The following is a 72089-nucleotide window of genomic DNA, read 5'->3' on the forward strand; positions in this document are numbered from 1 at the left end:
AAAACCTAATAACTTAAAAAAAAAAATAAATCTACATGCCATATTCATTTTTTTCCATTTCTGAAAGTCATGTTTCTTTAATGAATATCTAAATGAATGTCTAAATTAGCCAATTTTTTTCTGTTTAGAAAATGTCAAAAAATATTCTGATACTTCAGAAAGTTTTTTTTTACATCTCATGTTTGTTTTTCATAAAGTCCCCTAAATTTTTCTTTATCTTATCCAAAAATTCTGAATAATTGAGGAAAGTGAAGTTTTTTCTTCAAAGAGATTTTAAGTAAACCACCCATCTTAAAGTTGTGCCTAGCTCTATTCAATGGTCCATTTAAAATACACGTGTGTGTTCAGTCCAGTCTTTAGAATTATAATCAGCTTAACATCACTGTTAAGCAAAAAATCACTGTCAAAACTGATTCCATTGTTGGCAGCCTTGCCAAGGAGCTCAAAGACTGAATTAGGCAACTGGAATGGGATCATTTCTTATCTGTGAAGCTTTGCTCATCAGAACAAGACTAGGGAGGATGAAGGATGGTAAAGAAGAGCTTTTTCTTTTGTCACATGAACCTAGCCTGTTATTTTCCACTTCATTTCATTAAAACATAGAGGTGTATTGCATGGCAGCCAGATTATTTCAAGTGTCATAATGAAACTAGAAAAAGATGATCCATGATTTTAAAGACTAATATGAAAACTCAGCTCTGGTAAGTATGGAAATCATTACTCTGATTTTCAATTTGCCCAGTCAGAATTATTTTTCTAAAGATAACAAAAAGCTCCATATAATGTAATCAAGTATTTTAAAAATCAGTAAGGAAATAATAGTAATCTAATAAAACAGTATCAATAAGCATTAAGGAATCATATTTTAAATCACTGTAATTTATTGTCACTTTTGATAATTCTACCAACAGGCACCTTTAATATGGATTCTAAAATTAAGCTTCTGTTTTTGCCTGGAGATTCTCTCTTCTGTCTTTAAACTTATTACAGAAAATTTGCCTGTTATTATAAGGATTAGCTTATTAAAACTCTTCATCTCTCTGCTTACACATACATTTCTGCTGCTTGAACTGATACACTCCAGTGAGTCAATGCTAAATTCAAATCTATCTTTCTGTATAGCTGCCAAAGTGACTGTTTTTGCTAGAAACAAATCTCTCATTTGCAATTATATTCTGATTTAGCAGACAGTATTCTTACAACTTTTTTTAAAATTCTGATTAATAGTGTCCGCCTGAGAAATTATTTTCAATGGCTTCTAGGCAAACCTCACCTATTCCAAAAATGCAGTTGAAAGTACATCAAAATTATTAAACAATTACGCAGCTTCTTCATTATCTTTTCTCAGCATTCAGCAGAAACATAAATTATTTAAGAGGATATCAGGAGTGCCAGTTGTTTTCTATACCAACACTAGTCTATCACAAGAGTTTCATAATTGAAAAACATTGCGAAATATGAGGTTGTAAAATACACTTTATACCCTTTGTCCTTACCCTGTCCTTACCTTTTGTTTTTAGATATGCACTTCAGATACATTTTGTACCCTTTCCTTTGCAACTACTTGGTTCCTAAAAGAAAATGCAAACTGAGATTTTCTAAACAATAGACTTCTAGGATCTGGGGGTTTAAAGAAGATTAAGACTGTAGGAGTTGATAACTGTACCTTAGGCTCTCCCCAGTTAATAGGAAAAGCAACTATTTACTGCCAAGATCTGCCTATAAACCTTTAGACAGGAGACTTCACAGAATATAGAATCATAGAATTAAAGGATCATAGAATCAGGTGGGTTTGAAAAGATCTCTGAGATGATCAAGTCCAACCCTTGATCCAACACCACCATGGTTACTAGACCATGGCACTAAGTGCCACATCCAGTCTCATCTTAAAAACCTCCAGGGATGGTGACTTCACCACCCCCCTGAGCAGTCCATTCCAATGTCTGATTACTCTCTCTGTAAAAAATTTCTTCCTAATATCCAACCTACACCTCCCCTGGCAGAGCTTAAGACCATGCCCTCTTTTCCTACTGCTGGTTGCCTGGGAGAAAAGACCAACCCCCACCTGGCTACAACCTCCTTTCAGGTAGTTGTAGAGAGTGATGAGGTCTTCCCCAAGCCTCCTCTTCTCCACGTTAAACAACCCCAGCTCCCTCAGCCTCTCCCCATAGGACTTCTGTTCGAGTCCCTTCACCAGCCTCTTTGCTCCTCTCTGGACCTGCCTTGTTGAACCTCATCCTGTTGAAATCAGCTTGTTCAGGTCCCTCTGAAGAGCCCTCCTGCCTTCCAGTAGATCAACACTCCCCTCCAACTTGGTGTCATCTGCAAATTTGCTGATGGTACACTCAATCCCTCATCCAGATCATCAATAAAGATATTAAATAGAACTGGGCCCAACACTGATCCCTGGGGGACACCACTAGTGACCGACCGCCAGCTGGATGCAGCACCGTTCACCACCACTCTCTGGATCCAGCCCTCCAGCCAGTTCCTAACCCAGCAGAGAGTGCCCCTTTCCAAGCCATGGGCTGCCAGCTTTCTCAGGAAGCTTTTTCTGGCCTTGCACAGGACCATCCCCAAGAGTATCATTCAAACGCTTCTTGAACTCTGTCAGGCTTGGTTCTGTGACCACTTCCCTCAAGAGCCTGTTCCAGCACCCAACCACCCTCTGGGCGAAGAACCTCTGTCTAATATCCAACCTAAATCTCCCCTGATCACAACTTCAGGCCATTCCCTCGGGTCCTATCACTGGTCACCACAGAGAAGAGATCAGTGCCTGCCCCTCCTCTTCCTCTCACAAGGAAGTTTTAACTGCAATGAGGTCTCTCAGTTTTCTCCAGACCAAGTGACCTCAGCCATTCCTCATACGGCTTTCCCTCAAGACCCCCCTTCATTGCCCTCCTTTGGACACTACCTCATTACTTAATATCTCTCTTATATTGCAGTGCCCAAAACTGCACACAATATTCAAGGTGAGGCCACCCCAGTGCAGAGCAGAGCGGGACAGTCCCTCTCTCAACCGGCTGGCAATGCTTTGCCTGATGCCCCCCCGGACATGGTTGGCCTTCCTGGCTGCCAGGGCACTGCTGACTCAGTCAACTTGCTGTCGACCAGGACCCCCAGGTCCTGTCCGTGACACTGTTTTCCAGCATCTCATTCCCCAGTCTGTATATACATCCAGGGTTGCCCCATCCTAAGGGCAGAATCTGGCACCTCCTCTTGTTGAACTTCATGTGGTTATTGGAAGACTTGAGAGGTAACTGATTTAGATGGTTGTGATGATTATTAATTAAATAACACACTACCAAGAAACTACTAATTCTCTAAACTACTATTTATCTGAAAAACACACCTATATTACTAGAAGTATTGTCACCATTGCACTGCTGTGGAAAATCCTTGCAAGTCACACACAGAAACTATTCTTTTCATTTCTTCATTTAGTGTTAGGTTGCAAGTCTATTCCTGCCTAATTCTCCCTGTCATGTCATGGCATACACTTGATGGGGAGCCCAGTGGGTTGTCTAAGGAGTTCTCCCTAGCATTCCATGGGACTGGAATGTGCAGATCTTCTTCACTACCACCGGGGTCATCTGCTCTCCCACTGTTAGAAGATATAACCCTCCTCTATTCTCTACTCAGTACAACTTATTCTTTTTCTAAATCTTTTGTCACCACCCTAAATACCATCCTGCTGCTGTGTTGTCCTCATTAGTCCCCGTTCTGCTACATGCATATCTAAATACAGTTTCCAACACCTTAACTGGGGCAAACAGCCAATTCTGGTGTTACTAATGCATTTACCCAGGTACAAGAGACCTTGCATCCCAAAATACTTCCCAGTTATTCTGTTCATGGTGGTTAGACTTAATTAACCTGTTCCGCTCTCCAGATATTGTAATTCTACTTTAGCCTTTCCTTCCATATATAACTCTAATGAAGCATGTGTAGTTTCTTACCTTATGCACTTATAGTTTATAGACTTGAGCAAGTGAAAAATATGTTTTTCTGCTCACATAATACCTCTGCCATTTTACAGTTTGCATGGTCCTTCTTGTTCCAATTGGATGCCTTAGCTGATTATAGGATTTACTGTTTTAGTGGGATCTCTAGCTTGCAGTAATTTTATTACATGTTTTAACACGTTGTGTCTCATTAGTCATTTGTCCATTTTCCTTCATCACAAAGAGGAAGTTTGAGAGTGAGAAAATTAGGTCAGTGTTGGTTTCCAGTAGATAATATGAAGATGTTGTTACCTATGTTCAGCATCTTGTTTCAGTCTCTGCCTTTTGCCAGTTGTTAGCCAAAAATCAATGATCCTGCTCAAAGTCTGTGTGGGACAGAAAAAAATCTCACGTTTGCACCACAGAGTTGCCTTTGCATTTCCATGGCAGCCTGGGGGCAAGGATGCTCCAAAGCCATGGTTTCCTTGTTGAGAATTATTAAAAACATCTCTGGAGTTTCTTAAAGAAGTAAAGAAAACAAAAAAATCCCATGAGATTTGCCTCTCACTTGTTAAGGGTCAAGATAGATTCTTTGAAATTGGAAAGGTTGATCCATAGTTTTTAGCAGCATTATAGTTACCTTAAATTCTGGCTTTTCCTGAGGTAAAGAACTTCGACCACTGTTGTTTTACACACTGGGAATGTCTCTTTTTCATTTGCTTCCTTTATAGGCAGTACATCTCCATGCCTGAAGAAGAACAATTATTTCCTCTTAAAGTGTTTTTCTGGTGGTGGTCCCAATGAGTTTTGTCCTAACTATAAGCCCTTTTTCAATATATATTTTTTTTCTTATTTATTCAGTAACATTCAACTTCTATTTGCACAGATAAATACATATATACTTTGAATATGAGGCATTGATTAGCCCTATAAAAATCACATTTTTCATCCAGACTTCTCAGTCATAAAAAATGCTTCAAACTGTATTGAAATAGATATATAGAAATCTTTCAAATTTCTTTCCTTTGAAGTTTGTCTTATTTTAATGAGATTTTTCTTATCAAAACCAAAAGATTTTGGAGTGAATTTAATAATGTAGAGTTGTATATAAGAAACAAAATGTTAAATGTGTTTTATTCATTGCAGAGGCTGTATTTATTACTTTCTAATATATTTCCTCAGAAACAAGAAGCTGATGAGGAGAGCAGTGCAAAGTGGACACACAGAGCAGAGCACTAGGGCACGGATTTTTGTCTTAGATGGTGGCAGAAGTGTATGTTTTCATTTCAACATGAAGAGATAAAATATACTCTCCACTGTCTCCTTTTTGAGAGGTCCCATGAAGCATCTGTGGCTCAGGGTACTTACAAGGATATGGCTGTACTCTGGGTGTATTTCATACCACAAAAAGAAGGCAAGGCTCCTTGTAGTTGGGGAAGTGGCCACACGGGAATAGCCAAGCTTAGCTTTCAGATGCAGTAAAATATCATGGCTCATACCAAATTTGTGTTATTACTTAACATACTAATACTGACTCTTCAGTTCAGTTAGTCTGACCATGTATTATATAACTACAAATCATGTATAGATTGTAACCTGTACTTGTGGCTCAGCATAAAAACTCCGTGACAACACAATGCAAAAATCCTAAAAGAATAAGCCAGTTACTAAATGAACTATCATTGAAAAACATTATATTTAAGGCCATCAGTTCTACATTCATTTCAGTCACTTCTGCTTCTCTCAGTTCATCTCTCCAGAAACTGTCAGACATGTTTTAAAACAAGTGAACACGTATTCTTTTAGTCATTCTGCTAAGACAAAGTTTGGTTCAAGTTTTTGATGTTTTGTGATGCTACAGCATTTTTCCAATGCGAAAGTGCAAAAAGAGACATACTTTTCTATGCATGTTTAGTGACTATCAGTTAGACTTAAAAACTATCTGACTAAAATAGTGTGAACGAATAATGCCCGATTAATCCTTTATGTCAGCTACTCTGTAGCTGCAATGACTCTTAGCTAGTATTATTGTATCAACACCTTTCACATAATTTCATAATAAAAAAAGAGAGAATTAACAGCAGTATTCTAAACAGCGGTATTCTAAACATCTGGTTATTTTGAAGTGTTGGTAGTTTTTTAGTCCCTCCCTCCTCTAGACAAGCTCATGCTAGTTTAGTTAGGATGATCTACTTCTTTGTATGAAAGAAAGAATAGAAATATAAACTTATCTGTAAGAAAACACATGGCACACGGTTCTTTTTGAAAAAGTCGACATCATGCTGAACTGAGTAGCTGTTATTGGAATTCTGAATTGTTTTAGCTGAATCTGGATGTGATGCCATGATTCTGCCTCCTTACTGTAGAAGTCTGTGGTATTCATCTTCTTAATTATGCATTTCTCGTTGTGTGTTTTGAAGGTGAGTGTGAAGATCTTCCTACCACAGGAGCCCTACTTTGCTTATGTGACAAAGCAGAATTCTTTTTAGAAACAGAGTAGTGATGGAGACACTTTTAATGTGCAAAGCAAAAGATCTGAGTCTGGGCTGAGTTGCTCCCCAGCGAGTACTTAACAGGGTAGCTGAAAGGTTTAATGACCACAGGTAATGCAGGTGTAGTTTAAGGTGTCTTACAACTTTCAAAGTAGTCTCTGAGAATAAAATACTAATATTAAGAGGTCACAGAATTTTATATCTATGTTGCTCAATTAACAACAGTAAATGGTAAGTCAGTACTCCAAGAAGTGGAATCTGGCTCAGTCATTTGACTTAGATTACTTGTGGTTTTCATCAAAAGATGAAAAAAAAGACACTTGCCCAAGAGTGTCAAGTTCATTACAGATATGAACAGTGAAAACTCTAGTGAGGTCATTTGGTTTAGTTAAAACATAAAGTCACATAGCCTGAAGTGCTTAGAAAATTTCTAATCTGCGTCTAAATAACTTTAAAACCCTATTTAGAATAAATAAAATACAAACAATATGTTCTCTCTTGCTTTCCTTTTGAATTAGGCTAGAAAGCCTTACTGGGTCCATATGGCATATGCACAGTTAGGGATCTCTCAGCTGACTGAGAATGAACAACCGTTACTGTTATGGTCTATTATGGTGTAAAACTATTCAAAGTCCTTAAAGGACTACATGTTACTCTTCCTAAACAAGGATATTAAAATTATGCCAAATTCAATGCCTGCAAATTGTTCTGTGTTTCTCACTTTTTTTCTCTCTTCGAAGGCACATAATTGAAGAGAGAAAAAGTGTTTCTTCCTCTTATTCAGTAACTGGCAAATGCCAATACAGAGAGTGAATTAAACACCTAAAGATGTGAACACCTAAGGTGTAAGACAGCTGTGTGCAAAAGATATAGTCTCAGGCCCAGGTGCCAAGAGCACAAGAGGTGCCATTATTTTCTGCTCAGACTCCACACTGGACTTCGTTTTATCTTTCATGAGAACCATACTCTATACTTCAGGTAGTTATGTAAACATCATTTTTTTTAATTACTATTTTAGATATATTTTTAGCTAATTTTGCAAATAAACATAAAAGGAGTGAAAAAGATCTCAGCACTTGAAGGTTATGATCAGTGACTATTTTGGAAAGAAAAGTGTTCATGGTCAAACAAATAGAGAGTTAGTGAAAAATAATTAGTGTGCTTTGCCCTTTGGGGCATTGTTTTTAAACCTTACCCAGTTTACCTGGCTCTTGGCGTTCTGCTGATGACATTAAATGGATATTTTGCAGCTAGTTACCTGGGCTGTCTCATAGGTATATATGTCCCAGAAGAAGCTAACCACATAACAGCAGACTAGTAAAACCATCAAGCCATTTATCAAGTGTCTCCAAATACCTGCTAGCTTTTGTAGTAAAATTCCAGTTGCAATCACCATAGGCCCCAGAGAGCTGCAGAGCCTTGTTTGGATGGCAAAAAGGGTGACTAGCTCTTTTCTGTCCCTGTTGTAATTGAAGCACACTTGCAATAGGACTTTAAAAATTATTTTAAAAATTGTGTGTGTGTGTGTTATATTATATAATCTATATATATTTATTACAAATTTATAACCTTTGGATCCAAACCTCACTTAGCGTATGCTTAAACCAGTGATGCTGGATTGATATACAGAGATGCTGTGCATCTGGCCTATAATTAATAGTCATGTGAGTTGTATATCTGTTTTATAGGCAGAAAGTTTAAGTGGAAAATTTTGAAGGTAGCCTCTGATGTTGAATGAATCACCCACAGATACATGGTGCTATTCTAGAGGGGCTGTAGCTCCTTCCTTACCCTTCCCAATTCAGCTCACTGTGTCCTGTGATGCTGAGATGCTTGGTGAAATATTGCTTCTGCTGCTTTAAACCCAGAAATGGTGGCAGGGTGCTCACCTATAGGCAGCCCAGCCAAGGTTTTCCAGTTGAGCATTTGTCATTATATGCCACAATATCTATACTAGCATGTGTTGTGTCATCCTTGAAAGAGTGTTGATCATCCTAGCCCCTTTTCTTTTTCTCTTTTCCATTGTCACTTTCTCCAAGTGTCATTTCTTGGACACAACATATTTTCTCCAAGAAAATGACACCATGCTTATTTTAATTCAGAATGGCAAGACATCTCTGGTCAAGTAGCAAATTCAAGGTGGGATTTCACAAGACAGTTAAGCCGTGCTCTGACAGTGAAAGCAGCCACTTCAAATCACTGAATCAGTAGAAAACTAATTTAAGAAAACAGAGGATTGGTTTTCTTTCAGGTCAGTAAATTTCAGATGTTTGTCAGAGAATTGCGAAGGAGAGAGAAGCCATTTAGCCCTTTAAGGAACAATGATTCATTTAGCTGGTCAGCTGGAAATCTCCTCCTTGAGTTTTAAAGATTAAAGTTAAATCTATCCAAATCTCTTGAAAGGCATTGAAGAGGAGACTGGCAATAAAAGTCAACATACCCCACTGACACTGTGCTCACTAATGAGATCTGTCTAACAATTGACTCTAACAGTAGGAATTTGGGGCGCCTTGGTAAGGTGTGACAGCAGGCCAGGTTTATAAGCAGTTTAGAAAGAGCAACATTTCTGATTTCTTAAGTCGGTTAAGCACACTGAGTTTAGTCTTTTTTGTTTGGAGTAGTTTTTGGGGTTTTTTTTTCAAATTTGCAGCTGTCTTTTATGAATAAGTATAACTGTGTTGTCTAGTTTGGAGTTACATGAATGTGTACTTTCATTTGAATTTGACCTTGAATTGCCTTGAATGAAGTGCAACTTCCTGGTAAGTAAACAGCAGAAGAGCATTCTGTATGTAACAGTGCTGGAGCACCTTGGGTCCCTCCAGAGGATCTGTAAAGTGAGAGCACTATTCCAGCTGCATGGGCCAGTTAAAGATCTGGTACCACAGTTGTCTGAAAGAAGTTTTTGCAATAGAAGGTGGTGACCACAAAAATAATTCAACTTGTAGCAAGACAGTAAGATGCATGTTTGGACTTCAGATCTCCTCCAGAAGTAACTCACAGCTCTTGGTGAAATAGGCAGCTCTGAAGGAGGTTGAATTTGGTAATCCTGATGATTTATATTGCCAGTTATATGAGCTCTGACAAGTGAGTAATGGGAGCAGACACACTGATAGTGCTCAAAACTAGGCCTTGACTCAGGAAAATATTGACTACTGTTTGTTCAACATCAAAGGAGGAGCCAAGGTAAGAAATAGCTGGTGCAATGGCTGGGGCTAGAATACATGAGTTTCAGTTCCTTATTTCATGTTAATTCCCTTCACTTGTCTGGTGCAGTCAATCATGAATATTCATGTGTGCACAGTCCTTGTTTGCAAGAGAACAAAGTCCATGGTTCTCAAACTGCTGTTGCAGAATCAGATGGCTAATGGCATTAAAACAGTCATGATCAAAGGGACTATGACAGTTGTAAATTAGTGGACATCTGTGACCTTTCAGGATAGATGAAAAGCATCTCTGTGCCCTTTACAGTTGAATTCTGTGGTTACTTCAAGGAGATCCTGACAACTGCTTTTTGCTCTGACTTCATGCAATGCTTACCATAACAATACTGATGCTGCCTGTTTCTGGATCAGTTACTACAAATAGCACAGTAATAAAATCCCTTAAATACATTGGTGTAAATTATCTCCTGACCTTCAGCTGTGCCCTGTCAGCATCAGACTACAGATCTCCACAGTACAGCTTTTTCACTGTTTACATCAATAACCAAGATGTGTCAAAGAGGTAGAAGGAGGTGCAGATGTAACAGAAGAGTAATGAAAGACAAAGACAGGGTTATTGCATGTTGCCTTCAAAGTAATCTTAATGGTTCTTGATGTTAATAGGACAGTGAAAGGGGGAAAAGTAAACCAGTCTGTAAACAAAACAAAACCAACCAAGCCAACCAAACAAAAGCTAACAAACAAGCAAGAAAATCACCCAATGATCAGAACAGAAAAAAGGGATAGAATTTTGAAGACTGAGACTTTGAATGATGTATTAATCCCATTAATGCCATTTGAATGTTCGAACACTTTAATTTCTGTAGCTGCTTAAAACTTTTAAACTTTCCTATGACCCTTTCCTACATTAATTAAGCTAATTAAAAATAGAATTACAGGCAAAACTATGCAAGCTAGACTATGGTTACTGTATTCTGCTAAGAAATGATTGATTTTTCTGAGGAGAGTACTAGCTACAAAGGAATATTTTCCAGAACTGTGTATGAACCAAACTAGGGTAGAAAAAGGAATCTATATTTTTCTATTATTGCATTCATGTAGGGAAACTTTGAGGCTTCTTCCACTAGATGAAACATAGAAAAGAGAAATAATTCCAGATTGATGAAGAATCACTCTGTTTTTCATTAGTCTGCGACTTGAGACAATGGCTGACATCAATGTTTATTTCCTTTTAAGTCATGTTGTTTTGCAAAATTTTGGTGGGCCATAACTAATAACATCATACTCTTTAACTAACCTCAGCAGTTATTTCTCTGCCTGTTACTCTGTACTGTGCTGTCTTCCTCTTAGCATTTGTGTAAGCACTTTAGTGCCCATTATAATCTTAGTCACGTGCTACCAGTATTTCAATAACCACCTCCCACAAAAATGTTTCTTTGTACTGTATACCAAGTGCTGCACCCTTGTGATGCACAGAAAAGGAGGGGGAATTGGAGGGGAGATAAAATTTAGAATTCTAAGTTCCTGCTGATTTGTGGTATAGGCCATTTTGTATAGGTATGTACAGGGAAATAGTATGGGGTTTGGAGGGGTAATTTATCAGAATTTGCAAGACTACAGTCCTAAAAGTGTAACACTTGGTGACATAAAATGATCAGAATACAGGTGACTGTGGCTATACAGCTAAGATATTTTAATAGGTACAGTGAAAACTTTTGTTGCTGCACATAATGAAGAGCCAGAGCACACTTAGCTTATAAACATCTTTTAATGAGTTTCTTCTGCCTTAGTCAGAAAAAGAGAGACCTAGCAGCACTATTCTAAGTTAATGGGTACCCCTGAGGACAAAAATAATTGGACTTGAGGGAAAAAAATAATGCAAAGCCAGTACCTTATTTGGAGACTTGTGGGTGTGTTCACATTCTCATTTAGATTATACAGCCTGGGATGTTATTTGCCTATACTCAGTGATATGTGTTTTGAAAGAACCAGTCTCCTAGAGAGAGCTCATCTGAAATAATACAGTTACAAGAAAGCTGTTCATTTTGGGAATAGTGAAATATGAAATAATATTTTAATCAAGAGTGGTCAAAAATCTCACTGCTACCCATTCTGGAAATGTACTTGACATTATATGGAAAAGACTCTTGGATTATTTTGTCTTTTCTCAAGACGAACTTGCTGATTTGTTATTACACTCATGTGTTACTTGCTATTACAAACAATTACTGGCTATTACACACAGACAGAGGGACTCCTCTATTAGTATCTTTGTCTACTAGAGATGTTTCCCAGATTTTATTTTTACTGACCACACTTAACATTGCAAAGGCTGAAATAAAAGAATTAAAGCAGTCAGGGTTTCTACAAAAATATCTTGTCTTAGGGGTCTTCTGTTATATAAATAAAAACATCTCTTACATAGGTAATCTTACAGCTCATCACACTTTATGGCCTGCAGTTGCCATACAGCCTAGCTCCTCTCTCCTAAAGGTTCATCCCACATCTGCATATGGTGGGGTATCAACGACCTCTCCTGTGAGTGCACCACCAGTCAGGTGTAGTGTACTTTCTCCAATGCAGTGAGATGCATAGATCCCATGTGCAGAGGATGCCCATAGTTTGGTTAGGTGATGAATGTGTCTGGTTGTATGACAGAAAACTGCTACATTTTGCGTAGCCTGCAAGTCCTTCTGGAAAAACCTGTGAACCTTGCCACAGCCAAAACACCAGTATTGCTTAATATACAGCTTCAGGATGATCCAGATAACTATAAAGTTAACAGTGCTCAAGGATAAGGCCTGAACAAACGTTTAGAAAAATCCTGGACATAGCCTTTGAGTGACCTTGAAAAAAGGCTTTTCTAGCTTCACTTTGCTTCTTGTGCTTTTTCTCACTATCCGTTATTGGAGATTGTTGTACAATAAATCTTCAGAACCAGTCATTGATGTTGTACAAATAGATAAAAATAATAATCATCCGAGTAAAAATAACCTCTCTTTTTCCTCTCTCTCCTCTTTTACCTTCCTCTCCTCTCCAGACATACTTTAAATTAGAGAAAAATAAACTGAAGACGGCTTGAAATGTGTTTATTGGCTGTTAATATCTTGTAGCGGTTTTAATTTCTGTGTCTTCCACATCCTGTGTTTTGTTGTATTTTCCTTCTCTGGTGAACTGACCTGACACAAATTTCCATAGGAATGTAATAGTCCATCAACATTGTTCTTGCTGGCTGGAGGCCTCCAGATGAAGGGACCTGTTTGGATGTATGAAAGAGGAGCTTCTGACCTAAAGCCTTTAATGATGCTTACAGGCATATACAGCCAATTCAGATTTCTGTTTCTATGACATAATCCCCTGACATTAATGACTGAGGTCTGTAATTTATTCTACAAAATGTCCCAACTCCTTCTTTCTGGGACTTCAGAGCTTTGGGATTTTTTCATCTATTTTTTTAGATTTGATAATCCTATTAAACCCTCCTGCAAATGGGACCCCAGGGAGAGCTTTTCAGTTACACACAATTAGTTTTATAGCAGCATTATTAAATCATCCATTAGCTGTTTGGTTTTTTTTAAATGCCATTATTAATAGCAATAAAGGCTTTTACAATAAGAATAAAGAGTGGTATTATATGAAATGGTTTCAGACTCTAATAATAACTTTTCCTGCTTGTAAGTAGAATTAAGAAATGAGCTTTCTCATCTAAGATTTTGTTTAAAATCTACCACTCCTTTTCCCCCCTCATCCTTTCTCCTCTTCGTATTTTTTTCCCTCAGATGCATAAAATAGGACAATGCTGGATCCTGAGAGAGAAGAAAGGTCATGGGGCAGGGCCACTCCTGAGGGCTCTGGCTAGGCTGATGTATCCTTGCCTAAGGTTGAGGATCTTGCTCCCCCATCAGCAACCCTGTTGCCAGAGGCAGCAGGTCAGAGGATCATGGCTTAGTCCAATCAGCTGTTCTTGGAACTTGAGGCCACAAAGGAGTGGGGAAATGGTTGTTGCTGAATAAATTGAGGAAGTATTGCCTGGGCTGTGGCAGAGGGCAGGCCAATGTTAAAGGAGCTTGCCAGGGCGTGTGAGGACCTTGTGAGTCTCATGTTTGTAAGAGTGCTTGGAGGGCTGGGTGAGAGCAGGCACCTGCCCACTTCATACTCAGAGTCTCCAGAGGAGATGGTGAGAAACAAAGCGAGTGCAGGATTGTATTTCTCCTTGCTGCATTTTCAGTATCCTATTCTGTGTTATACGAACCCAGTGGCTATAGACAAACACCACATCCACAAGGCATGTTTTTTCCATAAATTTGACTAGTTTTCTTTTGTACCTATGTATGTTTTTGTCTTTGAAAATATCCTGTAACAACACATTCCCAATTCCTCACTCTGTGAAAAGGTACTTTTGTTTATTTTTAAACTCATTGCCTGATAACTTCGTTGTTATGAAACAGACTGAGAAGTCAGTTGCTTATTCACTTCCTCCCTGTCACTCCTGATTTCTATTGTTCTCGGGGTATTGTATTTGACAAGGCTGTATTTTAGATCTTGTTCTGAATTTAACACAAATGTAATGTTTAAAGCTCTGATGTTATGGAGTGAAGCTGGATGCACTTCATCTTTGTCTGCTCTCCTGGGACTATTGTGCTGCCATCCCTATTCCTGGCAGGCCACTTCATTTACATTTTAAAACCTGGGAGTTAGAATTGATATGTAAATTAACCTTCTAGTTCATATCATAACGCCTGCTACCCAGTTTTAAATTTAAATCCTAACCATAGATTAAGGATTTAAAATATAGACTGTATTTCTGTCCAATTTATACAGAAAGGATCAGTTACAGTAAGTAACAATTTGATCTGAGAAAACTGAATTAAACATTCAATTAAAAGCCAATCAGCACTATTATTTCTTTCTCCTGAAGGTTCAGAAGTTTGTGTTAGACTTGACTGGCCTTTTCAAACGAGGATTTGTCTTTTTGAACTTACCTTCACAATTCTCCAACAAAAAAGAGAAAATTTGAGAGCATATTTTTGTGAGGAGGCCTGGCTTCCTCAGCAAGGTCCACAGACCATCCTCTTCTCATGAATGAATTCATTCCGGTTTTGGAACCAATATAAGCAAATTACTTTTGCTTATGAACATGCTAAAAGGAGTGTGCATTCACCTTTTTAACACACAGGATTTTTAAATGGAGAGAAATGTGTGCAAAGACATGGCTTATTTCCTGGTATTTACAGAACCACAATTTTCCCCCCCATGGTCATCTTCCTCTTCTCTTCTTAGCCTTACAAAACCAAATTAAAATTCATGAAGGATTCCAGTGGACAATATAATTTTTTTAATTTTGTTTAAAAATATATACTGTAAGCTAAAAAAATAGATAATTATATATATACACATTGGCAAGAAATAGAGAATGTAACTTTTTTCACTAAGAATAATCACTGGTTATTTGAATATCCCATAGTGTCAGTAGATACTTATTGGCAGCAGAACTATCAAGAACAGTGATTATCACCCACACTAGACTAACATTTGTTTTACATATTTACAATTGTTCTAGGACCTTGACAAAGAATTTAATGGTTGGTCTCACACTAATGTTCAGAGTACCATTCGCAACATTCTATTCCTGGGGATGGTGGGAAATACAACCACTCTATTTCATTGCCTTTTCACAGGCATTTTTTGTATCTATGACACAAACAAAAAACAAAACAGCGTAGCTTTATATTCCTATTTGGTACAGCTGTCCATAGCTGAACAAGCGACTAGATGATGAAAAAGCAGGATCACTGGGTTTAGCTGGGAACACAGCATTGCCATCTGCAGTTCTAAACAATTGCCTTTATTATTCGGTACGTCATTGTCAGCTGGATCACTTACTGAGTCCAGAGATACTTTAGGAGCAGGTCTTTAGAGTCAGCTCCACACAACAAAATTAAGTTGCTTCTTTGGAGCTGCTTAATGTTTGTTTTCCACAGAGCTTAGGTTTACAGGAAGGATTTGTGAAAATCAGTCTTTTCCACAAAAACATTACTTAATAAACACTAGCATGTTTCTCCCCATTTTTCTGTTCTCGGTAGGAAGAAGGACGGCTGATGCCTCCTCCCCTTTTCTTTCCTGGACAATTCCACTAAGAATGCCCCATAACATGCAGCTCGGTCTCAGCATCCAGACTACTGCCTGGAGGCTGGCTTGGGGAGTTGCCCTTTACTTACACTTTAAAAGAAACTTTCTTTTCCTTTTCTAAACCTCTGCTTTCCAAAAGAAGCAAGTGAAACCTAAGGAACTCAACCCTTCCCCAAAGCCAACTGAAGGACTGGAACTTCTGAAGGGAGAAATAATTTGCCTTTTCTCTCCAATCTTGACTATTATTAATTCAAAAATATATCATTGCACATTGTCATTAAATGGCATGGAGCTCAGATGCCTCTTAACTGAAATAGGAATGGATTCCAACTTCATTGAAAACCAGTATTTCTAGTATGAGTGACAGCTAGGTCTTCCTTGCTACTGCCCATTGTGGAAGGTGTCTGTCCCAGTCAGGAGCAGACTCAGCCAAGGGAACCATTTTTCCAGCTTTTACAGGTAGGTGGAATCGTAAAGCAACAGATGCACTCACAACTTTCAATTTGCTTGTTTACTTAAGAAACACCTATTCAGAGGATAAAAGGGTGGTGAAAGGTGGGGTTTTTTTCTGCTTATACATTCAAAAGGAAATGGAACTAGCTGAGGCAGCTCTTTTCTACACAAAGAAATTAGGAAACTTGGAAACAGAGGGTCATTTAAGGCAAAGACCAGCGGCTGGTATTTTTCCTTGTCTCCTCCTGAGTAGTTGTTAATCTCATCTCACTTTGAAGAAACCCAAGAAAGTATGTGTGCAGGCCCATGGGAAAGCTGTTCTCTCTTGACAGGGTGGGAGGAAAGGAGAAAAGGTCAAGAACAGAGTGTGTTTACCTAAGCCATGTGCTTCTAGCTGTGTGTTTCTGCTGAGTGCAGCTGCTTCCACTCTCAGCTGGCATTTTGTGGTTTTGAATACTAGACCACTAAATAAAATATGGGGTTTTAATACTTTTTTTTTTTAAATATATCCAGTGTGGGCTGCTAAAGTAAACAGAATATTGCACGAGTGCACATTTCATTCATATGAGCAGAAGCTCAAAGCAAAAACAGGAGCACAATTAGCAACCCAAAAAGCAAAGACCCTGGAATACGGCACAACTACAGACAGATATAAATTTCCTTTTAAAGAAATATACTGTGAGGACCAGTTGCATAATTCTGCAAGCTAAGGAGAACACTGACTCACTGAGTCAATATTTGCTAAATTTACTGGGCCAAATTCAACTCTTGTTCAAGACAGAAACAACTTTGTTTCAGAGCAATGAAAAGGACTGGCCATGAGTGTCACAGGCAGCAGCCTCTGGTCCCTAAACACTTCTCTTTCTGAGTCCCTCATCCCTGACTACCTTCTCAGGATGGATTGTCCTTCAGCCTCAAAGACTTTGGGCAGCTTGTCCTTCATATTTGGGGTTTGGTAGACTCACACAATTAGGAATTCATGCTTCTGGTAGCTTCTCTCTGTCTTTTGACTTGTATTAATAACAGGAAAATACAGGACTGAACTAAGAAATTACTGTGTCTTGTTGAAAAAGAGAGTAAACGCGCATTTGCTAAAGATAAGAAATTAAGATGTGGAAAAAAAAGATGGAAGCCAAGATCCATCTTCATAAATAGATCTAAGCTGAGCTGCTTAGCTGTTGCAGACAGGTTAACAAAAAAAAAAAAAAAAGCTTAAAAAAGTGACTTAGCAGGGCTTTAACCAAGGGAACATGGTCTGCTGGGAAGTATGAAAATCAGCTGGTGACAAAGCTGAAAGAAGCTGAAAGATTTGATCTCTGATGTCCTCCTGTATTTCAGCTCTGAGGGAGCAAAATGCGTATTTCCCCGAGGTTTTAACTAGGGAGATGGTGTGTGACTTGTTGCACCACTACAAAATCCTGTTCAGGCTTCACAGGTTGCTATGAGCAGGGTCTAAGGTGAAAGCAGAAGCAGTCTGGGAAATATAAAAAAAATTCCCTGAGAGTTTGCAGCAGTTTTTAATATTTATTATTTTAATATTTTAATGTATCATTTTACCTTTAAAGAAGTCAATTTTAAAAGGAACCAGTATGAACCTTTTCCTTACCTAGTAGAACAAAAGAGTAAGACAGCAGATACTTTCTCACCTTTTGGGGGCTTCACTACCTGCAAGAAGGAAGGACAAGCTGGTCTCTGCACTGAAGTGCAGATCACAAGAGAATGTTATTTCATATTTTCTCTACAGTTTTTTTTAAAACTGCATGGGGTAAGATATAATATTGGTGCTGGCACCTGAAACAACAGGGAACTTTGATAATTGGACTCTTTTTTTTCCACCTTTCCTTGATCAGCAAAAACAATTACTCTTCTGTGGGCTGAATTCCTCATTCTCTTGCAAATCAAGGGCAAGTCCACTGAAGCCAGATAACTGGTACACATGTTAACTCAGTCATGCCCTGATATTAAAGGGCCTTCTGGTGAGTGAACTTTCCCAGCAAAAGAGCAAGTGCTCTTTCCTCAGCCTCCTTCCTAAGCTATGGATGCTTTGGGAAAGCTTAATGCAAGTAGAGAAGAAAGCAGGTTAGAGGAAAGGAGAGGGAAAGAAAAACAGTTAAATGTACTGGGTTTTTTAGAACCACAAAATCTCCCTTCTTAGTAGGGATGAACTAAGAAACAGTGGAAGAACAGATTCTGAACTGAAATGCTTCAACTTTGTGGTACTTCTGAAAGATTTTGGCTTTGTCTTGTGAACCGCAAGTGATGGCAGAATGCCAATTTTCTTTTCAACTGGTTGTCATGAGTTTTTGCTGATGTTTCTGAATGAATGTTGATCAAATGTGCTCAAAAAGTCTTTAGCCTTTTAGATCTACCAGTTAACTAAAAATATATTTAACATCTTATGTTAAAAAAAAGTGTTAAAAATTTTTTTAACCTGTAACTATTATTCAACCTGTAATTTCTGTACTTACAATAAGCTACTCAGTAATTGAAAGATTTTTACTGATTGCATCTAAGTAGAATTCTTTTTAGAACATATGACTAATGATAATTAATTGTTCCATAAATAAATTAATCTAAAAAGCACTCCACTGTTAATTTTTTTGAGAAAAGAGTAGTCATCACCCATATTCTTTCTCCAGTAAGGTAGAAGAAAATGATCAACAGAAGTGGGTATGGATTTTTTACAGCCTTTGAACCTACAAAGTCTCTCTTCCCTACATACTCATTTAATAACAACAGAGAAGGAACAAGCAAATAATCAGAGGGATGGACAATGTACAGAAACAAGGCTTCCCAAATTTTCTGGAATCTCCACTCAGCAAAATCTAGAAAAATGCTTAAGTATAAAAAAACAAACAAAAAGAGAGATGACCCTGTTTAGTTACATTAACAAATAGATCAAAACCAAACACTTTTGACATTATATCTTCTGTCTCTCTTCCAGTCTTCAAAACAGACACCAGAAGCTATTTTGGAAGGACTGTGCAGCACACACCTATTTTTCCAGGAGCTGTTGAGTTCCTGTTTTGTGAGACAATTAGATTCATTTTCTCCCAGTTGAGGATGAAAGAAATCTTAGTTTTTTTCTAGGCTAGCCTGCACCCATTGACTTAGACTTGACGGGTTTGAGCACCAAATAAAATAACGTATTAAATATTCAGATTTTAACACTTCACTGAAAACAATGTAAACCTAAGCCCCAGGTCTCATCTATAGGTCTGTTTTTAAAACTGATCTCCAGCTAGAAATAGCTCCTTCTAGAAAATACCCTATAGAATTCAAGTAATTTTTGTTGACCTCATTAGTTTAATCCCCTATTCTTTTCTTATTTACTCAGGAGGAATTAGCGAGGTCTGGCAATCTGTAGTTGAGAACCACATGTCCAACATCAACTCAGTTAAAACAAACTTCACTCCATCATGCTCTGCAAGCATCACTAAAACACAAATATCAGCAGTACAGTTTTCCAAGAGATTTTACAAAAACTTATCTAGGTTGTCTACTCTTCTTCCTCCATTTTGGAGAAAGCACTTGCCCTTAACACCTCCATGCAGTTCACAAGAATGAGTGTTCCTGTTAACTCTCGCCACTGTTTTGTTACTGGGTTTTTCATTTTGTCCAAGGCTGATTGCAGATCTTGTAAGACATCCCTGTAACCGTCTCCATAATGGGCAGCCCATGTGTAGAGAAAGTCATATGCAGGTTTCCACATCATCTGAAAATAAAGGGGAAAAAATTAAAAGGTCTTCTCGCAGAAATTGAATTATTGAAGGAAAAAAAAAAAAGCTGAATGGTAGAAAAGCCACAGAAAAGAAAAGAGAAAAGAAGTGTTTGATCCCAAGCCATTCTGAAATGTTTTATCACAAAAGGCCTGTTGATATGAAACTTCCAGTAACCTTATGTAGTTCATTTCTCTGAAACTCTCAAATTCTTAGAGGGATAAATAATGGAAACATAAATTCTTCATTCAGATGATTATAACCAAGTCAAAATATATCGTTGTCTGCAAGTATAATTGAATGAACAGGAATGGAAGAAAAACACTTTTCCCTTTGATCATTTTTTTGCAGTGCATACAACTAGAAAGAGTTTCCATATTTGGTTGTGCTTTTGAGGGTTACTGCCTCGTTAAGTAATATTCTACTCTCCCTCTACATAGCCTGGAAATTTTAAACATGCTTCTTACCTTTCAGAAATGTTTTCTAATAACAGCAGAAGGAAGATGGGCCAAAGCCCAACTAGAACTTAATCTGGCTACTGTCATAAAAGACAATTAAAAAATGTTTCTATAAAGACAGCAGCAGCCAAAGGAGAGAACACAGTGACAAAGGATGAGGGAAAGGTTGAGGTAGTTAATGCCTTCTTTGCCTCAATCTTTAATAGCAAGACCATTTTTACTCTGGGTACCCAGCCCCCTGAGCTGGAAAACAGATATGGAAAGTAGAATGAAGCCCCCTAATTAATTTAGATTGGATATTAGGAAAAAAATTCTTCACTGAAAGGGTTGTCAGACATTGAAATAAGCTGCCCAGGGAAGCGGCTGAGTTGCCATCCCTGGAGATATTTAAAAGACATGTAGATGTTGCTCTTAGGGACAAGGTTTAGTGGTAATTTGGCAGTGCTGGGTTAACAGTTGATTTAGACAACCTGACTAGCTGATCTTAGAGGTCTTTTCCAACCTAAATGATTCTATGATTCTAACATGATTTATCCATAAAATCTGTTTTAAAAAAAAAGAAAGAAAAAAAAAGCCCAAACACTCCAAAAGCAGGAAAGTCAAAAGCGTTTATAACTTTTTTAAAATCAGGACATACAATTTAAAAATTTTCCTGCAAGAAACAAAGGAAATGAAAAGATAAGTTACCAGTGCTCCTTTTTTCAAATTACAATTTATTTGGTTTATACCAAAAAATTGGAGCAGATCCTTAACAGGTGCAATTTGTCATTGGTCTGGTGACATTACTTAAGTTCTGGCAGCATCATTCAGATACCAAGCTGGACTTATATCTTGCAAAGTGCTGAGTAAATTTGCTCAGTTAACAAACAAAATAATTGTTTTTGCAGCTGCTGCTTTTCCAAATGTTACGGTGGCAATCAGCTATTTAGTTTCCCTCTCCTCATTGACAAATAAGGTTTTGCAAAAAGCAATTGAGTTAACTATTTCAGGGATAATACACAGAACCACGAAAAAAAGCATCCCTTTCCTAAAAGGGATTTACTCTTTTAACATTAGTACACTTATGCATCATAGTAAAAGCATATAGATTGATGCATGCACATTTTTTTGTATATATACAAAAGTTATCAGGAGGTTGGGATGTTTTTAGCATCTTTTTTATTAGAAAAACAGCTTTTATGGTTCTGAAGCATAATTCTGAAGAAAATTTGTTATGTCCTCAATATAATCCTATTAATTTACAAACAGTGCAAAGCATAAAGCTCTACATCCTTGATTTAAGCTTTATGTACTTGATCCCTGAGGAACTGAGTATCAGGAGAATTTCTTTGCTCATAATTCTGAGCTTTTCTTCACATTTGGGCTCAGAACTTTCAACTTACCCGAGACTGATTCTGTTATAGTTTCTGTAAACATCTCTGTCAACTTTTGCTGCCTTTCTGCCCCCGACACAAATGGAAAAACCCATTAAACTCACATCCCCTATAGCTCATTTCACAGTCTGATTAGTCTAGCTTCTGTCTTGAGTTTAAGCCACAAAAAAAATACCTATGTTTTCTGCGAAGTTTCTCATTTTAAGTCTACAGGAGGGAAAGTATCATCATTTACCCAAATGAATGGTACCTATGTTTTGCTTTAAGCAAGTCTCTCTTAAGTCATAACCATAAACTTACAAAAGGAGGCAAAAAAAGTAGTTTGATTGTAGGTGGGAAGAAGGAGATTGATTAATTCTTTCCTTGTTTTTTTAGAGAGGCTAACTTCAAAAATAATGTTTTAATATACTACTGTAAATAACAGATGTTACAACATATTTTAATGAAATAAAGCAGTTCACCACTCTTTTCACCACTCAGTATTTATGCTGAGACCAGAAAGTTTCTATATTCCTATTTTTAGCTTGATAACCAAGGTAGCCAACACAAGAAGCTGGGATTTCCTGAATTTACGCTGCTGGCTACATATTCTGCCTTTTCTGTGTCTTTTGCTTCCTTTCCTTATATTCCTGTTAGACTACGATACTTAAAGAATTGGGGTACAGTATTCTCTCTTCCCTAGAATGTGAAAAGACAGTTAATATGAAAAGTTTCTCTTTGACTTATGCTGAAGGTCAGTCTGACATTGCAATAAGACAATTGACTGAAATATGCTTAAATACAAACCTTGGTTTCCTCTAATCTTTCAAAACTGATTTTTTTTATATAGGACAAAAGCAAAGAAAGAAAAAAAAAGGAATGCAGGGATCAAAAGCTTTATAAACTGGTCATCGTTGATGCATAATTAACTCAGCACATTGAACTAATACTCCTTGATGGTGGAACAGTCCTTAATGGTTAATTAATTACTTAATGATTTCAGATAATCCTCAATAATTAATCAAAACTTATTACCCTCTTATCTTTTCTTGGTTTTCTGTTTTCAGACCAACAACTACTATCAATAAGAAAGTTCAGAGGTCATATGAAAGCATTGAAATTTAGTAGAATGTACTTAATTTAGTAGAATTTTAGTAGAAATTTAAGGTTAGATTCACAGGGCAGTGAGGGTGCTGAGTGTTTGCATGAGACACCAGTTCTAGAAACAAGGTGTTCTTTGAACTCACACCCATATGGATAAGCACTATTACAAAGGTCACATAAAACTAGTGATTCTCCATGGGCCCAATCTAATCCCTGAGAAATGGCACAAAAGTAAAGCAAAATTCTGATCTTTGATTGCTCATTGAATGGTCTCTTAAAAATAGAACATATAGCATTATTGGCTTTCTTTATAATGAATTTGACTGTACTGTCTTCTGGCAGCAGATACTGTCACGGAAAGGCAGAGAATTTTGTGGGTGGTTTGTAATAAAAATTTGTTTGTAATAAAAACTCTTTAAAACAAAAGAATAGGGTGCATGAGGTAGAAGATAGGCTTCATGGAAAAGAGAAATCCATTTAAAGTAAAGCGTTTATTTATATATATTTTTATATATTTTCTTGATATATAAAAAGAAATAAGTATGGTGCTGGAAAAAGAGTTGTAAGATTGTTTTAGTTATGCTATCTGTTATCAAAGTAGAAACATTTCCAAATAACATGGAGACCAACAGAGTCACACATTTTTCTGGTCCATAATTCCTTCTGAAAAAGCTGGGGCTTTGTCAGCCAAACACAGAAATCTTAGTAGAACAAAAGTCTCTGAAGTTAGACAAGGCACTGCCTAACAGTAAAAAAACCCTGATAATGGAAATGACAATCATTCATATTCTGTTCAATTTTAGTATTTTAGATTAAGACAATGCAAAACCTAAGAAAATAACAGGATTTTTTTTCACATTAAAAAAACAGAGAGTAGATATGGGGTTGGTAAGAAGGAGAATTTTAAGAGAAAAAATTTGATGAAGGAGCATCCAGACATAAGTACACAGAACAAGTAAAAAAAATACACAAAATAGCTCTAAGAGAAAAGCAAGATCAGACAAGGAGGCGGTGCTTGCAAACAACAAAAATGGAGATAATTTTGTAGAAAAGTGAAGAATCACAAGAGTAAACATGTGGAATTTTGATCCCATATTGATCTGAGAAGTAGGGCAGAGTATTCAAGGGGAATAAGAGTTGGTGATTCATGACTAGAGCAGAAATATCTAGATAGTTATCATGAGGCAGATAAAACCGAGATGACAGATTCACTGGTCTCAGATTGTATAAAGGAGAATATTTTTGGTGGGAAACAGGAAGAATCAACTACAGTGAAAGAAAAAGGAAGAAAACATTATCCCGAGTAGTTGTGAACCTATGAATGGGAAATAGCAATTCCTTTTGTACTTAGAGGTGAGAGAGAAGGAATTCAGTCCGGATCATGTGCATGACCGAGCATGATGGTACAGGCAGAGAGAGAGTCAAACCTGAATATAAGCACTCAGGTCAGAAAGGTGAGCTTGAGCATCGTTCGGCAGTGCTTATAAAAGAGGATTTTCAGAGTAAAACCCAGTCTGGGACCTAGAAGTCATTGGTACATAACTCTGTGGGAAAGAGTGGATCATGCTTTGGAGTTAGAGTGGAGCAATGGAGAAAGTAACTTGGTTGCCCAGGAAAAGTATACCAGGAGCACAGGTTGACCTTAGACTCAGTAGCCTGCACAAGGATCCACCTTAAGTCTTGTGACATATCTAGTATTTCATGCCGTGAGTACCTCTGGGCACCTTTAGAACTCATACTTCTGTATAAGAAGAGTGCTTTACAAAGGAAAATAAATAGCATGACTTACCTGGCAAATTATGAACTCAAAGTATAGATTTGCCGAGTTCATGCTACAGAACAGAAGTGGAATTGGTGTCAGAGTTTCTGATCTCATGCTACTTAAGGTAAATGATATCAACTATTACACTGGCATAGAAAAGTATTAATGATGGAAGTCAGCTTCCTTTTGGTGGAAAGAGTAAAAGTTGTACTAAGGATGATTTGAAGTGGTTCCTGCAAGGACTGGGTGCTCTTCTTCTCTGTGTCTGAGCTGATAGCAGAGGAGCGAGGAAGGTTAACAAGTGGACAGGACAATAAGAAGGGATTGAACGTGTCCCTGAAGCTCAAGACAAGAGACTGGGACCTCTACAGGAAAGTGCAAAAGGAAAGAAGCACTCAAAGCAAGGAAGAAGAAAGGTCTCTGGCTGTATTTGTGTGGAGGAGCAAGTGTGCATGCACTGTTACACCAGACCCTTACCTCCAGAGCTACTGCTCCATTTTTCCCTTGGTGGGGCACTTCATAAGCCTCTAATTGCTGCTTTGTGAGTCGGGCTAGCTTCTCTGCAAGCTCCCGCCAGTTTTTGCCAAGTTTGACAGCTGAAGTCAAAATGATGGTGTCCTGGGTAAGACGTGCCACTAATCCCTGGCAATCTATTTTCAAAAGTGCCTGCAACAATAGTTTTCATTAGTGATCTTTCAACAGTAATTACAAACAGAACATTTTAATTTGTTTTTATAGCACTATTCTGCAGTTTTACACAGAGGAAAGTGTTTATTTTTTTTTTTTAATTTTGTGTTCTTACGAATATGTAAATTTTTTCCCCACAAAATGGAAAACTGCCCACAAGTTTAAGAAAAAAAGTTAAGCTAGCATTCAGCTGCTTCAGCATTCCAGTGTCAAACGGATCCTGCCAAGCTTATGGATCCTAAAGGAAAAATAAACTTCTCTGACAGAATTTAGCTGACATCAAATTTAGCTTCTCTGACATCAAATTTAGCTTCTTAGAAGTATGACAAGAAACTTGAAAATTAAGTTAAAGCACTACTATACTAAGGTGTTGTCCTTTGTCTACAGCATTTCTGGAAAATCACTGATTGCATTGGCCAGCACCTTTTCAATTACTCCTCCCACAGAACTAATAATTTGCTGATCATCAAGCAGAAATGCAAGCACAAAACTCTTCCCTCCCCTGTGCCAAATGAGCATTTAATGACCAAATTTTATGATGAATTAAAATGGTTGCAGGAGTGAAATCCTGAAGTGCAAATATGTTGCATTCTCCTTTCTTTCTTTCCTTGCATAAGCCCTAACGAGAAAAATAAGTCTTGTTTTTTTCTTCTCCTCAAATTAACAGCTAAATATTCCACTGAAAATGTTGAGTTTTTCAGTGAAAGATCAAGAAAAAAATCCAGACATTTTCCTTGTTTTTGAGATATTGATTTTTACTGAAGTATCAAGCATTTCTGCAGAAATCAGTGTATGATTTAATTGTAAAACATTTTACAGTAAAAATCCTCATAGGAAACAGCATAACTTTGGTAGGCACAGTAATGAGTAGCTGACTACAGTGTACTGTACCAAATTCCCCTGTATTTTGGCAAAGTGAAGACAAAGTTGTTCAAATTGCTACATTCTGATTAGCAAAAACACTATATAACATAAAAATAGGAGATTACTTAAAGAAGTAACTAGTAAATTCTACCCAAAAATTACACAAATTATTTCTAGTTTTAAGTCTAGCTTTGCAAGGACAGGGACTTTCATTGGAACGTCATAGCTCAAAATTATATATATCTCACAAAACAGGACATTAAGTATCCTGGTCTAGTGAAATGTATCCCTGTCCATGACAAGGGTGATGGAATGAGATGATGTTTAAGGTCCATTCCAGTGCAAACCATTATATGATTCTATCTTAATCTAATTGTTCCCCACTTTTTGCGTGTTCTGTAATGAATTCTGTTTCACTGTATTCAATTAAAAGTTTGGATAATTTTCACCTTTAGATTCCCCTCTCCTTTTTGTACAGAGACATGGCAGACTTTGCTGTATTTCATGCTGGTTAAGTTCTATTCCACACAGTTTAATACGCTTTTAAGATTTTTAAGTGGCCACTGCTACCAAAATTTTCTGAATCCTGCTGAAATTGCTGTCAACACGGGGGATAGACTAGTTATGAGAAGTAAACTCTGTTAAGGTTTACAGTTCAGGATAATCAATATGCTTTAGATGCGTAGCTACAATATGAATTTTTAAACATACATTTTTATAATACTTTATTTTCATATCAGAAATTTAATTATCTTCTGTCCCTTAACAGGCTGGTTGACTTTTCAGTCAGAACCAAAGACAGTATTAAGTAGTCATTAATTCCAAATTATTTTGAACTCAGATCAGTAAGTAAATTAGGATGGTTAACAGTGCAACTTATTACCTGGAAGAATTTAGAATAAACCCACTTTTAATTCACATATAAGAGCATTTAGTCACATAGAAGTTGTCCAGTGGCTTACAAATGAGGCCTATAAAAATACATACTGAAATATTTGCAATATTTTTCATAGGCTGCTACAACACTGACTATGAAGTTGTCCTGTGTGGACAGAAAATCCTGCCTTCGACATGTGGATCAGGATTTCAATTTTAAACATATGAAGTTAAGTTAGACACACAGCATAGAAAAATATATATATAATGAGTTTCCACACTATAAGGTTACTTATTACTTCCCGACAGGAATGCGAATTGCTCAGGGGAGCAATTTACCATGACAAAAGACAAAACTTTTCAGTCATGGCTGTTTAAAAAACAAAAAAGAAAACTCAGTCAACCTACTAAATGAGCAAGGTTCCTGGAATATTAGCAGAAGACTTTTTAGAATTAATTGACCAAAGTATTATTCTTCACGAGAATCTGGGTGCATTTTCTGTCTTTAGGTGTCTACAACTTTTAGTAATATATTCAGGTTTGTAAAAATTCCTGCAAGAATGCAGAATCATGTTTTCTTGTTCATACATTGCTACTGAGCAGTTTCTTGACAATGCATTCCCAATAAGCAAGTTAGCTCATGCAATACTTACAATAATGAGTTCATAAAGAAATAGTCTTTTTTTTTTGTTAGCGTGGCAGTCTTGCTTCATCCTCTTCACAACATGCGCAACTCTCTCTGATTCTTTATTGATATGTGCCTCATTAAAGTCATCCAAAGACATATGTGAATATCCTAGCACCTCAGCTAAAGCTCTCCAGTCATAAACACTCTCCGAAACTGTTGACAGAACTACTGAGTAGATATAAGTCAGTTTTTTGAATGGCAATGCAATTTGTTCAATTAGATTCCTGGTTGTTAGCTCGCTATCAGCAGTGTCCATAGCTTGTTCTTTGGAAATAACTTTTATGTTTTTGCAATGTACAAGGCCAATCTTTCTTCTGAGAACTCCTACATACCACTCTTTTATTTTAGTTTGTCCAATGGCTTTAACTTTATCTTCACCAAGAAGTGCTATTGTATCCCCTTTAAAATATTCCAGCAAATAGTCAATCTTATTTTGACGTAACACAGTTTTCAAAGCCACTCCATAAGTATTAACGCTCAAAGCTTTATCTTGAAACTTTGGATATTTTACTGTTGGTATCAAAAGCCAAGGTATGGACTTGATTTCCTTGCGGTTTTGTAGGTGCTTTGGTCTATTGATAATTCCTCTTAATTTTGGAGCTGGATCAGGAGTCGTAACATGGAACTGTGTTACTTGGCTACTTTTTAAGACTTTAATCTGAACAAGGAAAACAAAGAAATGCATCTCCCTACATCCAAGCAGGGAGAATGGGAATTGTTGGTGGACCATTTCACCAGTTTTCAACTCCTCCTCTTTAATATTTTTACTTTGGTTTTCCATCTTTACTTCAAAATCTGGATCACAGGATACTAAAGAAATGTTTAGATCTTGTGGTTTTTCAAGCAGAAATGTATGTTTTCCCCACAGCTGAAACACCACAGGAGGCATATTTTTCCCCCCTTTTCTTATATCACAAATTGTGAGTTTTCCTGGAATGTAGTTATGACCAAAGACTGTAAAAACTGCTGTAAAAGATGGATGAATATATTTGGGACCATAAATTCCAACTGAGACTCTTCTATGAACATAGTCCCAGACATTAGTTGCTGGAGGCTGGATTTTGTTTGCTTGTATGGCAATCACTGCATACATCACATGACTTAGGTCCGTTAGCTTCACTTGTATGGTATCCTGATAAATGTAGCAATTCTCTAGCTTCTTAAAAGGCCCTTCTTTATTCAAACTAAAAAAACACACAATATCACTCATAACTTGGCTGAGTGGATCATTCTTCACTTTAGCTGCAACTTTCACCTCTAGGAAAATGGCTTTGCTTGTGTTGAGGTTGCTCAGCGTAAGTTCTATCAGAGGACTTACGGTGCTAGACAGCTCATTGTTACATGACAATGGAGGGTTAAGGATAGCCTTTAAACCAACTTCTTGGAATTCCCCTGGTAATACATGACCCACAGGGACATGAATGTTGATATCTGAGTCAGGTAGTTGTACTGAACCCCCTTCATGATTCAGTTTACAAACCACATGAATATCTGTAGCTTGTGTTTGTGCCCATCCAGGACTGTGGCTCATGGCTTCTAAATCTAGGCAAGACCGGGTGAGTTGTCGGTGACTCAACCAGGCCATCTTGTAGGCTTCGCGGTCATTTTGAAGCCATGTCATGTCTGAAGTTGTAGTTTTTTGAGGTGCTGTCTTGTGAGGATTAAATCTTCGGTTATCAACAATATCCAGGAAGTCAGAGACACTCTTGGATCGTCCAGATCTTCTTGCTGAAGTCTTTCTTAGGAGACAATCAATATCTAGCTCATCACCTGAGGAATCCAAAGAGTCCCTATTGCTAGAAACTTTAGAGAACAAATAAGGATTTTCTTTTAAGATAGAAAGGTATTTATCATTTTTATTTCTATTTGAAGCAGCTATGTCATGTATGAAAGGATTGGAGCCTGACAGTTCATTCCAGAAAGGATTAGTCTTGGAAACAGTTTGGGCATGTTTGAATACACCAGACCAGTCAATATCCAAATCCAGTTTACTTTCACTGGCATCTGTTTAAAAGAAAAAACAGAAGCATATCCTAAAGCACAGAGACTTGAGACATTCCATTCATGTCCAACTGATAGTCTGTTAAACTAAGAGGTGACTAATTTTATCCTCCTGAAATACGTATAGATAATTTCTGTACCTTTTCTTCAGTTTTTTAAATAGTATCAATATTCATTTAATTAAGAATATTTCTTAATAGAAGAGTGCTAATAAATTAGTGCTGAATAATAGATTAGTTTTGAAGGATGTAAAGCATCTTCTTTGATGTGCAGATCATTATCAACTCCTACAATTATTAATTAGCATTGAATATGATAAGGTTCCATAAGGTTCAAATCATTATATTCGAGTAATATTTGGCCTCTTACAAAATTACATGGATTTCTTTCCTTTGTATGGAACTCTTTGCAAAGATTAAAGAAATACTATTTCATTTTTTCAAACACTGTAGAGATAAATGCATTACTCAAGATTCCTTTTCATGCTAGTGCACATGCATTTAGTTGATAACAGAACATGTACAATTTCTCTCCTTGTATGTGGAATTTGTTATACTAGCTTTCCACTAGAAAAAAGTCATTGATATAATTTATGAGGTCTTGTGCAATTTGAAATTTGGAGAGAAATGTTTGTGCAGCTACTGATTTTTCTGAAATTGCATTTTGATAGACAAATAGGGGTTTTTAAGGGGATATTTAAATACGTTTTCTAATAAAAATACTCATTATTAACAGTAATATCTATTTGTTCTGAAGAACAGACATCCTTATAATTTGTACAAACAATTGTTCATAGAAGCTGGTTTACAGGTTAATTTAGAATCACACTTCTTGCAATGAATAGAGTATTTGCAACTTTTTATACTAAGGGTTTCTATTACTTCAGTGTGCCATTATTTTTTCTACATATATATTATACCATCCCTTCTTTAAACATCCTTGCAAAGAGTTAAAATTTTTAGTGGAATTCATTATTTCTACTTTTTCAGCGTATCAATAGCTTTCATTATCACCCTTTCCGTAGTACCTCCCATTTCCAAGGTCATTTATGACTGCTCAATTGCAAGAATGACAGTGGATACAGCCACAAAAAGAAAAAAAAAATTAAATGTTAGTAGTTTCCTTTTTGTTTCATTTGTCAAATTGTGATAAAAAGCCAAAACCATGAAGCTTTTCCACAATTCCAGAAAATTCCCAATTTGGAAGAACCAAAGTGGAATTTACATGCTTCCCAGCTGCCTATCTGTAAAGCTCTAACATTGTCTTGACAAGAGCCTTCCAGGTGAGCTCCCTGGGGAATTAAGCCCAGGAGTAGCCTCTTTCTGCTTGAGCACCTAGTCTTGACCAGAGTCACCAGATGGGGTTGGGCTGCTCAAGCACCAGATGAAGCTTTCCTTGTACTGTGATGCTATTAAAGTCAGATAATTTTTGTCTATTAAAAGAATAAATTAATTAAGCCCAAAAAAACCATAAGGGGAGTTGTTTGGGTTTTCTTTTCCCATTCTAAAGGGCATGTTTCTTAAACTCTGTCAGAGCCTGAGTCACTAGGATGGACACTTTCTCATGCCAAGGTAACACCAAAATTACTGGGGTGCAGTAGGTTAGCAAGGAAAAAATTCCTGCTCCTCAACTCACACAGCAAGTTTCAGGTTCACTGTTACATCGGCTACTTAGACAAGTTGCTAAGAGAATGTCTACCTTATGGAGGACAAAGTTTTCTTAGTTTTGAGGTCAAAATAGTAATGAGATGAAATTAACTTTGCTCTAGTTTTCAAATTAAAAATGACCTTGCCGTCTTGGTTCTTAAAACCCTAAATTTAGCTAAAGGTTTGGCTAAGAAGTCCCTTTTCTCTTTCCCAGTAAACATACCCTAAGCAGCATTTGTTAATGTAAGGTTAAAGATTTCAACTCTTCCTCCCAACCAGCCTGACCTAGATATTTTCCAGAAATAAAGACTTTAGATGGAGGGCCTTAGTACAGAAAGTTGCAGAAGACACGTACTGTAGCTGTCTGAGGGTGTCCGGTCATCTACATCAAGCAAAGTCCCCTCTGACCTGCTTCTTGGAATCTCTCCACTGGTTAGGGAATCTGTTCCACTACTGGAAGAACTTTCATCCTAAAAAAAAGTTAAGCATATAAAACATCAGCAATTATGCAATTTGGAAAAGGGGAAACTTGGAAGAATAATTGAGCTTTCATCCTGTGGTATGATATGAAAAAAAAAGTGAATTTATGGTTTATGATGCCAAGAGCATCACAGTCCTGAGTGAGTTTTACTATCTAATGTACATCAAACCCACCAGATGCTACAGCTGCAGTACAGTATACTATTCCAGTCCATAGTGAAGTCAAATAACACATCATCAAGTGTCTTGCAATTGGAACTGAGCCAACTGTACAATACCTTCCATTCAGAAAGTCTTGAATAAAATATTTTTGTCAAAAAAAATAAACTTCCTAATTCCTGTTTTCAGATAAGTTTGACTAGAATAATTAAAGGGGAAGAGCTAGACCTTTTACTTTCTTTGACAATTAATATAAAGTATTTTTGTTCCATTCTGTTTTATTATTCTTCTTATGCTTTTCCTTGAAAGAAGATCAGGTCAGATTTTTCCTTTTAGTCTGTCCAAAAAGGATTTCACATATCCTTCCCTAGGGCCCACACCAGGACAGCAACAGCCCTAGAGAAGATATTCAGATCTCTTCCTTGTTGTCACTACAAGAAGCTCTGTTTCATTTTGACGCAGTTTGCATGTGGACTGGGCAACACAAGAGCTGTAAACTAGATGCTGTGGTTGAAAGAGAGAGAGTCAATAGCAAACATATTGCAAAGGCAGGGCAGACTGGACGTCCCTTTGAGGAAGGCAACAGAAGGATGAACCTCTAAAGCTACATTGCCTAATGTTAAAGAAAGCAGTTGTCATGTCTCCTAAAGACAGAGGAGCTGGACGAGTTTCAAAGGAGTATTTGGTAACCTACATGCTGAAATTACTGTATCCCAGAAAGAGAAGCCGGAGGAAATAAAATATTAGAGATCTTTTGTTCAGCAAAGCTCTTTAAATTAGTGTTATAAGCCAAAAGATAGTGACTCTCCCAGAATCCTTTCACAGATCCTATATGTAGAGAGATATAAATTCTGATGACCAATAGGTACATTAAGATATATAGTTAAAAAACAAGACAAACAGACAAAACAAACAAACCAAAAACTCAAGTGGGAAAAAAGAGAGAAGGTAAAAATCCAGTTTTTTCCATCCATACATGGGATTCAATAGTCTGCTTTGTTCAGGAGCCTGAAATATTGCAGCCTGCTACTTCTACAACAGCAATTGCAGCCTAAGCAGATATTGTTTTATCATGCTTAAAATGGACCCTGCCCAAAAAAAACAAAAATAAAGGTTGGGCCTGGCTGTAAGAAAAAGGAATTTTCAGTTACAGTTCTAGTAGGTGAATTATGGGAAAAGGAAGCATATCTCATATCCAAGCACTACCGTACTGAAAGTGGAATCCAGCTGTCTGTTTTCATTGCACAACACCATGGTTTAGAACTTCTCTTTTTTTCACTGCAAATGTAAATCAGTACGTTTTGTTGTCCCACAAGATGTACCTTCAGCTAATGGCACTCTGTTCAGGTGCTATTTTGTACACAGACAGGGTGCAAGTCTGAGGTCAGGCTAAGCTCAGCTGTCACTCAGCTGCTCAGAGAGCTGTATGGACTTTCAGGTTCTTCTGCTACCAGAAATCTCTGTTATTTGGCCTGATTTCAGCTGGTAGTGTAAGCTAGCCTCCAAGACCAATACTTTCTTGGCTCCTATTACTAATACCCCACCAGAACCAAACCGGAAACTAAAATGCCTACTTAATCCCAATACCATAATTCTGAGATCTGACATTCCACACCTGTGAATAATGTGTACAAACTCCTTCAATGGAAATAAATTTTGCTTTGCTGTTGCATCCCAGAATGTTGACAAACTGAAAGCGTTATATAAACATGCAACATTTTTATCTCAAACTTCTACTTAGACACTGGGGAGGTTTAGTAACACCAGCATAAGGTATCCATAGTCTAAAATCTCAATAAGTTTACACAAAGTAAATTTACTGTATACATTGCCAGCGTACTTGTTGCCAGCACTAATCTCTGACTGATGACTTACTGATCAATTGACAAATGAATTTAAGAACAGTTCTTTAAATGGTTAAAACACCAACAATTATTTCAGTAGCTGTATAAAATGGGAGGCAGTAAGTAAGGATGAGGAAAGGGCACAAGGGTGCAAATATATGCACAAGGGCTAAAACAGGAAACCCTTGGGGAAGGAGGAGGAAGAGAGAAAGAGAAAAAAAAACAATCTCTTTACACGGTGGGAGTATTCTGACAGAGGCATGACAACAAGATTGCATATGGAAGTTTTATAAACGCTAAGGAATTCTACAAATAGAATAACTAATTTCCTAAAAGTTCCCTCTGGGAACTCCTCAAAATGTTCACCGCTAGCCTGGCATAGAGACAGAAAAGGCAGATACTGAAAAGGAAAACCACTTTCAAAAATAAACCTCCACCCCCTTGAAAGCATTCCTTGGTATGAGAGCATGATGAGGGAGCCCTTGTGATTGAAACATGTCTTCAAGCCAGCCAAGAAGAGGATGAGAGAAGGGGAGATATATAAACATTCCTGGGCAAAAGATGACCACATTTGGTCAGCGTGCAGGGGATGTGGGAAACGCTGGGGACAAGCTGTACACACAACACTGCGTACTGGGCAATGTGCCTCCTGCACAGGGTTACATGATCTGACACCAGGGTTGCATCCCATTTCTCCTGTGTTCCAGCCTTAGTGCTGGGAATGCCTAAAGCCCCAGTGCCTTTTTATGAGACTAAAACAATAAGAAAACCTATTGCTCACCCTTTTCCGTGGGTACACACTGTGATAAAATAATGTCCCAAATTAAACTCTTGATAGCATAGCCCTATTAATTAGGAACTTACCTGAACAAATTCAGAAGGATAATCATTCACAGGAGAAGAGAGATCAATGCATGTGGGATATACAGTCATGTTGGTCAGTGGTGAAAAGGAAAGGTATGAAAACCTTTTGCTGCAAAAAGAGGGTATAGGAAGAACCAGAGACTAAGCTTTTCATTTGCTGTAGCTACTGAATAAGGAAGATGTAAACTGACAAGTGCTTAATGGTGCAAGGAATTATTTGACTGATAGTATGTCAGCTCACAGTGGGGAGTGAGCAACAAATGAAGAAGTGAAGAGGTTGGAAAGAGATCAACTGTAGAGATGACCAGTGAGTGAACCTGAGTGACTGCTGAGAGATGTGGCATTTTTCTGTATGAGGGCAAGAAATAGTGGGGTGGACTTGGCTGTGGATTGCTTGACCTGTAAGAGCAGGGGACTCAGGACTCAGAGCACTGATGCCAGGCATATGACATCACTGTTACAGGGGAAAAAAATGCATTAGAGGAAGAAGAAAGTCTCAGGTAGAAAGTTCAGTTTCACAGAAGTCAGGAAAGAGATTTGCTGCAAATGGTATTTTTGCTGCATATAATGCCTCCAGAAATCTCTTCCAGGTCTTCAAAATTCAAGTGTACCTTTTTTTTTTTTCCCTTTCCAGTCTCTCTACTAAAGAAAACATATCCTACTGTGTTTAAAATAGTGGTAATGAAGAAAGTAAACAAACAAACCAAAGGCAAACACTTCCCCACTGCCTTTGCCCTCACAAATGAGAACACTTTCCTTTGTGTTTTTAAAGTATCAGCATCCCAGAGCAAAACATTAGCAATTTGCTTTTTGTTCCACCTTAATCATTCAAAAGCAGGTTATGTTAAGAACAGAGCTCTCCTGTGGCCATGTCTCCCTATGGACTCCTACGTGCTTCCCACACAGATAGTGCTACTTGTCCATATCATTATTCACAAAGACTCGTGGTCTTTGTATCCAGAGGACAAAGTTTAGCATTAGCACAGAGAGGAAAATCAGTAGGAACAGGTGATGGAGATATGTCTCATTCCTTAGGCTCATTTTTAGGTGACATGGGGTAAAATGATTAGTTATATAGCTTGAATTGTTAGACTTTACAAGTTTCTTTCTGAAAGAAGAGGATCAAGGTAAATGCACCAGAAGGTTAAATAGAGTGTTTCTGATCTGAACAAATACTGAGTATACTGAATTATTTAAATTCTATTATATAGAGAGAAGAAAAGGAATTCTAAAAAGACAGCAATATACAGAAGAGAGATTTTTTCAGAAGACACCACACATCATGAACAAACCTAAAACACTGTCCATTCTCAGCAGACTAACATGTTTCTAGTTATATATTTGTTACAGTAATAGGTCATACTTTAACAGCCCCTTGGTTCTTGTGGCCTGGACCAGCTTTACACAGCTCAGAGTTTGGTGAGAGGCACTTGTATCCAAGTTATTAACCTTTAAATACAGGACTGAACTGTGGTCTGTAGCTAATGGTAGTACAGGATAGCAAACAGTTGAAGTGAAGAAACATTCAGTTGAAGTGAAGAAACATTCAGTTGAAGTGAAGAAGTCTTTGACTCATTTTAGTCTGATGTATGCAAGGCAGTCAAGGAAAAGCATCTGTACCTCACTTTGAACAGGGCCAAAATTGACTTTTAACATTCAACCTCGAGAGTTCTCAACCCTTAACGTAATAATATTTGGCACAACATAAATGCTTTAGTGTGGCCCTATAACTTGCTGCTTTGCTTATAATTATAGAAGAGAATTTTCAGTTGATATATCTACTAGTTTACTCTGTTGCCAGTTTTGGTACTTGCTTTTTCAATGTTCTGAAGACATATTACACTGTGGAAACTGCAGAGCCATTCACAATGAACACTGGGCTTAGATTTTCTGCAGACCCAACATATGTCTGCACGGCTGCTTGGGCCTGATGTTATCACTGCTCGTAATACCTCATCTGAGATAGTGCTAAAGGGTAGAGCTAGTACTCTCAGCACAACAAAAATGGAAATTGAAGTGGGTCACCCTCTCAGTAGATTTCCACTACTTCACAAGTCGGTTTTTATAGCCTCTGCTCAGCTCTGCACAACTAAGACCTGATTGCTTTACAGCCTGTCTGAGGAACACTACGCAAGCAAAAATGACTATACCATAGACTCTCCCTCCGTAAGACAAGTATCCTTCCTTCCACTACACACATCTGTGCTTCTAAAATTGCTTGTTGTAAGCATAAGTGGTAGAACATTTATTTTCAATCATAAACTTTACATTTGTGAATATTGCTTTCCAGAAGCCTCAAGAATATGTTGTTGAGTTTTGATGTTGTCTTTTGGGTTGCAGAAATACACCACGGTTTCCCTTCAGCCTCAGTAAAAAAGAAACATGTTACCTTCTACTTACTTTACTAAGTAACTTTTTAAAAAACGGGAAATAGAATGCAAAGGTGCCAGTAACAAATGAATTAAAGGAACCAACTTTGCACTGTTAAAATATAATATTTCTGCTTTTTGCTGAACAGAGAAAACTTGGTAAGTTTATTACCTTAATTCTTCTATGGACTTGTTTCCTTACACCTCTAAAAACAATAGTTAAAAATCACTGGTTCTTACTTACTGCGTCTACTTGTACATACTTCGGAAGCACAGCTGGTTTCTTCGCTTTTGGAAGTCCTACAAGAGCACTTCTGGTTCCTTCACTGAAATGACAATTCTACAAGTTTCTGCTGACTGATGCCAACAGAGCTATTCCTTTAAAGTGAATATTGAAAGCACTCTGTAAGGAACACCTTCTGTTTATAAATTTCCTTACAAAATAAAACTTCCATTTCTAGCTGTCGGAAGTGTTTCAGTGCCAGCATAATGCATGCAACACTGTAAAGCAAGGCAAAGCCTGTATATACCATGTTCTGCATGCAAACTAAAGCCCTTCTGCTCATCTTAGGTACATTTGATGTTTGCTAGGATGAAACAAAAGCCTCAACTGTCAACATTTTTTGGTCAACCTAGAGGAGTGGGAGTTACTCAAAATCTCTGTTAGTCATTTATATCCCTGTGAACTATAGTTGTGATCATGGGTTTATAAATACATGTTACCTCCAAAATACTCTGTATATTATTTTGTTGTCCTGATTTCTTCTTCTCTTTCCACTAAATTAGACTTTTTCTTACATCCAGACTGTATACAGGAATTACGCTGGCCTTTTAACTAAGGAGCTTGCTTTTCAGTGGCAAGTGGATATAAAGGCTGAGACATTTGCTCACTAGCTTGGCTTAGAGAGCACTCCCAACCCTGCACAGTATTTATTATATCCTTCCTTGGGAAAAACTCATGTCTGAGCCTGCTAATGCCACAAGTCAGCTTTTAGCAGGATAGATATGAGCTGTGGTCTTTGAGGGCAGGAAATAGTGGTGGGGGACAGAACAACATTAGTGTTAAAAGAAATCCTTTGTATGCCTCAAAGTCACTGGGGCATGACCAAAAAGGGAAAAAAAAAAGTGTCCTCTGTCCCAAAGACTTGGTACTGGCAACACTCTTCCAGCTTTTCCAGTTATATATAGAAAACAGCACATCTACTATCTACCCAGAAAGAAAGCAAAAGATCCAGTTTCCAGAGAATCAAACCCAGTGAAACAAGTAGCGAAGTATTTCATTAGAAAGGCACTTACAAGTTACATGTTTTATAGAAATAATTACTTTTAAATTTAAAGGCTGAGTACAGGTGGGGAAAAATTCCCTCATGACTTTCAACATTTAAATGTCTCATCTGACCCAGTGATGTGATTAAAAAATCCTACAAGATCTGTGCTCTCTTCACAGCATCTGGGTAAAATACAATCTGGGTAAAACCCACCTGCAGAGAAAGGTCAGTGTTTTACATGTTCACATCTCTTAAAATTATAACTGTAATTAATATTATCAGATTTTGAGTACCCGTATCAGTTGGATATGTTGCAAATGTGTAGGATGGCTTTTCTGCTATTTCAAGCTAAGAATCATGTAATAAAGTATGTGGTTGACCCTATGTCAGGATCCAGTCTTGAATATCCAACTGTGGAACTAGATTGCCTGTCAGTGTTCTGCCTGAATAGCGACGCTTTATTTTGGACAGGTGTGGATTAAAGATGCATTAGCAAAATATGCAATGAGAACCTTGAAGGAAATTGAACCTGATATCTAGGTATATAAAAGGTGTCTTTAATCTTGTGGTGTTCTGGTTTCAGCAAACTGAGATGAGTCTATCTGGACTTCAGCAAAGCCTTTGACACCATCTCCCACAGCATACTCCAGAAAAAGCTGGCAGCCCACGGCTTGGACAGGGGCACTCTCTGTTGGGTTAGGAACTGGCTGGAGGGCCGGGCCCAGAGAGTGGTGATGAACGGTGCTGCATCCAGTTGGCAGCTGGTCGCTAGTGGTGTCCCCCAGGGATCACTGTTGGGCCCAGTTCTGTTTAATATCTTTATCGATGATTTAGATGAGGGGATTGAGTCCACCATCAGCAAATTTGCAGATGACACAAAGCTGGGGGGGAATGTTGATCTGCTGGAAGGCAGGAGGGCTCTGCAGAGGGACCTGGAAAAGCTGGAGAGATGCTCTGATTCCAACGGGATGAGGTCCAACAAGGCCAAGTGCCGGGTCCTGCACATTGGCCACAACAACCCCAGGCAGCGTTACAGGCTGGGTACAGAGTGGCTGGAGAGCAGCCAGGTAGAAAGGGGTCTGGGAGTTTGGATTGACAGGAAGTTGAACATGAGCCAGCAGTGTGCCCAGGGGGCCAAGAAGGCCAATGGCATCCTGGCCTGGATCAGGAACAGTGTGGTCAGCAGGACCAGGGAAGTGATTCTTCCCCTGTACTCAGCACTGGTGAGGCCACACCTTGAGTACTGTGTCCAGTTCTGGGCCCCTCAGTTCAGGAAGCATATTGAGGTGCTGGAGCAGGTCCAGAGAAGAGCAACAAGGCTGGTGAAGGAATTCGAGCACAAGTCCTGTGATGGGAGACTGAGGGAGTTGGGCTTGTTCAGCCTGGAGAAGAGCAGGTTCAGGAGAGACCTCATCACTCTCTACAACTACCTGAAAGGAGGTTGTAGCCAGGTGGGTTTTGGTCTCTTCTTCCAGGCAACCAGCAGTAGGACAAGAGGGCATGGTCTTAAGCTGTGCCAGGGGAAGTTTAGGTAGGATATTAGGAAGAAATTTTTTACAGAGAGAGTGATCAGACATTGGAATGGGCTGCCCAGGGAGGTGGTGGAGTCACCGTCCCTGGAGGTTTTTAAGATGAGACTGGAAGTGGCACTTAGTGCCATAGTCTAGTAACCACAGTAGTGTTGGATCAAGGGGACTTGATGATCTCGGAGGTCTTTTCTAACCTGGTCGATTCTGTGTGTGAATCTGTGAGTGAAGGATGTAGGGGGACCCTACCACATGCTGTGCCTTTGATGAGATAAGGTACTAGAAAAGCGTCTTTCCATAAGCATGACAGAATTTTGCTTCAATAGAAAGGAAAAAGATGTCTGAAATCCCATATTGTCAAGTGGACCTTTTTATATAGAACCACTTTGGTTTGTTATTAGCTAACTTGGGGAGGACAAAAAAAAATACCAACCAAACAAACAACAAACAAACAAACAAAAAACACCCACTGACCAAAAAATGAATTAACACAGTAATAGACATGGAGAATTTGGGAGGAATCATGTCAGTCACTTGTTCCATTTCTCCTGGGAAATATAAAGGGAGATCAACACTGAGATGGCAGAAACAATGGAAGATGGGTGACACATAATCAGCTCAATGTGGAAAAAAATTAATAAAACAGGCAACCACCTGTTTTGGGGAAAACTTTACACTAAATATAGTATAAGAAAGTAAATCCACTTGGCAAGGACTTCTCTGGTTGTAATTAAAGGTTAGTTCAGAGAGCCAATAACTGTAAGCATAATCATTTTTCAGCGCATTCACAAATTGCATTTTGCTCTACTTGACTGACTATATAACAGACACAGGGAACATGTACCAGAAACAATAGTATGTTTGATAGATTTTGATAATATTCACAAGGAAAGACTGTTACCTATTTTTTGTGTATTGATCTGTTTTGACTGAAGGACTTGTTCAATAATCCTTGACAGTTTAAGAACATTGCAAAGAGAGCATCAGAGAGAGAGTCTTAATCACAGAGACAAATTTCAAGATATACTGCAGAAAGTGCACTTTTTCTTTGTTGCTTTTTATGGCAATTACAGTTCCCAAAGTTTGGTTGGATCTCTTCTCCAGAAGTGAGACATCCTTGCATTTAAAACATTTGTGCTTGTGTTGTTAATAATAGTCTAAGCTGTCCATTAAGTTACATCTGCCAATATTTTAAAGTTATTTTTGACACTGTAATTTTGAAGGAAGAAGGGAGGGGAGTTCATAAAAATGCATTTTGTTCTCTATAAGCCAAAAACAGTACCTCTCATTATAGTGCAGTCTCTCCCTTTACATAACAATCACACACGCTCTTGACAAGAAAAAGCTCACTTATTTCTATCAAGTGGGATACAAGTTTAGATGGATAGTTTCTCTACTAATGAAGGACATTTGAGTCTCTGAAGTATACTCCTAACTACTACTTTAATAGTGTCGTTAACTGAATACTTAATACTTTTACAGAAATAATATGACTGCCAGATCGACTCTAAAATTACAAAGATCCAGCAACAAAAAATGAAGTCAGAGGAAGATAAACTACCATTTCAATCTATCTCTAATCACAAAAGACTGCACATTTCCAAGGAAGAAGTCCTACCTATGAAAATTAGGAAGAGCTACTTCCAGTATTGCTGGTAGTTTCAAAACCAAAATGTGATTGGTTCTATCTTAAAAAAAAAAATAAATTAAATACACGAGTCTATACTATCACTGTGGATCTTCATGAGGAACAGAAAAGTTCAAGAAGATTCACAACAAATTGCATGCCTTTAAGTGTCTAAATTTAGTTTTTAAATCTAGCTGCCTTAGAGGCTCGTCGATTGAACTGTCTATTCCTACTTGTTGAGAGGAGGGCAACTATGTTTTTGGTCCTTACTGTTTGGTATGATAAACAGAATAACATGTACAAACTCATCCATTTTTACGCAGCAGTTTCAGTCACTCTTCAAAGATTTTCTCTTCAGAAGTGAAAGAAAGAATTGTTTATATTATTTAACCACCTTCATTTTCTCCATTGCACCACAGTACCCAACTGTGTTTTCAGCAGCAGTTCTCCCTTTGGTGATGCATACCATTAGCTTAGACGAAATACCTCAGTGGAAAGCTAGTTTTCCTATCCAGGAAAATCACTATTGTATTGTGATGGATAATATTACCCACTGGAAGCACCTTAAGGCTGTGTATTCACTTGTTCTGGCTTCCTGAAGGCCTAGAGGCAGAAACCATTCCTAAGGTTATCACCAGATCAGTGGCCGATATCCAAAATCAATGTACAACAAATTGGAGAAGTCCCCCCCATTAGCCCAGGTATTTCTATGCTGACTTTTATCTCCCATTGTCTCAAGTGACCACAAAAGCAACAGCAGAGCTTCAGCTTGCTTTTCCTAACAGCTCTGCCACTCAGGCTGCTACAGGTACCCTACCTTCCCACTGGTACTTGCTCTTCCTTCTGAGCCAACACCACTGAGGGTAAAATTTGATGAAGCAGCTGAAAAAGTTGTAATTGCTCAGGCACAGCATGAACAGGCCCTATACACTGATGGATGCCTAATCACACAAGAAATCTATCCCACTCAGCTCTATAACATCTTTCCATATCATTTGCCATGAAGAAAGCACTTAATGTTAATTCTTCTTTGCATTTTATATGGTAGTGGTGAGAAGGGAAAGAAGGCATAAAGCTGTTGTTTCCTTCTTTCTTTTTTCTTTCCTATCTCCACCCAGGTGCACTGGCTATGACACTGTGTTAGAGATTTTGAGGGAATTAGCATAGGACAGAAAATGAGGGGTCAATGGCTCAAGCTCTATAATAAAGAAGACTCCCCACTCCATTCACACATCAAACGGGAAAAAAATTAAAACCAACCCCTGAATTATCATCAGTTTCATTCTTTTATATAAAAAATAATCAGTTTAGCTGAATAAAAGTTTTCATCTGTTCCAAAAAATTTGGCTGCTAAACTCAAATAAAAATACTGGATAGAGTGATAAAGTTACAAGTTGCTCAGAAAGTTGGACTGAAACCAAACTTATCAAATTTCCAAAGAGAGTCTTTCAGACAACTCTGAAGAAAATCTTAAGGAAAAATATTCAGAAATGCTGTGGGTTATACTCTCTCAGTTCAAAGTATGTACTCAGTCTTCTATTCCAATTCTTCTGTCTCAGCAATCTTTACTATTTTTCACCACAGCTGAAGTTCCTGCCTTTCAAGCAGAAGTGGAGGACTGCAGATCAGTAGCTTTTAGATAGAATCACAGTATTTCAATGTTATGTTTAGCTCCCCCCTGTTCCCCTCCCCTGTTCCCCTCCCAAAAAGCCCAAAACCAAAACAAACCTACAATCCCAATCACTCCTGCACTCCTTCAAGAACTTTTACAAGCAGCAAATTCATTTTCACTGATGTGGCAGTCTCTGCAAGACCTGGCCACTCTCAAGCCTTGTGACAATCCTAGTGTCAATTCTTTCTTTTGCCTCACCCTTCACAGATACTGAGCACGCTCACCTTCCAATTTTATATAGACTGAGCAATTTCAATATTTTATACTATTTAGTATCTGAAGAAGTTGCAGTTCCATGATCTCACTGGCTTCCTACACAGAAAAACCCAGGGTGTCATTTATCATTCAAAACCACCTCTGCAGACATGTGATTCTCCATTCACTAGAGAGAATAATCACCTGGTACAGAGTGAAACTGCTGTAAAGGCTATTGTCAGGCTATGGAAGTAACAGAAAATTAATTGATTGAGACCATCAGGATATTTAAATGTAATGGAAAACCACATTAATTTCACAAGTATTACTTTGAAATGAAATTTTTATTCAATGTCTAGAGTTGAGGTTTTTCTGGTAGCCTGTCTTGCAGGAGTGAAGGATAATCTCTCCCTGCTGGAATGAACTATCAACAGTGTCCTATATATTGGCTACAGCACATTGAAAGGAACAGACAACCACCTCCAGGGCAAAAGTCCCTACAGGTATCAGCACAGACCATTTCTTTTGGGATAAATGCCTCTGTGAAGCTGGAGTTCCTCAGACAGAAGTGAACCAAATACAAGGTTACAAGTGAAATAAACTGAAATCTGGACCACACTTACAACAGCTCTTTAGTTCTTTGATTTTCCTAATTAGGAACTTGAAGGCACCTGCCATGTGTTAGCTTGGAGTATTCAGCCTATTCAGCAACACCTTCTAAATGCCAGCCCTAAAGAAACAGTTTTTCTGGTCTCACCTTCATAAGTTTACTGTCCTTGCTCCATTTGTACCAAAATGTGGGAAGAAGAATTCACTGCTTTTCCAAAAGGTCAGTGACTTTGATGATCAAAGCATTTCCTTACCCATCTCACCTCCTTGGCAGCAAGTTTCTAGTTTTACACATTTAAGCAGCTCCTACCTCTCAAGATAATAAGGTTCAAGATGTGTGTTTTGTTACGTGATATACTGCACAATCATATATTCAAAATTCCACTGTTCGTTTTTTTCCTAACCAAATTTGTTATTTTGTGGGTTTTTTTCTATAGAGACCAACATATACAACACGTTTACGGTGTAGCTGAAAGATTGTTTAGGTCAATCAGCTCGATCCTACCATTACACATGTATTATTGCTATCACTGTCAGGGGTTCCTTGATTAAAGTGTCAAGTGTCATATTGTCCTAAATATCATAAATATTCCTTTAACATTTAACTTACAAACATCAAATCAAACACATACTTTGATGTGCACCTTGACATGTGATGGCAAGTAACTTGCTTAAGGCATTTCTCCTTAGCTGTGATGAGACAGGAGACTTTTGTCTTATTTCTATCCTACAGACACACGTAAGCCTGGTTGTGCAATTTATTGGATGTAAATCTGAGTTTCCCTTTTATGGCAATTATTCTTCTGTGTTTCAGGTCATTGATGATGACAGGTAGATATTTGCAGAACACAGGATTCTCCAACAAAGAGTTGTCTAGTTCAAAAAAGGAAAGTAAAGCCTGAAGTATGTAAATCAATACTCAAATTAAATATGTTCTGCTTCCAAAGCTTCATCTAAACTTCAATTTGGCAAGTATTCTTGGAGGTGCATATTCCAAATACTCATCAACATGAGGTTAGTTTAGGTCAGCTCCTGTCAGATCACAGCCCAGGATTATATTTGTATAGGTTGCTTCATCTGTAATAAAGAGAAATATGTACAACTTTGCTCAAATTTTGAATCATCATGATCTAAGAAACTAGTAGCTTTAATGTAGTGTTTTTCTGATAGCTATGTATAGTTATATCATATCCACTGGAAGTGAAAAGTATCAGTTAGCAGATCATCAGTAAGAATATGGAAAATATTTTTCTAATTTGGTGTAAATTCTAATCTTCAGAACTTCAGGAGATTCCACTCAATTCATGAGACTTCCCCAAGCAGAAATGATGTTATGCCAAAGTGTCTTGGTAGATATAGATAAACAGTTTTCTCTGTTGTGGAAGATCATTATATTTTACAGTGCAAATTCATCTCACATTGCTGATTTTAGTAACATTTTACAATGAATGGTAGGTCATTGTCATCATCATTCAGTATGATGATTCACTAGCATCCACAAAAGTAATTTCATTTTCAAGTTCTTTAGAGATTAGCATTAAAAAACCCTAAGGCTGAACCCATAATCCATATGTGAACTTTTCGCCTACAGGGTAAAAGAGTGAGGTTTTTCTCCACCTTCTCCATAGTAGGAGAGATGTGATTAGTCACTTAAGAAATGTGCAGGTTTTTCAGCCTCTCAGATCTACCTGTACCAAGACACAGTTTTTGGTACCAGAGGTGTGACAGCTCAAAACCTGGCAAATCCTATAATTGTCAGACTCTTTCATAATGACAAAATTTATTTGTAGATTTCAAACCAAAAAACCCCAACAAAGTAATCATCTTTACTCTTCCTACGCAGAATTAAGGCCACAGACTTTTATCTAGCTCTTATTGTGACAAGCTGTGTTATTGTCACATTTTTCGTTGAACTGAAATTTTTTTAAAAAAAATCCAATTATGAACCCCTTATATTTATATTCTGTTCGGACCCAAACCAGGGCTTTCTTTTACTTTTTCATTTATATCTTGGCCAAACTAGCTGGAATAGCATCCCTCTGCAAAGCTTTATACAAATACATAACAAGCAGTGCCTTGTAACGGGGCACTGATTGTTTAGTGCACAAGACAAAGGGCAGGGATGGGGGAAAATGGAGATAGACAAGTTTACAGATCACAAAGTATAGAATAGTTTGGGTTGGAAGAATCTTTTGAAGGTCACCTAGCCCAGCCCTCAACCCAAGATGGAAAGACTAAACCACAGATGGAAGGAAACCAATAACCACAGTCCAGTGTCTTTCAACCCTACTGTAAGATTTGTGTAAATAAGTGCTAACCCCTTAAAAATCCATCTCCAAAAAACTTGTCCCAGACTACTTAGGAAATCAGTGAATGAGTACAGGACATGCAAGGGCCATGGGAAGGGAATTGTCACCAAGAGCAGGGTGTTGAAAGTAACTGCACAAATATCACAAGAGTCCTTTTCTATCCCCAAGTGTTCACACCCTGAAAAGGGAATTAATTGGAGATCAAGGCAGGTATTCATAACACCTCCTAACAGCCTTTGACATTGCTACGTTTGACCTCCCTTTTCAGCTATGAGCAGAAGTCACATATCAAAGTCAGATACAAGTAAACTGTAGCTATGTATAACGGGTAGCAGAAAATTACTGATGTATACACACACACCTTACAGTGTGTACACTCTCCTATGTTTTCATTTATCCGGTAAAACAACTTACTAGTAGCCAAATTTAAAAGTCTGATATCATTTGTTATTTAAAAAAAATATTTGGATTGGTGGAAAATGAAACTTCCATTATGTTCAGACTTCAAGCTAATTGTCCTGTTTCTGCTACTATTTACTACAGGACACAAGGAAAAGTCTAGTGAAATTCTTACTTATCTGGGGAGTACATGAGTAGTGCATATAATACCTTCTGCTATGTGTTTTTTGACTAGAGTACAATAATTATCAGGGAATTCCAAGGTGCAAAGGGCCCTTCTACATATTTTCCTGATTAGTAGCACTTTTCTGCTCAGCCATATTAGTATCCACCTGACAGTGCAAGCCAGGCAAGTAACTGTGGGTGGGATCCAGCTGGCAGAGCCTAAGTACCTGTGCTGTGGCAGACAAAATAGTAACTCTGAAAGTTATTAAATGCACCTCTTGTTCTCCGCTGGTGAGATAAAGAAATTAAGTTATTAATGTTAGGATAATGTATGCATTAAGCTCTTGCAATTAGAATCACACATGTACCTCAGAGTTCAAATACTTCTGAATTCTCAAAAAAATCCAAGAGGAGAGGAGAGGAGAAAAAATCACACAGCAGAACAAACTGGCATTACTCATGTTCAAGGCACTATAATTTCACACAGAGCAACAGGTGACAATTAGTGCTGCAGGAATTAGGGCAGTACTATGAATTAATTGCTAATTCCTGTATCTCTGCTGTGTCTCACCCCTCCCACCTTTACAGAGATCCTGTTAAGGCTAGTGGATCAGAGTGAACTCAAGAGGGTTATCATCACATCACAGCTTTACTTCAGGGCTCAGAGTAGGTATTGCATGAGATCATGTATGAATAAAAACAAACCACTTCAAAGTCTTGTCAGCAGTCCCTCCCCCAACTTATCTCAGACAAAGTCACTTCCTTTTAATTACACAGCTTAATACATGTAGAAAAACAATTTATTCTCCATGTAAATACATATCCCAAGTTTGATTCCATTTAGGATCATAGGACAAAAATGAGGCTGTATAATTTGCCACTGATGGGTCACAAGCTTTGACTATAGTCAAACTTTTGGATTTTTTTACAGATGCAGGCTCAGGAGGGAACTTGAACAACTCCTTGTCAAGTTGTTACATGAATGTTTTGCGATACAGCCTATTCAGCCATGGGGAAAGGAACTGCTGGCTTTGGCATGGTTGCAAGATGACTGGCACAATGGGCAAGTGAGGTTGTTGGCAGTTCTTACTAGTAGGTAAAGGTGCAACCTGAAATAATACCATTATATCTAGCTAGAGATCAGTGTGAGCCAATATGTTTTATAATCAATTTAAATCCTTGTAAGCCCCCATTTAATGCAGGAAATATTATACGCCTCCATGGAGAGAGAGAAAGAAATTAAAGAATTAATTTGGAGCAAGCCTGGAATAGAAGCAGGGTCAAGTCTCCCAAGTTTTTTCAGTATTGTGAAAAGAAATGAGCTCATGTGGCACTGTACTTGAGGCTAAGCCTGCTCTTGGGGATGCCATCCGACTGGCTGGCTGGCTGGCTGCTCCAGAAAACAGCAGTCTTACATCTCCTTTGCATCAACACTGGCACTTATCTGGTCTCACAAGGAGCCGGTCCAGGCATAGTGACTCAGTGTTCACCTATGCTGGCCTGTGGGAAGTAATGGCAAGGTATGAAAAATGGGACTACCCTATCCAGCAGCAAGTGGCCATTACAGCAGCTTAAATGGAGTGCAGGAACTTACCCAAAGTAAAGTGGAGCTCTCCATCTCACAGGTATGTAGCAGAGGAACACAAAGATTTATAAGTACTCTGAGTCTCCAGTGAAGGTAGACTTTCTCTAATAATTCAAAAAGATCCTTTTCTCATTGAGAAAGCTGAAGAAAATGGCTGTTTACATATTGGACTCATCTAGAGTCTTTTATAAATACATATCCTAAGCAGAAGACCAGAGACTCACTTCTGGGCTGCCAGGATATTCATTGGGTTTCCAGAGCATTTTAGCCTACAGAGTCATGCACACAGCAAGGGGGAGGCAGCACTTGGGGGTAATAAGGTAGCTTTCAGCTAAATAATCAACTTTTTCCTGATCAGGATGGTTTAAAAGATGAAGTTCAGTTGTGCAAGGAAGGACTCTTACTGATATAGTAATTGATCAGTATATGCCTCCTATAAAATTCCAGGTACATCCAAACCTAAAAGTTTTTGCTCATCACCAGGACACCAAACCAGAGCCCAAAACAGCCCTTGCCTCAAGGTATAAAATTGTTTCAGTTTTCTGAAGTTCACAGTGGATCGAAGCCCTGATTCAGCTTCATCCTGCTTCTTGGTAGGGACATACTGCAGTGCCTCCATGTATCGAAGAACACAGTAGGTGCTTTGAGTAAATTCTGGAGGGTCGAAAGGGAAGGTCAGTGAAAAGTGGTATGACAGTGTTTGCTCACAAACCAAAATTAATGAGATTATTAATGCTAGAGCAGACTATGAAGAACTACAGGAAAGCCTAATAAATCAGACAGCGTAAGATTAGGTTTGCTGTAGATAAGAGGTGCTTTCAGAAGAACAATTTAAATTTACTCATACACATTGATTTCTAAACTAGTTGAAGGTTCTTAGGAAAAGTTTAAGCATGATCTTTGGCAGTTTAAAAAGTGTGTGCAGAAACACAAATAAGATACTGGTCTGTACTGAGAAGCAGATGAAAATGTGGTAAAACATTGCAGAGTGAATAGGGATATATGTTTTCCATGAGTATATGACATCACTTTTACTCTGGACTTCAGTTTCTGGAAAATAAATCCTATATTCTCCTATTTTCTGAAATTACAGAGTTGGAGATGAATTGAAATTAATTCAAGAAAGAGGGCAAGAGATGAAAGGAAAAGGTTTCCATAAAAAAAAAATTAAAAAAATTGAAGGTAAAATTAGACTAAACATTTTTGTGGCAGCAGCAGGGTATGAGACATCAAGAAAGGAATGATATTGAAGTAGCTCTTTTTATCCTACCCAATGATGTTTCATTTCCCATTGCTGTATCTGTGAGGTAGCTGAGAATCCTATGCAGTAGGAGAAAGGACAGGAGAGCCCGTAGTTCCAGACAGAACTATACTTATTCTTTTCCAAATTTTGTTACAAGTATGCACCATGTCTGTGGTGTAGAAACGTGATGTACTGCAGCTGCTGCTACTGCATAGCTCAGCTCTTCAGACAAGAGAACATCCTTTAGAGATCATCAGATTAGGTTGACTAACTGGCTGTTCTACCCGAAGAAAGCCGGCCTTTTGACTTTTACAGCAATGTGATGGACTTCCCTGCAGGGACTTATGCCAAAGTTTACAGCAGCTTAAAGACATGTAGTTACTCAAGGAGCCTGAGTTTATCTGTTGTGGAAAATAGACAGGAATAGCATCCAACTTCAGTGATAGTGAATTTCAAAGTCTTTTCTTTCCTTGGATACCTTCCATAGATATCCTCACAGATAGTCCACCAAATACAAATATTCCTGGGCCACAGTGGGGAAATCTCTATGAAAAAGAGTTACAAGAACTTTAGTAACACAAAGAAGTGTGTGATTGAACCCAATTAGCTATTCTTATAATAAGGGGAGAAAAAGCACAAAACTTTAAGCCAAATATTTAAATGCTCAATAAACCCTGTATTGCAAGGTATTGCTGCAAAAAGTGTGAAGAAGGGCAACAAAATTGGTGAAGGATCTGCAACACAGGTATTATGGGCAGTGGCTGAGGGAGCTGGGGTTGCTTAGTCTGGAGAAAAGGAGGCTCATGGGGGACCTTATTGTTCTCTACAACTATCTGAAAGAAGGTTGTAGGCTGGTGGGATCAGTCTCTTCTCCCAGGTAACAAGTAATAGGACAAGAGGAAATGTCCTCAAGTTGCTCCAGGGGAGGCTTAGATTGGATATTAGGAAAAAATCCTTCACCAAAAGACTTGTCAAGCACTGGAATAGGCTGCCCAGTGAAGTAGTGCAGTCACCATCCCTGGAGGTATTTAAAAGCTGTGAAGCTGTGGCTCTTACAGACATGGTTGAGTGGTGGATGTGGCAGTGCTGGGTTAATGGCTGGACTTTGTGTTCTTAGAGGTCTTTTCCAACCTAAGTGATTCTTTGATTCTATGACTGTATAATTAGCCTGTCGAACACATTCCCACAGGATATTGTTGTACTATGTAGTTTAGTGAATATGAATGTAGGTATTCCTTGGTTTTAATGTACTCAAGGCAAAGACTATTCTCTGGCTTCTAGCTTGACAATAACCAGCTTGAACTTATGTTGTTAATTCCGTTGGGTACGTCCCACCCAACACAGATGCTGTGCAACTGTTTCCAGTGTCTAAGTTTAGTGTTGGAGAATTTCGTATTAACTACTGTCAAATACGAAGTTTTGGGCTAGGGAAAGTGTTGCCAGTGTGGCAATTTGTGCCTCCCAAAACCTAACCAGTACAATATTACCATATGAATGATCCCCTCCCTCTTTCCCTCCCTTCCATTATAAAGCCAGTCAAAAGCTACTGCCGAGCTGTTAAAATTTTGATCTATCTCCTTAAAAAAATAAATCCTTATGAAAGAAAAGGTGTTACTAGCTGTGGTAATAACAGGTAGGAAAAGAACAAGAACTGTTTCTTTCTTGTCTTTCATTTAAATGTGTCTATTTTTAAGCAGACCGGCCATCTCTGTTTGTCATTTTTTAGCTGTAAAGGGAGTTGGTTCAAGGTCTGTCAGCATGATAGGTCTTGCCTTCATTTAGGCTGGAGGTATTACCATTCAAGGTCTCTTTTAATAAAAAATGAATACTTTAGTGTTCAGAAGTATATGTGCTCTTTAAACTCTATTTTTCTGATTTCTAGTAGCTGCCTTGTTCACAGGGAGAATTGTTATGCAGTGTTCAGTATCCTGGCCCCAACTCACAAAGCCAGGGGCCAGTCCAACTGCTGCATGAGTGGAGTGTTTTAATTCATGTAGTGCTTCAATAAAACCAAACCAACCAATCAACCAACAAAAAATCAAATCCCATAAAGGTGTGCATGGGCGCGCGCACACACACACACACACACACACACACATCTACAGCTGCTCATTTCAAAGTAAAAAGACAGGGAAGACCAGCTTAATATTGATTGATTAAAAATTGTAAGAGGCTCGCTATTATTTAAGCTCTCAGGAAAGGCAATCACCAACACCTAGTAAGTGCCTTTCTCTACACATCCCAAATCACCCTAGGGTACAATATCATGTAATTCAAAATGTACATGAGTTCTGCACCTTCTCCAGAGGCACCTGGAACCAACAATGGCCAAAAAGACAGTGTTGGGTAGACGCAATAGTACAAGGTAAAAAACTACTCTGATATTTCAGATCCTTCAATATATTTTAAACATAATCAGCAAAAGACACTTGAAAGAAAAAAGTGAACTCACCATTCTGGAAACTAAGAGTTTTTTCCTAGATCCAAATTATGCTTTTGTCCAAGACATCAGCATTGTTGAAGGAATACTTATTCTTGCTCCAGCTTTGAAAAACTCCGGCGTGCTGAGGGTTCGGGTAGGTGCTGGAGTACACTTGGCGAGCCTCCTTCTTCAGGGTGCTGCGCAGTGCCTGCTGGAACGTGCAGTCTAGCAGGTACCTGGTACCACTTGTTCGAACAGACAGGAGTGAGCGATGGGACTACATTACCCATAATTGCCTTCTACTGGTTTATGATTACACCTGAAACCAGGAGAGGTGGTGTGGGAGTTTCGCCTTAGGGAGGAGAGATAGACGCGCAGAGGAGCAGAGGAGAGAAGGAGGAAGCATGTGCTCCTTGTGTGCCACTGGAACAGAATTAGGGTTTTCTACTTTCACACGCCATGTTGCAGATACATTGAATTGCTGGGAGAGGCTCAACAAGTCGCCTTCTGATAAAGGTCAAGTTAGAAATAATTAGATTTACAGGCAATGAGTACAATGACTGAAATCTCGTGAACCTGTATGACCGGTTTAGGTATGTGAGAGAATCAGACAACTGGGTATAAGGAAGCAAGGGAAGGAGGGGTGGCAGTGGCGTGGGATATCTACAGAGGAGGGAATGCAAAGATATTTGGGAGTGTCAGGAGGAAAGGGTTCCCTTTTACCCTATGTCCTTGAGGAAATACATTATATTGCAGGTGTTTTTCTCAGTAATTTCAGAATTTTGCAGAATAAAGTTTAGAAGGACAAAGATTACAGGCACAGAGAGATAAGAAAAATGGTCTTTTTTCTAGTAATGTCACAGGGAGTTGGAGAAGGGATGATTTGCCTATCCTGTTATTGTTTGCTATTTGTGATTTTAAGGCACTTAGGACTCACAATTTAAACCCTCCTTTCATGAAAAGAGGGTTCACAGGCTTTCTAATCCTACCTCCAAATAGCTGAAGTATAAATCAGATAGGATAAAAAAATGGAGAAAGGCAGAATCCAGGTTGTTTATGGACAAGATAGTATCAATACTGGTGGGTAATTTCCACCAAATAAGCAACCTGCTGAAACAAGTTGTTCTGTCTGACCAGGGCTAGTAGCAAAATGGGGCGAAACTCATCAAATAGTTTCATCTGGAAAAAACTTAAGTTGAAATGGTGCCAACAGCATTTCAACTAAATGGTCAATCCATTACAGCACCATTCAGTTCCTTCAGAAAACTGAACACTTTCCCACCCCCCACTCAATCCAGAAAACAGCCTTTCCCACCTTGCCATATGTAACAAAGAGGAAAAAAGAGATGCCCCATCTCTAAATGCTTTAAGCAACCCAGTAGATTGTTGAGAGAGCTCTATCCTGCTGTCAGAAGCAGAATGTTAGAGTAACACAGCAGGGTATTCACTATATACTGAAACTACTAGTTACAGAAATATTAGGTGATTTCTAATACCACTGCTTCTGTAAAGGTTTAATTTTGAAATTTAAGATCTGGAAATAGAAAATGTGGGACAGATAAGCCCTGTCAGACACCAGAAGAAGAAGGGAAACATTTCCAGTGACATTTAGTAGCTTATTCATAGCTACTAAGAAAGCAAGTATTTAAATTTTTTTATATGTTTCATTTTCTGGTTTTTGGATTTTCTTTGCATTTTTTTTGAGGTAGGTACTTCCTATCACGTGTGTCTAATACGAATGACAACACACCAAACCAATTGAAACTTACTGTCATACTAATATAATCTAATACTAAATTAAGATCTTGGTATCCTAAACTCTAAATTTCAATCCCTTTTCTGTCATGTCAACTTAAAATTTCTGGTTAGATAAGATATTCTTCCTCAAGCTTCATTTCTCTGAAGGGACCATATCCTCATAACAGGAATGTTGGTTCCCAGCAGAAGTATTTTCAGAGCTAGATGTTTTTGATAATCCATTCTTTTGGTTAAAACAATAATTTAAAAAATATTAGTGGGATTTTATCTTAAACAGAAAGACTTTATGTTTAAGCTGATGATTTTTAACACCTCTTTTTATAGGGATGAATCAAAACTCAATTAACATGATATGCCTCTCAACTGTTTCTCAGGCAGAAAATGAGTATACAGTGTACCCATAAATCTGCAGTTGCAACCCTAGTGATCCACATAAAGTATCTACAGGATTTCAGTTCACCTCTGGGCCGCAGGAACATAGAACGCTTTGAGTTGGACATCTTTGCACTAGATCAGGTTGCTCAAAGGCCCATCCAGCCTGGCCTTGAACACTTCTGGGGATGGGACATTCACAACTTCTCTGCGCAACCTGTTGCAGTGCCTCACCACCTTTTCATTAAGGAATTTCTTCCTAATATCTAATCAAAACTTATCCTCTTTCAGTCTTATACCATTTTCTCTTGTCCTATCCCTGCATGTCCTTGTAAAAAGCCCCTCTCCATCTTTCTTGTAGCAGCCATTTAGGTACTGGAAGGATCTTACCTACAAAAGGGTTCAAGCATTAACATAGTCTGTCCAGGTTTTCTGTACAAGGGTGACCAATTATTAGTTCACACATTTTTATTAAAGTCTGCCACTTCTGCCTTGTTGCACAATGAAGTTTACCTTAAAGGCATCTAAACCAGATGTTTAAAAGACAGTGCTACATACTCTGTTACCTCTCCAGAAAGTTCTGATCAGTCAGTTTCCATTTCCAGACTCCACTGAAACCCAGATTCCTCAACAGCTTTTCTTTTAACACCATTTGATGAGAAACTGTGGTTTTCTACAGTTTGACTCATTTTCAAAGTCTTCTAGAAATCAGATTTAGATTCTTAGGCCTTAGGAATGCTAGGTAGTTTGTGGGCAGTTAAGCAATTTAGTGTGTTTAATTAACTGCACTTTTTGTGTACAAGGTAAACCCACATGCTGTACACACAAACAAAAACTATCGGATCCTCACAGGTTCACTTGGCAATATATTTTTCACTTTTTTTGTTTGTTTGTTTGCTAAGCTCAATCCACTTCTCAGATATGTTTCTGTTATTGAAATCAATGGAATTTAGGGAGGAACCTTATGGAACAGCAGGAGGACCAATGAGGTTAATTCTGAAGTGGAAAGTTTGCAAGATGGGAGCACTTGCATATGGGAAGATGTGGATTAAAGCCAGACATGATGGGTCAGCCCACATTAGCACAGAAACGAGTGTGGCAAGAGCAGAGGAGATCATGGAAAGTTTGGGAGCATAAGCAATCACATGCTGGCTTGAGATAACATAACATATATGGTAAGTGGCAGCCACGTCTTCACTTTTCGTTTGATTACAGTATGTGCTTTCCCCTTTCCTGATTTTTTACTTTTGTTTGCTTGTTTAAATACCTACGTATTTTGATGGCTAAACATAGTAGTGACTGCAGGGTCAAAGGGCACACTTAGTTTCTGTGTGTAAAAATATTTTATTTGCTTGCAACGGATGGAATAGCTGTGGCAGAAAGTAGCATATGCTCTTGGACATGCATATCTTTTTGCTGCAGTTCTCATCAGAAGAATGGAGAACACCAAGGCTTCACTGTACATTACATATTATTCTCATCCCAGTCATTGCTAAAACTTATGAGATAGCAAATATGAACCCCTTGCCCATCAAGCCTTTAGAAGAGGGGTACCATTAACCTTAGGCTACGTGACAGTTACCTATATAATTATTTCCAATGCAAATTAGCTGTGGTCACTGCACCATGATTTATGCATGCACGTAGGAGAGAAAACAAAGGTATGATGTCAGGGCATTCTGAATATAAAGAGTCCACTCAGATGTGGTCAACTACATTATTCTTCCCGTGCCAGTCCCCACCAGTGGAAGAAAAACTTCCATGGCAGAGAATATTCAGGCCAAAGATGTTTACACATGAGGCAGCAGCTTAGGTAGAACTCCCAATGAAATAACAATTAATAAAGGTGTGGGGCCTCTGACAGGTCTGTTATAGAAAATGTTTAATAGTATGGTTATGCTGGCAAAAATGGTTTTGGCTGTTCTTACTGCTTCCAGGACCATGAGTATAATCTGTACCAGTAAAAGCACTTCTGCCAGTTTTGTGTCACATTAGGGATGTTGCCAGTATAAAACATGGCCAAAAATCACATTTTGAAGAGATATTACTTATGCTAACAAACATTTCTAAAACAAAGCAGGCTTTACAAACAGTAATGAATACTCCACCCAGGCAGGAAAAGCCACTTTTCCTGATATATAGTGAACCAAAGTAATCAGAAAAAGCTTTTACCTGGTTTCCGGAGGGAAGGATACAGTTCTGGGCAACATTAAACACCAGAAAAACAGCTCTCAAAGCAGGCTGTTTCTTAGACTTTAGTCAAGGTGAAGATTTGGTATAAGAAATGCAGCATGGCATTTTAACGAATACGTAGAACTTGTGGCATGAGTACCACAGTAGCACAGAAGTATGCAGTAAGAGAAACTACAGCCAAAGCACAAGTGTGTACTTAAACTGCTGAAGGCAACAGACCAAACTGAAAGAACACTGTCCAGCAATGAAGTTTGTAAGGAAGATGCCATATTGAGCAGCAGAAGCTATATCTGGACTTACTAGATCTGCTTCTGCTCTGGGGGGAAAAAAAATAATTTTTCCATGGTAAGATGGACCAAGAATTGAAATGTGGTTTTGTTTTGTTAAAAAAAAACAAAACCACCACCAAAACCAAACCAAACCAACAAACCAAACCAACCAACCAACCAACCAAACAAAACACTCAGAAAGTCCTAAAGAAAAAAGTTTTTCTGATTTTCATATATCAACAACTCAAGGAAAATCATTGTTTTCCTCTAGTACATATCTTAGTGAAGAAATGAGTATAGCATGCCTCTACGTTGATTGAACATGAAGCAGTATTAAATAGAGAGCATTTTGTTTTGTAACGAAGAGAAAATTTTAAAGAGGATCATTTAAGCAAAACATTAGATGAATAGGTAGCTGGCAAACTGGATTGAAGAATATCAGGGGAGGAACGTTCCTGAATGGTGAGCATATGGTTGCCAAAAGGGAATTGGAGAAAGAGCTCTGAAAGTGGTAGAGAAAGATCTCTTTCTCTCTTGAAAAGAAAAGTGGGTTGGAACTGTACCCTAGGGAAAGACTCACAAGTTGTCTTTTGTACTATGAAAACATTTGTTTCCTCTCTGTAACTAAGGTTGATAGTTTGGTTAGTTGCTAGATTACTTTGTGCAAAGAGTGTTCATTAAACAGACTATTTATTTTTGTATTTACATGATTTTTAATCTGTTGCTAGCAAACTTCTCTCTCCCACAGCTGAATCTGCTGTGCTCTGCAGGGAAGGAACACTTACTCCATTCCCACAGAGAAAAGGTACAACAAGACCTCAAAAGAAGAAAAACAAATTTGGCTTGAGCATACAAGCCTACTACCTCAGTGAGTAAGACACATGCAAAGACCCCCATGGCCCAAGCAGTGTTTTGCAGAGACTAATCCTGCAGTCCCTGCAGTGATGCCCACATATCCCTGTACATTAGACTTGGCAAAAGAATAACATCTTTCAGGTTAGTAAAACCCTATTTTGGTCCTAGTTCCTCATTAAATCCTGCTTCACTTATATTGCATGTCACCGAGGACAATGTTCCATGTGACAATAAAAAAAATTCCTGCAGGTAGGAGGAGCAAGGTAGAATAATGGGGTCCAGGCCAAAAAGTCCATGTCTTGAAGAGTAATGAGCAGTGAGGCAAGAAAAATACTGTTCTGTCTCAGATTTTATTATATTATATTTCAGGAAATTATTAGCACACTGTACTCAGCCACACTGAGGTAGAAAATAATTGGTTACTAAAGAAGCAGCAAATAAGATTCTTTTGTTGCTACTTTTAGCCTGATTTCCTCAGGAAACAAGGTCTACATGATTGTGCTGTGTCTAAGACTCCAATTGATCCTCACTACCACTAGTTTGTGAATCCATCAGCCAGTTCAGCTTAATGAAAGGACAGAGAACTCAGATTGGGTAGAATGCTGTAAGTTTCGTGAAAAGGCTCATCCAAGTAAAAAAGAAAGCTGAGGACCTCTGTGGAGAAAAGGTTACCATATTATTAGACCGCAGAAAATCTCACCAAAAACAGCAAATGAAAGAGGGACTGATATCAAAGCACAAAATCCAGAGGTTTCTTTTTTTAGCAGGTAAAAATCCAGTTCAAAACAGAAATTTATGAGAAATTGAGATCCAAAAGTTCCTCTATTTCATAGAAAAACATACACATCAAAAATCAAAATCTGATCTCATTGTAGATCCCAAGCAGCTTTGCTGAATTAAGTAGTAGGTGGCTAGATTTGACCATACAGTTTGTCAACATGGACCTGTTCTTCAGCATTGACTATGTAAAGAACTTGAAAATCTGGCCACTGGTGCCTCACTGGGAGTCAGGAGATACCAGACGCTCTTGAAAGACAAGCCTTTGTTTAGGTGCCCATATGGAAAGCAACTGCTTCTAAAAATCAGATCTGAGGCACCAGGTAAGACCTGAAAAATACTTTACAGTACCATTACAAACTTAAAAGTGATTGTCTCCATGTTAGACAGGGGTTGAAAAATGACATAAATAGCAAGAGTTTCATGTTCTTTGTGCCATTTAAAGCTGAAAGTAAATATTTGCTAGCTGGGGTTTCTTCTTTTTACTTCGGGTTGATAAAAATGCAGTTTTGAAAAGGCTCAAAGAAATTAATTTTTTTGTGTTATACCTTCTTACTAACTTGAACAATTACTTACTAAATATCTATCAATTACAGCTTAAATATAACTTTTACTTTAAAACAAGTTATTTATCCCTTTAAGATAGATTGTATTTCCACTAATATAGGAGCTAATAAGCCCTGAAAAGCTAGAACCACAAATTCATTTTTTCTTTGTTGTGAACTGAAAGTTAGTTTTTGGGTTTTATTCCTCCAGTTGAGAATGTTTCCTCAGTATAGTAGAAAACATTTGCCCTGTTTTAAATTTAATAACGCTTTAGCCTGTATTAATAATAAACCCAAATGTGACCGATTTTCTAAATTGTGGTCTAAAAAGTAGCTAAATAAGAAGTGAGCAGTGAAGCTGTGAAAGGAGCCAAAGGCCAGTTTCTTGTCCCTTCTCAAAATCACCTGGCCTCTTTAATCCAACAGCGTGATGCTGCTCACTGTGACGTATCCTTGAAATGTGGTCTATTACAATAAGTCAGGTGACTGCATATTTCTGCAGTAACTGAAGCAATAGTCTAAGCTTACTACATTTTTGACCTATCATACCCAGTACATTATGTCTAATATCTAAAGTATTAATTACTAATGTTTACTGTGTGGTATAGCAGATAAAGAAGTGTAAAAGTTACCTTTTAAATGTTGCCTACAACTAGGAGTTAGGGTTTCGATAACCCCTGTAGCATGAAAAACAATTTATCTTTACAACTATGATACAACTGTATGAGATAACTGGATGGATCACATTTTGTTTATCAATTGCTTACACATCATATTTGAAGATTTAAAAAAGTACAGTTTTTGGTTGCATTTTTTATCTATTCTCGTTAGATAATTTGATCATAATTATTTTTATAGTGACACAAATTAGTTAAGTTCTACTATGCCTTTGCGGTACAGAAATGTGGATCTGAGCTCTTACCATCTGTGTATTCGTTATCTGGAAAAAAGCACTCTGTTTCTCATCATCAGCTATATCAAGCAAAGGAAAAATCTTGTAACAATGCAAAGAAAAATACCCACACCACTGACAAAGAAACTATTCAGTTATGTAATCACTCAGGTGTTCAGTTGGGTTTCCGAGTGGGCAAAATATCAGTTAATCTTCTTGTTGTTGACATAATTCAGATGCGTATTTAACAATGTATTTTGGTGTTTTGTTCTTTAGGAATAGTATTATCATGCTTACATTGCATATGTATATGTTTTTTTTCTGCACCCGTATCTAAGCTCTGGAGTACATATCTCTCAGCTCCACAAGCAACTGGTACTAACCAGATGCTATCACCATACTGATAATATTGTCTCACCTTTTAATAACCGAAATGTAATTTCCCAAAAGCTCTACAAACAACCAGCTGATCTGCAAAACACAGTTTCTGCAACTGAAATCTCTCTCTCCTATAACAAGAAATTTTGGTGCACTATAAACCCATTAAAATTACTCCTAAGGTAGAGTGACCCCAATCCTTTCAGAAAAGGCCTGGCAGTATCATCCTTACAACTGAAAAACAGGACCTAGCTTTAACTCCCAGGTGACCTCACATGACTAATCTGAAGCACACACAGAGGCCTGGAGATGGTCTTTAATGTGCCTACCAAAAGAGAAGATCATTTCTGGCTGCCTTAGGAGTGATAGAGCTGGAACCCAAGAGTATTTCAGCTAAAAAGCCACTCCCAGACCTGGCCAGCTCTGGGCAGAGCTGCTGTTACCTCTGGGCCCCTGGTACTTAAAAGAGAACCTCTTATTCACTAATACCTCCTGTTGCCTTTGATTACCATAATGACTGTAATTAATGCCTACACCACCAGAGCAGCGTGTGCTGGTACAGCAGCCCTCCACCCATGGCTGGCACCTCCTGCAGCTTACGAGGCGGTGGCAGCTGAGCACTCCCCGTGTCTACTGGCATTTTTTGCACCAAGGCTGCTAATGTGGGAGAAATGGTAATGCAAGGTGGCAATATTCTGACTTCATCTTCTGCTAATATCATTTTTCTTTTTGCTTTTAAGTTTTGTCTTTTCAGGCTTTCAAAAGTTCTGACTAAAGATGGCTTCCCAGCTTAGAGAAAACCTGCAAGATTCAATAAACAGTATGACTTAAGTACAGCATATGTTGAGAATGCAGTTATAAAAAAATAATGCTAGTTCTTCAGCTGTTAGTAATCAGAGCAACTCTGCTGAAGCAAAAGGAGTGGTTCCAGTTCACATCTTCTGAGGATCTGATACGTATCAAACATGGAACATCACTTCAGTACACCAGGCCCCTGTTAAATGAAAGCTGTGGAAATAGGAGTGTATTTGGTTTAGACGTCTTTATGAGACCTGTTCTGGAAGGCAGGTCCCTGCAATGCACTGAATATTTTCAGCACTGACTGGCTCGAGGGAGTGCTCACTCAAAAATCTTGCAGGGTTCGTTCCTCTTGCCTTTATTTTGAATGCAATGATTTATCTTTGTTGACATGTACAGGAGAAGATAAGATCAAATAATGAACTGCTTTAAACTTCTTTAAATGACATGAGGGGTTTCAGTAAACATTTTCCAGCCAAATAATACAACCGGTGCTTAATCTGGCATCTTCCAGTGTCCCACACATTTCTCTTTGGTTTTTAAATCCAATGCAGTGAGGAAGCTGTGATTATTCAGAGGCATTCAAACTGCGGTTCTGCTGATTGTGGTGTTAGCAGCTGTGACTTTGATGACTTCAGACAATTCTGAGTTTATACCAGCAGTGGTACTGCCTTGTGGCTGGAAGAATGAATAAAAAGCCGTCTTGAAATGGCAACAAAAAATAAAAGTAACTTTTCACTAAACACACATACCAAAGTTAGTTGGTCTAAGATGTTTTGAGCAACTGGGTCACAGAGGATCCGTGAAGATTCCCTTTGCATCCATTTCTTGCTGAATGCCAAGATCAAAGACATACATAAATTGGGCAGTGATGCTGGTACACTTCAGCAAAACGTCCAGACTATAGTCATGCAAATGTATAAACACATTAGAAGTACTCACAAGTACTCGCATATATAAACTCCTACATTTTTGCTTTCACTTGGTTAGTTTACTGGTACTGGACTTAATTTCTATATTAAAAAATACTTTTTGGAATAAGGAATCATTATCTCACTATTAAAAGTGGAAAAATTTAATAATAGCAAAATACAAACATTAATCTTTTAAATATAAGGGAAAAGAACAACTTATAAATCTGAAAAAAGTTCAGAGATTAGTCTTATGATGAGTGTCTTGAAATGGATTCCTCAAGAACATCTGGAAGCTGTAAGTCATAATTTTTTTCCCCTTATAAACATATAAAATTGTACACAAGTTCAGTCATGATTTTTAAATTGTGGATCAAAGTCACAGTTTGTTATAATGAAGAGTATTTAAATATACCCACAAAGAGCATTAATTACCAGTGCCACCAGGCCTGTTGTTACTGCCTTTGCTGTTTTTAAATACAGACACTGTTACAGTTTGATTGAACAAATATACATATTTCTGATCTAACATTAACAATCTTGTTGTTACCTGACACTATCTTGCAACAGGTATGACCTGTCAAGCCTCCCACACTGAGAGGCTGAGGCTCATGTGTGTGACTCCAGGCTCCTGCTCCCCTGTAGTTGGGCCACATCTCACGCACTGGCAGTGCATTGCCTTCGCTCTGGTTTCCTTACCAATGTTTATTTGCTGACCAACTGCACCTAGAGCATTTGATTGCATAATAGAGGAGTGTGCTGGGTTGCCCCTGTGAAACAATTTCTTCCAGGACTCATTTCTCTGGTCTATACACTGCTACTTCCATGTCAGCCCCTTCAACTCAGGTCTCAGTCTCACTTCCCCCTTTCCATTATGCAGAATCTTTTTCATGCATTGAAGCAGACAAATCTTGACAGGAAATATACTAATAAAGTTGTAAAATCTGTCAATCATAGTTGTATTTAAAACCATTGATCCAAAGCATGTCTGCATGCATATTTCTATTAAGGTCATACAAATGATCAGATCTTCTATATTGGTGCATCTTCTGTTCAAAGTTTGATTGAGTGCTGGACATTGTGAAATGTATTTAGGAGCCAATTAAAAATGTCATAAAATACTTTCATGAGTTTGAGTGTCTAGTTTTTTTAACCACACTTTCCTTGGAACTCTCTTCTTCCTTGGAACCTCAGGCACCTTCAAGAATTTCTAACTTCACAACTTTTTGGTAGATTTGCCCTTGACAAATCATTCCTGCCAAAATGTCTGTGGCAGTTCAGAAATTACACCCTTCACAGATTTTTATCCTTGCTTCTCTGCCAAGGATTCTGTAGCTAGAGCTCGCCTAGCATAACATATCAAATGAGTGCTCCTCATTGCATACATAATCTGAAACTGTACTTTGAAAAACCTAATACTGCAGTTCCATTCTGCCATTTGAATTACAAGGTGCTAAGCTTTGCTTGACATTTTATTTCTAGATTTCAGCAGCGTGAGTGGAGAGAAAGATTTGTCTTCTTTTCCTGCCACAGGAATTGAAAAGATTTACCCTCTTTGGAATTCTTCCATATAAATAGCATGAAAGAGGGGGATTTCTGAGGCTCACAACACTTTGCAGTCAGTTCAATCATTTTAAATTCTTTCTTTGCATGTCTCCCAGTTTTCCTATTGTAACATGTTCTAGTCAGTTCAGAAATTAAAATCACTGTTCCTCCATGCATATGCTATCCTTTTGGTCAAAATCCTTATGATGATATTGTGACTTTTTTATTTGGCCTGAAAAATCACATCTCATTTGTGTCATTTGAATTAAGTTTTATAGTTTGGTAAACAACTACAGTTATCACATACAGTATTATTACAGTCTGAAGCCATGCCACATTCCAAGTATAGGCATTACAATGAGTAAACAGAGCCCTTGCTCTCCATTTTGCTACCCAGGGTATTAAGCACTCCATAGCATTGGAATCCTAACAGAAGTTTCCATTACAAATGCTGAGCCTCAAGACCGAATAAAATATTGTAACTTTATCACTACAACTTCTCCACGTTGAGTAATCTCGTGGACTCTATATGAACCTTTTGGCATTATCCATGTGTGCTTCAATAAAGTCAATTACTTTTTCTTGGGGAATTTTGGTGTATCATCAACCACTGGATATTGTTTACAAGAAACCACTGTGAGAACAGACTTAAGATCCATGACTTCTGTTATCTCATTTTGAGTAACTGGAGTTGTGCATTTGTTTTGACCCTTTTCCAGTTGTAAAGTACCAGTACCACATATGCTTGTAAAAAGCAGTTGTAACAAGTTGTAATTGGCTTCTGAGGGGTAGGCATGTCTTCAGCTTACTCGGTACAGTGATCTTGCAATGAAAATCTTTGTATTACAGGATGATTAATACAACTTAGAATTTTGTTATGATTTTCCTTTTTCCTTCTTTACCCTGTGAATACTGAAAGCTTACCAGGTCAGAGGCATTCTTTGTGGTTGCTTGAAGAGTAGGAGCTTTGGTGCATCAAACTTCTTTTCTGATTAGGGGACCCTTGTTAAAAAAATGTTTCATCTCAGTAGTTAATCAGAAGTTATTCTCAATTAAAAGCTACATGACCAGAGAAATGGAGTGCGTAGTTACAGACTCTGAAATAGAAACCCTGAAAACATTCAAATTACAGTGAGCAGAGAAAGGGTTTTATTTCCCAGAGTTGCACAGAAGGAAAGACTTTAGTGGTCTCTGATGAAATGTTTCAACTGTTTTCCTGGGATAACACTGGTTTTCCTTGTTTCAGGGGCTGATTAGTACAGGCAATTACTACACCAATAAAAAACATTCACTTTTTGTCAGAAATATAATTCCTTTTTTTAATTAAGGTGTTTAAAACAAATTCTATTTTATATGTATTTCATTTTATCTTCAGAAAAACATTAAACTTTGTCATTATTTTTTTCAATAAGTATTTATTACATTTCTTAAAATATATAGGTCTCCTGACATATGAAATTGTCTAGTTGAATTTGGATTTATTTGTTAACTATTCTTCATAAAGTAATCTGAGACAGAACAGAATGTTGAAGGGAAAGTCAAAAAGTTAGGTTCATACTTGTCTACAGAAGTGCCTTTTCCTGGTTCTGACTGGTTCTGAAGTATTTGTGAACACTTTGTCAAAACAGAACTTTAGATAAAGAAAAAAAAGGTTAAAAACATTTCCAGTAAACCCTTTTTTTCTTAGAAGGACTGTGAACTTCATAAAAATACTTGTATTTAGAAATATTTTCAATAGGAAAAAAAATTAAGCAGAGATTTTGACTTAAAAAGTTTGATCTCTTCGTCCATTTAAGAAACATCCTAAAATGACACACAGACTTCTGGGAAAGTGATACAGATTTTTTAATCATAGTCGAACCCCACCACAAGATTCACCTTTACTTCAGTGCTTCATATGAAGTTCCAATATGACATAGGACAAACTTCCACTAAGTACCAGCCTTGCTGCTAATGCTACTTGCTCTTACTTTTTATTGGATTTTTGAAAAACAGGAAACCAGGAAAAGAGCTATATCTAGTAAAAATTTCCAAACAAACCTCCTTACTGTTTATGCACTTTTGAACACATCCTACCAAATGCCTCAGGTTTGTTTTCATGACAAAGAGCAATATCACCAGAAGTGAAATATGTCTTTGTGGCTCTAAACATCAGCAAAATCCTGATGAATCAGACAGAAAGAAGTGAGATAGAAGTATGCTGCCAAAACATAACTTCAACAGAATATTTTTGTGTCTTCAACTGAATATTTTGCTAGAGATAAAACATTATTTTGCCATATCAGAGGACAAAGAAAAAGATTTCCATTAAACAAACAGAAATGAACTGTCCTTTCTTCACTCCATCACCAGGAACACACTGTTCTAGAAAGTAAAAAAGCCAGATCTAAAAAACTGGTTACATCCATGAAGTATAAAACGTATATTTTCCTCACTGTCCCTTTCCTTCTCCTTTTGATTTATTTTTCAAGTATCCTTTCCTCAGTCAATATTCACCATGAAGACCAGCAGCAATACACTTGTAAAAGATAAAAAAACCTTTACATTGTTCTATAAGTTCAGGAGTTAATAGAGGTTTAGGTTTTGATTTTGAGTATTTCGATGTTACTGTCCTGTTTAGTAATAAAACAAATGTTCATTTCAGCATGCATAATGACTTTATGTATACCTTAATGATGTTCTTAATATTATAAGTTTTTTTAGTTGTTATTTTTCTATGGACATTTTATTCCAATTAGTCATTGAATTCACAGCAGTACTGATAGCTTTATTATTAATTTACCCTTTGGGCATAAAAGTTTTTGATTATATATTTAACATGAAATGTTTCTATTCAGTTGAAGGGCTTTTCTGATGTTGGATATTTAAACAAAAAAAAGTGGGTTTAGTTCAATTTATACAGTAACATCACTTTAAGAAAGGAACTCTATTCTTTAACAGATATTGTATGGAAAAATGCACAAAAGATATGATGAAGTGATTTTTATCCACACTAACTTATGTTCAGATGATTTGAATCAAGAGATTATTGAATGTGATCCGTATATAAACATTTAAAATCAGAGTTAACTGAAAATTTGAAAACAAATAATGCTCTTAATATCTTTTACAAACATTTCAACTGACAAAACACCCATGAGTCATATTTTAAAAGCTTTGCAATAAAAAAGCTGCTATAACAGGGCTCCATTCCACACGCACACACAAAAATGGTTGGAAACTCACATTAGTTTGATAGTGGAATAATTCTATTCCAGAACATGTTTTCTTGCCAGCTTCTCTTTTTTTTTTTCCCCTATGGAAACAGCAGAGCTTTCCCTATGAAATACAAGGCTGGAAACAGTGTACTAAATCACCAGAAAAGCATGTGTACTTCCATGCAGCCTCCTTGTAAAAGGATAATGCAATTAGAAATAAAAATATATTTTGCTTTTATTTCTATTTTTGTCAATGAATTCATATTTTAAATAAAAATGTTGTGCTTATCATTAGATATAGAATTAAATACTATTGAAGAAAACAGAAGTAAAAGAAGTTTATAAAGCATATTCTAAAAAACTTAAAATTTTCAAAACCTAATGAAGCTTTGATTTAGTTTACATAAAATTCTTTTAAAACTCACTTATTAATGTACTAAAAAACCCACAATCAATCTGTCTCTGGCTTACACATTCCAATTTATTTGTAGACACAAAATTAAGAAAGCAAATGTAAATCAGGTATGTTTGTGCCTTCCAGCTTTTGTTCCAGGAACAAATTTAAGAGTGCACAGACATGCTGCACGCTACAATTGCTTGCAGGTGATGACCTTCAGAGCACCCAGCAGTCCTGGCACCCTGCCACCACTGAGAAACCCTGCAATTTTCTACACAGATCTGTACTACTGAGATTTTATCAGAAACAGTGCCAGCAGACAAGAGCCCAGAAAGTGAAAGTATTCTATTAAAATATTCTATCAAAATATTTGCCTGGCATTTCTGGACAGGAAACCTACATACAGCTGTGAGAAAGGCCTGGGGCAGCTCCATCTAAGTGCAATCCTTTTCAGAGAAATTATGTGAAATGTTTTACCTGGGAGGGCAAAACAAATGACCTCAACAGTCCATTCTACCTTTATGATCCATGAAAAATGAAGGATCCAATAAACTTCTGAAAAGTATTGAGGCAAAGATATGGCCAAGCCTATGAAGAAAATTTATAGAGCCAAGAATGGCCTTATATACTACAAAGAGCAGGCCAGAGATGGTTTGTAACACTGTGTTAACACAGCTGAACAGTTTGGGAGAAAGGGCTGAAAGAATTTTTAATGGGATGAAAGATGTAGAAAGGCCTGTTAGGGCCCTGTGATAACTTTAACTGAGTGAGATGCATCAATAAAAGGCTTGTTATGGAGACTCCTCTTGATAATACAATTTTCATGCAGTGATTAATAATAAGGTAGCTTTTTAATTTTATTTTTTTTCCTATTTAAAAGGGCCTGGGGACCCACTTTAAATCCTGTTGGTCTGCAGAGAACAATACACAACTCCAATAAATATTTGAAGGCTGATTTTTTTGCATCAGTATCATCCTGAGCATAATTTATCACTAGCTCCCATATATATAATTCGTTACCAAACAGGGTGAACACAGAAGGCACATGAGAAGGTTTTTGCAGAAGTCATGACACTGCCGTGGGCAAAGAGGTTTGGTCCAGGGTCTGGTGGCAGTGCTGACTGGCTGAAGTAACCTCACCAGCTTCAGGAGCCAAGGACAACAAGAGCTAAGGCTCTGTTGCCATAATAGTGTCTTCCTATTAAATGGAAATGATCTGTGGGTTTTGCTAATGACGTCACTCAATTATCCAAGTGTAATGTTGCTAAACATCTATAAGTTAGCAGAGTTTATGCATCTTTTGCTTCTTTTTGAGTAGTTGTCTTTGATGTTCAGACTGCACATTTTGTCTTAAGGGAGAAAGAAAAGCTTTCTTCTTGTTCCAGAGCAGCTTTTCTGTGATTTCTTTTCATAATATTGACTGAAGATAAAACTCAAGCATTCACACTTGATCATTGCCAGATACACTGCAAAAATCTGAAAGTGTTGTTCCAGAAAAACCTACAAATACTTGGGGTTACCTGTTTTAGATTTGCATCTGCTCTCTTGTCTAACAGTAATTATACTCCAGAAGAAACCAACAGAAAAGAGGAGGAGAATGAGGACACTTTTGGGGTCGCCTGAAGTGTCTCTCACTGAAGGTCTTATAACAGGCCCTTAAAGGGATTTGGGATTCATTAATCCCATTGGTCACTAGGATCTGCAAACAAATTGCCTCCTAGAACAGAGGTAAAAATTCTTTTAAATCATGTAACTGTGCACTGAAAGAAATTTAGCTGCACCGTTTCCTAACTTCTGAGCCCTTGATTTGGAACATAAATTTTCAATGGAGCAGAGAATGGCAGAAGAGTGAGGATGCACACAAATGTCTTAATTAGGTGGAGGCAACACAGTTTTAATGAGGTATTTGCCAGGTCTCTATGGGATGTGAATTGCAGCACCTTTTCCTTGTGCTAGTGACCCTTGAGAGGAAAGCATCCCTTTCAGGTTACATTAAAGTCCTCAGGAAAATAGTTAAGATGGCCTTAACGCACGTTTGGTTCTTGGTTATTCTGTTTATTCTCCACCACTCTGGGTGAATAGAGCTTTCAAGTGCTGTTCAGGACAAGTGACTGCTGTCAGTCTGGCAAGTCTCTCATGGAAAATCAGCAGTCTTAGCACCAAAATGTGACTTGTATAAATATTTCAGTGTTCAGTATGGACAGCTATTGGCCACCAGTAGTCTGCAGCCATAGTTCTGGAATCTGTGCTTTAAAATACTGGTAAAATTAAAAAGAACGGTAAAACTGGAATGTCTCTCATCATTATTGGCGGTAAAAAAACTGGGTTTGATTTTTATTAAAACAAACAAACAAAACCACAAAAAACCCCACCTAGTTACTGTGTGCTCTGTAAAGACAGTTTGTCACTCAGAAATAGGAAGTGTTGGTCTTGAGAGCTGATGGTAACAAGTTAGGTGTACAATTAAAATGTGAAGTATAATTAACACTTGGAAACATCTCCATTTACAGAAAAATTATTCCACTTCTAGTCTTCATTTGCAGTTTTTCATCCTGCTATTTCCTTTTTTTTCCAGAAATCTGAGCCCCAAAAATTCAGTTGTCAGTTAGAGCTGCTAAAGGTTTTGAAGGCAGATCTCTGATTGAAGTATAATATTACTGTTTTGCATGAGGGTGACTGTGTTACACTCTTTACTGTTTAGAATCAGACCACGGATAAAAGTAAACTTGCTATAGACCCTGAGATTAGCTCAGTTGGTTAAAACTTGATTCTAATAACACCAAGGCCATAGATTCAAACTCCATTCACTTAGGAGTTGGATTTGATAATCCTTGTGGGTCCCTTCCAACTCAGAATATTTTGTGATTCTTTAAACCCACTTTGACTAAGATTCTTACTTTCCTTTTCAAGACTGCATCAAAGGAAGTAATATACAAAATGGATTTTCAAGGAGAAATTAAATTCCAGGTTACTTTTGTCATTGGAGTGCAAAATAATGCAGAGTGGCTTTACCTTGGAGAGAAGCTTTTGATGCTCAGGCTCCCCTGAGTGTCCAAAGGAGGAGCAGTCATTCCCAGTCACCTGGATGACTACTCAGCCTGTAACATGGGGCAAGAAGAAAAGTGCATTATAATCATGAGAATACATATTAATGATAGTTTACAGTCATGGTGTCTGTCAATGCAATGTACAATTCACAGGCTGTCCCTCCAAAATGAAATAAATTATATAAAAGGAAAGCGAAAGATGTCCCAGTCATTTGTACACGGCTTTGCACATTGCATGACCCCTACTGCTCTTTTAGCTCAGCAGATTCAGAAGTGATAATAATCTCTCATAAGGTTTAAAGGAGCACGTTTTATAACAAAATCACAGTTATTGTTTAGAAACATAATCTTGTATATTGGGAATTTTATTAGATTAGAACAGAATATAAAGTGAACATACTATTTACCTGGTGAATTAGCATTTGCCATACAGGTAATGTGCAGGTAATGTGTAACTTTTAGCCCTAGAAGCAGTAACAAGCAAGAGACTACAGATTCCCTGCATACTAAGCTTTGTGCTTTGGCCTACCATCAATATATTAGCCTCTCATACAAAAAAATGGACTGAACTTCTGAGTAGTTATTAAGATTACTGTAAAAATATTTCTACTATTTAGCTTTATGTCTAAACTTTTGCATTTGCAAAACCTTGAATTCAACATTGTTGTTTCCTATGTTTGATTTGAACTTAAGAAAGAAAAAATGCAAAGTCAGTTTTTCTTTGTTGGTAACAGACTCAAACACATACATGTGAAAAATACTGTGTGTAAGACCTCAGGAAGCTTTGGGATGGGGAGGCTTTGAAAAATTGATCTTTAATGAAGTGACTTGTCAAATTCTCATAACGGGTTAGAAAAAACCTGGGTAGATTTTTCAGTTAATTTGGAAAAAATGCAATTCATATACATGAGTGACAACCTAGAAAAAAGGATGTTTGAAACAGTGATTACACTCTATAGCATGCATTTATTTGGCACAATAAAAAGCCCTTATATCTTTCTAAGGACCAGCACAAGGAGTGAAGTAGACTTGTAGGTGAACAGTTCTGCAACATACTATATGCTTTCAATTCTCATCAAAATTAGTGGAAAATAAATGCAGGTTCAAGCCTTTGTACATCTAACGCCTTTTTTTCAAATGAATATTACTTCTTTTCCTTTTTTTTTTTCCTTTTCCTTAAAGGGATTTCAGTGATATCTTCTAGCAGTATATTACCTAGCATATTATACACTAACCTGGAATTTGAAACCTTACTTTGCTCCATATTCCCCCTATGACATTGAGCAAGTCAGACTTTTTTTTCTTTTTTAAGGAAACTAAAATCTTTTGAAGGTCAGACCTTAATCTCTCTTGTCTATCTTCTGTACTATTTTTTGGTACGTAAAGTAGAGATAACAAAACACATCATAACAAAAAATAAATTAAAAAAATTAATGCAGTCAGATACTAAAGAACTTTTTTAATAAGACTGTAAATGAAGCATTTTACATGTTGTGTGCATAGTTACTCTTGCTGGGAAAAAATGATGAAATTATACAAATTATAATTACAGACTTGTCAGTCTCTGTCTTTGAAAGCAAGACACTGCCAGTAAATTCTACTAACTTAGAATTTAATATATGATAACCACTAAAAAACTATCCTACTTTTAATTGTCATGACAAACCGGTTTAATCAGAACATTTTGAGAGATCTAAAGTACAATATAGGTCACTGTAAATGGAAGATTGAGAATATGTATGAAGGCATGAAAGAGTTTATATAGCTCTCTGTTATCATGGTCCCAACAGAACAAAGTATTTTCTGCCAGACAGGCTATGGAAAACAGACATTTCGGGTGTGTGCAACTGGAATAGATTTTCCTCTGGAATTAATACATATATATGGAAAAGTAAGAACTATGCACAGACTTTCACATACTTACACTTGAATATAGAAAAGTATGCATAGGTATGTGTATTCAATTTATACATATTGAAAATAACAAAAAAAAAAAAAAGCCCAAAAAACTAAAAAACTCCCAAGATTTAAAAATGACAGGAAAATTAAAAAGATATAATTTCACAATTCAGGGAAAATGAGT

The 72089-nt window shown here is 37.7% G+C and overlaps 1 protein-coding gene across 1 annotated transcript; it reads right to left on the bottom strand.

Moving 5' to 3' along the window:
* Window positions 1–19678: 19678 nt before the first annotated feature.
* Window positions 19679–35028, bottom strand: MACC1 (MET transcriptional regulator MACC1). The gene is made up of 5 exons (XM_027639387.1): window positions 35001–35028; window positions 31692–31806; window positions 27655–29693; window positions 25052–25240; window positions 19679–19894 (listed from the first exon to the last, which is right to left on the bottom strand). Exons 1-5 carry the CDS (start codon window positions 35025–35027, stop codon window positions 19679–19681), a joined length of 2586 nt encoding a protein of 861 aa, XP_027495188.1. The 5' UTR covers window position 35028.
* Between the last annotated feature and the right edge of the window lie 37061 nt (window positions 35029–72089).

The sequence above is a fragment of the Corapipo altera genome, unplaced genomic scaffold, assembly GCF_003945725.1.
Source record: "Corapipo altera isolate COAL_440 unplaced genomic scaffold, ASM394572v1 44, whole genome shotgun sequence".
NCBI classification, from domain to species: Eukaryota; Metazoa; Chordata; class Aves; order Passeriformes; family Pipridae; genus Corapipo; species Corapipo altera.

Coding starts and splice junctions, on each gene's coding strand:
- MACC1 (XM_027639387.1), bottom strand. CDS start 35,027: ATGCCACATCTCTCAGCAGTCACTCAG. Junction 29,694..31,691: donor GACACCCTCAGACAGCTACA/GTACGTGTCTTC, acceptor TCTTTTAAACAG/ATGCCAGTGAAAGTAAACTG. Junction 19,895..25,051: donor ATGGAGCAGTAGCTCTGGAG/GTAAGGGTCTGG, acceptor CTTTATTTTCAG/ATGATGTGGAAACCTGCATA.